The 60,948-nt window shown below is 33.4% G+C and overlaps 1 protein-coding gene and 1 pseudogene across 2 annotated transcripts; one reads left to right on the top strand and one right to left on the bottom strand.

Moving 5' to 3' along the window:
* The first annotated feature begins 38,760 nt into the window (after positions 1 to 38,760).
* LOC120195455 (probable trehalose-phosphate phosphatase J) lies at positions 38,761 to 41,141 on the top strand. Of its 2 annotated transcripts, none has more exons than XM_039197477.1 (9): positions 38,761 to 38,980; positions 39,107 to 39,351; positions 39,459 to 39,599; positions 39,677 to 39,748; positions 39,834 to 39,980; positions 40,056 to 40,157; positions 40,236 to 40,383; positions 40,589 to 40,659; positions 40,752 to 41,141. In XM_039197477.1, exons 1-9 carry the CDS (start codon positions 38,977 to 38,979, stop codon positions 40,911 to 40,913), a joined length of 1,092 nt encoding a protein of 363 aa, XP_039053408.1. In that variant the 5' UTR covers positions 38,761 to 38,976; the 3' UTR covers positions 40,914 to 41,141. The 2 variants fall into 2 exon arrangements, with proteins under 2 accessions (XP_039053408.1, XP_039053409.1); XM_039197478.1 differs by having other exon boundaries at positions 40,631 to 40,659.
* Positions 41,142 to 54,777: 13,636 nt separating this feature from the next.
* On the bottom strand, positions 54,778 to 57,967 carry LOC120195545 (annotated as a pseudogene).
* Between the last annotated feature and the right edge of the window lie 2,981 nt (positions 57,968 to 60,948).

A 60,948-nucleotide genomic window follows, 5' to 3' on the forward strand; every position in this document is an offset into this window, starting at 1 on the left:
TATATCAATTTTCACCTTGTCTACTACAATTCTTTTTGAAGAAACAATATAACCTAGAATTAAACCCTTATCGACCACAAAATAGCATTTTTCATAATTCAAAACAAGGTTAAATTCTAGGAAATGACACAACACATTTGTTAAGTTTAATAGACACTCATTAAATGAATTATCGTAAACAGTGAACTCATCCATGAAGACTTCAATACCTTTCACAATATAATCAGAAAAATACTAATCATACACCTTTGGAATGTGGCAGGTGCATTGCAAAGTCCGAAAGGTATACATTGGTAAGAAAATGTGCCGAAAGGACATGTGAATGTCGTCTTTTCTTGATCTGCAGGTGCTACTGTAATTTGGAAAAAACCTAAAAATCCATCTAAACTACAATAGTAAGTCTTACCATATAGTCTTTCTATCATTTGATCTATGAATGGAAGAGGAAAATGGTCTTTTTGGGTTAACGAATTCAACTTCCTGTAATCTATGCAGACGCTTCATCCATTTTAAACTCGTGTTGGTACGAATTCTCCTTCAGAATTTTCTATCACAGTAACCCTTTTTTCAGGAACTATATGTATCAGACTAACCCATTTACTATCCAAAATTGGATATATAATATATGCATCAAGGAGTTTTTGTATCTATTGTTTACCACTTCCATCATTGGTGGATTTAGCTAGCGTTGGCCTTCACGGGTCGGTTTTGTGCCTTCTTCGGTTTTAATTTTGTGCATACATGTGGATGGACTTAATCTTTTTATGTCGGTAATGGTCCATCATATAGTCTTATTGTGTGTGCGTAAAACCGTTATTAAATCTTTTTCTTTTTCTTTGAACAATCCTTTTGATATAATCACTGGCAAAGTGTTATTCGTCCCGATGAAAGCGTACTTCAAGTGATCCGACAACGGTTTCAATTCAACTTCAGGCGCCTGTAAAACAAAAGGTAGAACCTTAGGCTTAGAAGAAATTAATTTTGATTCGGCATAATCTGAATATATTTCCTCATCATGATCTTCTAACTCCCTGCATAGATCAAAGGAAAATTAGTCCTTAAAAATTCATCAGCCAAAGGATCAATTATATCAATAGAATTTATACTCTCTAGTTTGTCAGGATATCTTATTGCCTTATACACATCAAACTTAACATTCTCACCATTAAATTTCATGGTTAAAATCCCACTTCTTACGTCAATCTTTGTGTGTGCAGTACTTAGGAAAGGACACCCCAATACGATATCAGAAGATATGCTTGTGTGATAATTCTCCATGTCAATTATATAAAAGTCAACAGGAACTATTAAGTCGTTTACCTCCAGTTGTACATTCTATAAGATTCCTTCCAGATAGATCACATATCTGTCGGGAAGCTGAATTGATAATTTTATATCCTTCAAAGGCTCGTTAGTAATCATATTGTAAACAGAGAGAGGTATTACATTAATATAAGTGCCAAGGTCACACATGGCTCATTTTATCCCAACTTTACCAATTTTACAGGGTATTACGAATATACCTTGGGCTTTTAGTTTCGGTGGTAACTTTCATTCGAAGATAGCTGGGAAATGTTCTCCCAAATTCGCCTTCTTGACCCCATAAAGCTTCCTATTTGTTGCGCAATGGTCCTTAAAAAATCGGGCATATCTTGAAACCTTTCGGATAACCTCAAGGAGAGGTATATTGATTTCCACCTTCCGAAATACGTCTAGTATTTCTTTTTCCTCAATTTGTTTATCACTTCTTACTAACCTCGATGGAAAAGGTGGTGGCACATCATAGGGAGATAACGTTGGATTCATTTGTACTTCAGCACTCTTCTTCTGGGATCCTAAATCAACATTATTCTTCCCTTTTTGGATCGCTTCATCTTTTGGAACAGGTGGCGCGACTACTATACCACTCCAAAGAGTGATGGCGCTGACATTCTCCTTTGGATTTAACTCGGTTTGAGAAGGTAGTTTACCTTGTGATTCCAAGCGTCCTATCATTTGAGCCAATTGTCTCATCTACTTGTCCATCTTTTGTAAGTGGGCTTCAATATGAATCTGGAACTTTTCTTGGGAAAGATCTAATCTTACAATAACTGACTCTAACGATGACTTATGTGGTTGTTGAGGTGGTGGAGGTGGCCTTGGTTGATAAGCTTGCTTTGGCCTTAAGTTTTGGGCATAACTAAAATTTGGATGATCCATCCATCCTAGTTTTTAAGTATTCCCATAGGGATTATAAGCCCTTTGGGGAGGTCCTTTAAAGTTCCCCAGGGCATTAATTTTAATTATTGTGTCATCTTGAATCAGTGGACATCCGTTTATTGGATAATCAGGTAATGCACATATTCCACATAATATGTTGGGTCATATCTTTCCTGCAACAAAAGAGTTGACTGTTTCAGTTAATTTATCTATCTTATTTTCTAAAAAAGATGAATTTATCTCATGAACGCTTCGAAGAGGTTCATTAGTTGGGCAGAACTGTTGGGAATTTGCAGCCATTGTGGAAATTAAATCCCTAGCCACAGTAGGAGTCATGTTCACCAAAGCTCCCCCGCTGGCAGCGTCGATCATCTTCATTTCCAGGGGAGTTAATCATTCATAAAAATATTGAAGGAGTGTTTGTTCGGTTAGCCCATGTTGTGGGCAACTAGCACATAATTTTTTAAACCTTTCCCAGTAGTCATAGAGTAACTCTCCATCAAGTTACTTGATTCCAAGTATTCTTCTTCGTAACTCACTTGATTTCACCGCAGGGAAAAACCTGTCAAGAAAAAGGCGAGTCATTTAAGCCCATGTAGTAATAAAATTATGGGTAAATAAAATAACCAATCCTTTGCCAAATCAGCTAAGGAAAAAGGAAAATTTCTAAGTTTGATTTGGTCCTCAGTTACTCCCTGTGGTCTCATGCTGGAGCTGACCATGTGAAATTTCGTGAGATGTTTATGTGGATTCTCGTTGGGTAATCCGCGGAAGGTAGGGAGGAGATGAATAAGACCAGTTTTTAACTGGTATGGAGTTTCACCTTGGGAAAAATTAATGCACAAAGGCTCTTGTTCAGTAACTTTCACGACTAACTCTCTGATAGTGGGATTGGTCATCAGATCTGGTTCTGTATTAACTAATTCACCTGAATTTAATTCTAAATTCGATTCTAGATTTGATTGTTGTCTCCTTCTTTCTTGAAGTGTCTGTGCGTGAAGTCTCCGAGCTTTGGCTTCGATTTCCATGTCGTACTCCACTAATTCGCCCAGGTTTTTCCTGGTCATAAATCAAAAGCAAACAAAATTTAGTAATTTTGTCGAAGTTCCCCGGCAACGGCTCTAATTTGACAACTATCATTTTGATGTCAAAATAAATTCCTTATTCTCAATTAATAAATAAAGGAAATACGTAGTAAAGAGAAGTAAGGGTCGATCCACAGGGACATAGGAAATAACAAACTTCTTTTTGAATTGCTTATACCAGGTGTTATGCAGTAGATAAAAATAGGGGTTTTGGTAAAAACGATTAAATAATAAAGAGCAATTTAAAGTAAAATAAATAAAATAAAGAATGTAACGTTGAAAATGAATATGGTAAAAAAACAACCTCAAGCCTCATTTTGACTCAATTTCCTTCGGATCATCAAATTAGATTTTCCCTTCGGGATTCATGTCGGTTACTTTGTCTATAAGGGCAATCCTCGTGACTCTATTTTTTATACCGAATACCCAAGGCAATCTTTGATTTGGGCTTCGAAAATTGATCTGATCAATATCAATTATCATAAATCAATAACCGTTTAAGTTCGTGAAGACCGACTCGGATTGTTGTTTCAATAACTACTAATTTCGATCTTAATTCCCTCTTGGCAAGGCTATCTCGGCAAGTGTGTTCACATGAAGTCGAATGTGCTTTCAATAAGCTGATCATTCATCTCATACATTTAATCGCAACAACATCTTGACCAAAGTCAATCTTTGATTTTGAAAAATAAGCGCAGAGATTGAGAGAGATATTCCGAAGTTATTCAAGTGGTTTTCAATTCTCACGTTGGAATTAAGTCATCGCTTCAGCTCTCGGCTTATGAGAAAATTAGCTAAGCATGTCAAAAGTCATACTTAACATGTTTAAAACTTAAAATAAAAGAAAAATGAAAACTTTGAAAAGAAAATAAAGGAGAAAACTTTATTAAAACTAGAAAGGAGAAGAAGAAGATTTTAATCTGAGTTGTGAATTTAGGCTTACCCCAAGAGGGTATTTATAGCATCTAAAAACCTAGTGATAAGCATAAAAATTAAAATAAAAATAATCTTAAAGATAATTTCAAATGTTTTCTAAATTCAAACTTTAAAATTTTAAAAATAAGTCTCTAAATATAACTCTACCTGTCCATCTTCCAGAAGGCGCTGACTAGATCTTCTAGAAAACTGTCGATGACTGGACCTTCTAGAAACTGCCACGTCAGATCGTGTCATGCCTAGAGTCGTACCCATGTCTCCAACCATGACCAAATAATAATAAAAATGTAGAATGCGCCCGTTTTACTACTAATTTTGGAAAGTAAAACCTGCACGAAAATAAGCATAACACAACCAAATTAGCGGCAATAAATTCATAAGATCGAAAAATTAACAAGAAAATACTATTGATTCAGAATACTCATCAACCGAGTTCCTCAATTGCTTCACAATTTCCTCTGTCGCCTCTTTTTCAGTCGACGGTCGAAGCTTCCTTCATCGTAAGTCTCACATGCACTACTGGTTACGCACTCTGGCCATTGACTGCTCTCCATTTCTTGTATTTTCTATATCCACATTTGCTGTTATTTTTCTTCACTCGCAAGCTTCATCCGCACTGTTGAGAGATTAGAGTCTCGCTCAATGTTATGGCTTCCACTATCTTTGTTCGCTTTCTTTTGTTACTGTGGTGAGATCTTTGTTCGTTTGTGAAATCATATTTGGTGAATCTGTGATTCATTGTTCGTTACAGATCTTGATCTTGATCTTTTTGAAGTTTTGTTGCGTGAAGGCTTGTTCCATTTTTCTACCATTCTCCTTCCAATCTAAATCTGAAACTTCATCGTTTTCTTTTCTTTTGCAGTCATCTGATTCTAGTCGATGCCGCCATTGCAGCTCTTGTAGTTGATGATACCTTTGCCGTCAAAGCTACAGATTGCTTGTTTATTCGGATTTATCATTCTCTTGTCTATTCATCGTGTCCATTGTATCTCTATTTGTTTGTTCTGATCGTTCATTCCTTGATGTGTCGATGTCTATTATTTTCGTTACTTCCCCATCAATCAATTGTTTATGGCTATCGTTGATTCATATCTGGGTTCATGCCTTTGTTTGTGCCTACCATCTGCTTGATTGTTTGCTTCAAAGAGATGCTTTGCTTCTCCCTCGGTTATATCCCATCTTGGTCCATTTTGGGACTCTTAGCTGCTTATAATGAAGCTTCCAATGGTTTAAGAGGCTCATCTATTTGTCTTGGTTGTTTGCACAATTTTTTCCCATTGAAGCAACAATTTCCGATTGTATAATATTCTTGTTGATTGGTGATAGTGTGCATGCTTGCTATTGGAATTCAATGTTGATCATGAGAGTAGAGAAGGTTTGACATCAATTGGTTGAGCGAGACTTGTGATTTTTTAATTATATGAGTGTTGGTTTCTTAAGATTTTGATGTTGATTTTGAGCTATAATCCTCCATTGGGGCATTTTGATGGTCCTGAGTTGTTGATCCAAGTTCTTTCACACTGATCACTGTTGAATCATTGGTTTCAGTGATTGATGTTGGTTGTTGATTTAGGTTTTTTTATTTCTTGGTTTGCATTACTAGTTTGTTTTCTCAAGTACTCTTTGTATTAGTTTCTTGATAGTCTGTTGTTTCTATTACAAGTTAACATGAGACTTAAAAGCTTCACAGCCAAATGCTCATGAAAGAAAATATATGGGGAGGGTTAAGAGTTTAACAGTATTACATTCCTTAACCAAACAAAATACGGTGTTTTCTTACCCCAAAAGAGGCTTCAGATTACACCCGGGAGCTTGTAGCTTAACCAACTTGCTTCCACCAAAAAAAAAAGTCCAAATAAGTGAGAAGAAGAACAGTTTAGATTCATGAATAAATTTCAAATGAAAGAATGAAAAAGAAAAGAAAGGTGAAAAAAGTAGAACGAAATGAGGCATCACACTTTCGATTCTCGTCTAAAGTAGAACGAAATGAAGCATAACACTTTTGATTCTCGATGAATTACCTAAGTAAAAGGAAGACATCTTTTAAGGAACTTTAGATGGAAGAGTGAAGAAAGAAAGACAGAGTGATGAATAAAGAGAAAGTTTATTTATTTATATATACAACAGCTCATTGCAACACTTCATTTGTATCTTTTTTTTCAAGAATCAACTACAAAAAAATATCAAGAACTTGAAAATGTAGGTTGAATGTTAGAGTATAAGATTGATTCAACTACAATTAGTTAATTAGTTAGATTTGTTAATAGTTGGTTATGGTTTGGGTTATATAAACCCAATAGTTGTGAGTGAGTTATCAGTTTTTATTGCAAATTCCTTCAATTCAAAATGCACTCTTTTGAATATTTTCAATACATTCTTTCTTTATTTTACTCTATTTGCCGTTCATCTTTTTGGTCGTCAATGGCATATTTCTCACATTCAAGGTATTAGGCGCTTCTAGCCTAACATTGTCACAACTAGACTTATATTGACCCAACCTCCTCATTGAAGCCTAGCTATCAAAACCAACTTGGTCTAGCTCATGGTTATTTATCTTTTTGTAATCTAATGTGGCTCTCCCCTTTCCCACTTCAAGTTCGTAGCTCTAATTAACAACCTCTTTAACCTCATCATTACTTTTGTACACGTATGCATCCTTCCCAACATAGCCTTCATTTAATTTATCTTGCTCCTCCACCGATATTCCTAGACAACCCTGATTTGCTGATGACAAAACCAGTGTCAACTCCTTCGAAGAGTTTTTAGAAGACTAATGATCAAACCCAATCCCATTTTCCCCACCCCTTGATCACTTTATTCTGATCTACCTATTTGTAAAAGAAACCTAGTTCCACAACCCCAACTTCAAACTTTATGTTCCCCCACCAACACTTCCACCACCTCATTAATCTTCTTTCTTTGGTTGATCGACACCAGCAAAGTAATCTTCTCATGATCTATTATATGGTTAACGGTCTCGCTATAAGCTTCAAACCTCCCCACAACTCTACAAGTCTCTTCAGAGTAACATCGTTCCATCATTGTAATAGAAGTCTTGATAATTCCAATCAAGTTGATCTTTCCACTTGATTCAAGGTTTCTAACTAGAGATTAACTTCCACAAAAATTTCTTTAAGGTAAGTCCACTGCAGATCTTCTAGCACCATGTACTATTCTTCATTTATAAAGGTGAATAAATACATTTTCCTCCCATTCTCTAAACTTTGATCCCCCAAGCTCAGAAGCTTGTAGTCTCCTTTCAATATTTCTCAAACTACAAACCTTAGCGAAAACACCAATCAAACACCTCCTTACTTCAAAACGTCTTCATTTTCAACATGACCTATAATAATCATTCTCACTATCTCCACATGAGTATATGGCTCCTCTATAATCACCTCAGTTGAAGAAGAACCTACATTCTTCATTCTTCACCTTACCTCAAAAATCTATCTTTATGCTATCATAGTTTTGTTGTATCTTTTGGAAAACATCACTGATATTCTATTTCTATAAACCTTTATTCCATGCAACATTTCTATCATTCTCAACGTCACATCCCTATTACTCGTTCGAACAATCGCAAATCTTGTATCCCCTTTACTCAAATTACTAGCGACATATACATTCAAGACTTCTCAATATCTTCCAAAAATCTGTCAAATCATCTTCCAGTGTATCGAAATGGTAAATTATCCACAAACAAAGAGACTAGTCCTTTTTTTTTTTTTTGCTTTGTCCTTTTTCCAAACATTTTTTCAGCTAAATTCTTTTTTTTAGCTTTTAAACCCTAACATTTTAATTTTTAGTCAAAATATCCTTTTTGGAAAGAAATAATTAGTTGATTAACTATCAACGCAATAAGTTGACATAGAAGAGCCATGCGGTATGGAATCTTGATGAGATACTATGCATTATGCAAATATTATACCTAAATAAACCAATCATGATGTCCAAAAAAATCTAAAAAAATACTATTCCCAAGTGATTAATTCTCACATTGTCGTAAGATACGCATATCACAAAAATTGACCAATTATTAAATTTGAATACCTCATTGGAAAGTCAATCACTTGTACTATCTCAATATTTGGCATTGAAAACTTTGATTAAAATGTGAATGAGTTTGAAAACTCAATGAATACTCTAACCTCTATAAAATAGTCACTATAATCACATTTTTATTCATCATGGATCAATATGAGTAATTCAACATACTTTGGAAGCATTCTATAATCATCATCAATCATACAAGTACTAATTTGAGTAATCTTAAAGTTTTCTCACTATTGGTATTAATATTGTTCATTTAGTATCAATATTATCTTACAATAGTGCTGATAACAAATGAAATTATTTTTCAAACTTTAAAGCTAAATATGGTACCCATACCAGGACTTGGTATTAATATGAATTCAAGGTTTAGGATTTGAATTCATCTAATGAGTATTGATACTTAAAGTTTTGGTATTAATACAACTAGTACAATATCAATACCTTATGCTAGTACTGATACTAAAAATAACTCCAATCTAGATATTGGTGGCTCTAACGACCAACACATACAACAAAGACAAATTTAAAACTATGGAAGGTCATAGCCAAGCTTTGAATGCTTCCTAAGGTCAAGTTATTTGCTTGGAGGATGGCACATGGAGGGCTTCCGGTTGGTTCTCTCCTTCTGACTACAGGTATGGGGATGGGTTTATACCCTATATGTAATAGGGATATAGAAATAATGGTGCACATTCTCCGTGATTGCTCATACGCCCAGTAAGCCTTCACAACAAATGGGTTGACAGGTTCCTTTTATCTAGTCAATTAATATCTCCCTTAAACTGGCTTGACACTATCTTTGATTTGCTTGACCTTGAAAGTTTCGTAGGGTTCATAATTCTTCTTTGGAACATTTGGAATTGACATAATGCAATGGTACATGATGGTTGACTCCAACCTACTTGGGTTATTATGGCAAATGTAAAGACACTTCAGGCATAATTTGTCCAGGCTCCAAGTTTTCCGATGGATGCTCAATTTATTTAATTTGAAAATCATTATGAATGCAAAGTTGAAAAGGGTATTCGTTTATTAAGGCTGATAGCATTCGCCCCTAGCATAAATGCGGGAGATCAACTATTGTGCCTAATAACCAGACATTGCCTTAATTTTAGAAATCATGATACGGTCTTGAAAAGGATGTCGACCTATTTTGGGAATCACCAGTAGTCACCCCATGAGCATACTTGCGGGATATATATACTATTAATTCCCTAATAAATGATCATAGAATTATATTTAGAAATCAAATTCAATCAGACAAAATTTTTATTCATCCTAATTAAGTTATGAGTAAATTAAGGTCTTTTCTAACTTAAAGTGTCGAATTATGAAAGTTAAAGAACCTAAAGGCACAAACCTAGAAGTGTAGGTTCTGATATTAACCATATTTGATTTTTAAACCAATTATTGAATCAAATAACGGAGATGGTCCCTCAAGCATTTAAGCGAGGGTCAACTTTAATTATTCCCTAAATTAAAATGGAGGCTCTATTTAACTTATTTAATTATGTCAATATTAAAGCTCTAATCAAAGTTCAGGGACTAAAAAGGTCAAGATCTAAAAATATCGATTTCTAAAAGCCTAAAAGAATAAGGACCTAAATCAATAATTTCTAATGTTGAGGGCTAATTTATAAACCCAAAAACCTAATTATTATCTAAATTAGCCTATTAACAGGGCATTTAACCGAATTGTTTTTAGGAAATATTAATTATTAATAAAATTTAAAAGTCGAGCAATATGCCATCTTATGCGAAAACTCGACTCGAATTGCTCCCTAATTAAACTAGAGTGTAATCCTAATTTCTAAGTTCGATTTCGAAAGTTAACCTAATCTAAAAACTAAATCTAAGGATTTAAACTATGAGATAATGAATCATTTAATAAACCTAATAAAAAATTAACATAATAAATAAAAAATTAAAAATAAACAACATAAAATAAAAAAATAAACATAAATACGAGGACCTAATTGCATAAATATCAAATTACCCAGTTTAAAACAAATAAATTAGGCAAGCAACATGGCTAAATTAAAACAAATTAAAATGTAAGGGCTAAATATAAACAAAATAAAAAAAATAGATTAGGGACCAAAATACAAAAACACGCAGAAATTAAAGGAACCTAAAGGTAATTATCTAGTTTATTTAAGCCTAAAATAGCATGTTTAACTAAAAAGGAAAAATTACATAATCATTCCACACAAATTACATGACTAAAATATAAAAACACGGTTAACTTACAAGGATCACAAAGCAATTTTACCAAAAATATAAAAATACAAGAAAAAGGTAATTTACAGTTTCAAACCATGGAGGACAATAATGTAAAAACGTGCTAAAATATTAGGGACCAAAGCATGAATATCCCAAAAAAATACAGGACACGAATGTAAATGGGGAAATTATAGAAATGGTCCCCCAAGTGACTGTTTTGTAAAAATACTCTAAAAGTGGGGGACTAAAACATGATTTCCCCCAAGTTAGCTCTATAAATATAACTTCTTTTTTTATATCATTTCAGCTGAAGGAATGCCAATTCACCTCTTTCTATGATGGAATTGAGGAGAGTGATAATACTGATCTGACCTCATATGTGGTGGTTGACCCAAGGTGATGTTGATCTAACTCTTTATGCGGAATCATCGAGTTCCTACTGTAAATGATGTCGTCTTTACTTCGTTCTCTTGGTTGAGTCTCCATCTCTAGCTCTTCAAGCTACATGATCTTCTCATCATGATATTTCGATTGAAAATGTTGATCCCTCGAGTGATAAGTTATTGATTCGAAATATTGTGAATCAAACAAAGAAAATGTGAAAACATCCTACCCGAAGGTCTTATGGATGTCCCGAAGGACTTATCATCTTGCTCGAAAGACTTATAAATGACCCGAAGGATTTAAAAATCATGCTTGAAAGACTTATTGATGTCTCAAAAGATTTTTGCTGATTCAAAATGTCGTGAATCGAGCAATATGAAATGTTAATCCCTCAAGTGGGGATTTACTGATTTGAAGTATTGTGAATCAAGCAAATGAAATGTTGATCCCTCAAATTAGGCGTTGCTTATTCGAAGTTTTGTGAATCGAGCAAAGGAAATGTGAAAACATCCTGCCCAAAGGTCTTATGGACGGCCTGAAGGACTTATTATCTTGCTCGAAAGACTTATAGATGACCCGAAGGATTTAAGCATCATACTCGAAAGACTTACTGAAGGCCCGAAAGACTTTTACTGATTCAAAATGTCGTGAATCAAACAATAGGAAATGTTAATCCCTCAAGTGGGGATTTACTGATTCGAAGTGTTGTGAATCAAGCAAAGGAAATATTGATCCCACAAATGAGGCATTGTTGATTTGAAGTGTTTTCAATCGAGCAAAGGAAATGTTGAAAACATCCTGCTTGAAGGTCTTATGGATGGCCGAAGAACTTATCATCTTTCTCGAAAGACTTATAAATGACCCGAATGATTTAAACATCATTCTCGAAAGACTTACTGATGGCCCGAAGGACTTACTCATCAAGAAACCCTTGAAAATCAAGATCAGTTTCTTAAAAAACTTTCGTTTACAGTTATCATTAATAAACCCCTAATAATTAGGCTTAGTTTATTAAAAATTCATTGGAAAAATTCATCAAGAAATCCCTAAAAATTAGGCTTAGCTTTATTTTTCTAAAAAATCATTGGAAATCATCATCAAGAAACCTTGAAAATTAGTATTAGCTTCTTTTAAAAGTTCATTGAAAATCAAGCTTAGCTTTTTTTCAGAAATTCATTGGAAATCATCATCAAGAAACCCCCTGAAAATCGGGCTTAGCTTCTTTTTAAAAATTCATTGGAAATCATCATCAAGAAACCCTGAGAATCAGGCTTAGCTTATTTTAAAAATTCATTGGAAATCTCATTAAGAAACCCCTAAAAATTAGGCTTAGTTTTAAAAAAAACTCATTTGAAAACATCAAGAAACCCCTAAAATTAGGCTTAGCTTCTTTTAAAAATTCATTTGAAAATTCCTATAAAGGAGCCTCTGAAAATCAGACTTGGTTTCTTTAAGAATTCTTTTGAAAACATCATGTTGTTTGGGTAACGTGCCCCCACATCAAAGTAATGATTCTTCTTTATTGGACTCCTCAATCCTTGAGGCTTAGCCACTTTGAAAGAATCCCTCCATTCGAGGCTTAAATTATGTTATTTCTTTCATTTTCTCTTTTCTTTGAACAATATGTAAAACTGCCTTAATGCATGAAATTTGAATGTAATATATATGTGTATCTAAATGTAATGCATGATTTTCTTATATGCATAAATGTTTATTTGTAATCCTCTTTCAAAATGGAGATCTCATTCCTCCTTCACTTGATCACTCTTGTATGGAGTTTGCCCCCAATATCAACATGGTCAAACTAATCATCTTGAACAATCATGTCCCTCCCGTCTTCTATCTTTTGTTTTTCTTCTTCAATATAATTCTGGAAGAAATGTTTCCTCTCTTGAATTCTTGTTGCAATCAGGTAGACGGCTGGGCACCTTACTTGTCTTAGACTCGACTTTTCAATCAGAATTGTTTCTTGAGAGTTCTTTTCTAACTGAAGCGTAAATGGTCTATTTCAATGTGAGCTCTTTTTGTGTTCATCTTTTAGCCCTGGTACTCCAAGTAGTGATACTCTCCTTCAGGGTCCTCCTGATTTCGATCTTGTTATCTCCATATGATTGAGATTTCCTGGGAATGCCCCTATGCGAAACCATCAAGAGTTGATATTTGATTTTGAAAGATTTGATCCTCATACCATTCGTTAACTACCACAAGTTGTCACCTTGGACAAACAGAGGAGATGCCACGTGTCTGCCTTGTTCTTGTCAAAGTTTAGAGGCGTTCCTGTTATATAAGGTCTTAAAACATAGGGACATTTAAAGTGACCAAATTTTTCCTCAACATGAATTGAGATACCAGAAAATCTTGAGGTAAGTTGTGCCCCTTCTTGTTCAGTCTGTTACCTCATTGCTTCCTTATCGTTCGTCTCTTCACTTTGGATTGAGCCTCGTTGAGTTCAAGGATCTCTTCCTCGAGGTATCGTCTTGTTTGAAAACATTTTTCTCCTTTCTCATATTTAAAAGATCAAAGAATGAAGGAATTTTATAAAGTATTACCCCTTAACTCAGGCTCATAATTTGAAGCAAATCATAAACATGAGTTCACAGAATATTAAAAGAAATCAACAGTCTTTTTAATATTTTCAAAGTTATAGCTTTTTTCATGTGTCAAAATTTATGGGTTGGCTTCCTATTTTCTAAGGTTTCGGTCATCAAATATGTCTTTATCCTTACCGATTCTTGTGAACATTACAACATGCCCCTCTTTCTTTGGCTTGGTACTTTAATCGGATGTGGACAAAATGACATAACTAGCATAATCAATTACTAGACTTTCTGAAAACCTTCTATTTCGGTTATCTGAAATATTCTATTTTTTCAAGCTCCATATACTTCCTTAGCAGAGGCAAAGAAGGGTCATCAGTTTACATATAAAATTCTTGCGTTATTGTGTGAGGTCAACTATAACAGGTGTTCCTCAACTTCCTTAGTCCATTTTACTGAAACTCGTTATTAGATAAATTTGATTTAATTTTCCATTTTTTTGCTAGCTGAATTCAGCTTTATTGTATATAATAGACTTTATTGGGCTAGCTGAAGGATTCGTCTCATCACAAAATCTTCGACTTGACAATTATAGTGGAGCAAACATCGAACTGTCGAGTATCTGAGAAATGTCTTGGTTTGAAAGCAATCTATTCATAAAGCCAGGGCTTTTGAGTTTCCTCTATAACCAATTGCTTTAGTGGAATAGCTCAGCTTTATTGTATAATCTATAGTAATAATTTATTAACCTTTGAGTATTAAGATTTAGAATTTCTTAAGCTCATCGATAAGAACCTATTATAGTCTAAGTGTTCTTGATGGTTAGAGAATCCCATATTTAGAGTTCAGTTCCCAAACAAACTGGCCTATACTAAATTCATCTACTCCACCATTCTATTTGTAAAGTTAGGATCATCACTGATCGTCCTCAATAGAAGTGTAGTGTAGTCAGTTTTTCAATATCATACATAATAGATGCCCCATGTTGTCCGCTCCTACACATACCTGAATACCAAGCCTCCTGATCATTTCCTCATGAGATGAGGAGGTTATATCGATCTCTACAAAAAAGAGGTATGTTATTTGAGTGTATCATTTGAGCTAAGGTCAAGGGTCCTTATTTTATCTGGGTTCAGACTTATCACTTTGTCAAAGATCCATAACTTTAATCATTTAAAGATTTTTTTAATTCAGTTGATATTCAGATAATTTCAAGATTGCAAATTTGATTCAATGATCACCATTTTTAAAACAACATAAGTTCATTTAAATATCCTTACAAAAAGATGAGAAATGATAAAAACAAGTTTAAACAAGGTATTGCAAATGTAATAAAGCTTCATGATGGATAAAACAATCTCTGCATAATTAGGATGCACCATTACTCATCTGATATAGTGGTATTTGACTCGATCGGATGCTACATATTGCGCTTTGATGCCCCATTCGAGTTCTTCATCCATTGTTCAACTAAATCTTTAGGTCTCGTTCCATTACTGATGAGCGTCTCTACTTCTTTCATCAATGGACTGCAAGTGCCCCCATGTGGAAATCACAAACATTTTCTTTGTCAAAACTATGACCATAAGGGTTTGGCATTACTTTCATTGGTCTCAGAGTGATATGTTGACCTTTAACAAGATGCAGGAATAATTCTGATATGGGTGTTTGGAATATCTCCAAAGCTTTTGTAACTCGAGGAATCTTCTTTGGTCGATCCGAGAGACTAGTTGGCATCCCTCATTTGTGACTGTAGGGGGCTCTGGATGTGACATTCATTCACCTTACTATCTTTTGATTTTTGAATGGTTGATCGTTCAGAGGTAGCCTTCAAATTCCCCTTGGTGATTACATATTCTACTTGCTCCCCACTTGACACAAGATCTTCAAAATCATTTGTTTAATCTGTAAGCAACAATTCGAAGAAAGAGCCTGTGGGTGCTATGAAACATACGTGACATTTCCTTCTTTAGCATCAGAGGTTGAACTTGAGTTGCCATGCTTCTCCATCTCAATGTATGTTTTCTAAATCTTTCAGTATCTCTCATCTTCAATTTCTGGAGATCTTGACGATTTAAAGACAAGTCTTTGACATATTTGCATTGCTCTAGGAAGGCATTGGCCAAATCGATCCATGACTTAATTTTCTCTTTGCCCAATTGGTTATACCACACCATAGCCGGTACAGTGAGACTATCGTAGAAGCAATGAATCAATAAATTATCATCATTGAAGTATCCTTCCATCTTTCTGTAGAACATCTTCAAATGGATTAAAGGGTAACTGATACCATCTTATTTTACAAACTCAGGTACTCTAAAGTTATGGGGAATGACCAAGGTGGGGACTAAGCTTAGTTCTCTCACATCTAAGTTTTCATGTTATATCTCACCAGCCTTTATTGCCTTAATCGACCCTTCTAACTGCTTAATATTTTCTTTGAAATGCCCGGTAACTACGAGATTTCTTCCCTTATCCAAATAGGGTACCCTAGGGTGGTCAACCAACCTTGATGAGTCAAATTATTGATAAAAACATCTTTTCAATAGATACTCTTTCTCAGTTGACAGCCAATGTGGCCAATATCCCAGTCATCTAACCTAACACTTCTTCTTGAGAAATTGATGCTTGACTTCTCATCTTCTATTGCATCGTGGACATCTGATCTAGTATTTGATCTCGTAAACCTCATTGGGACTTCTCTATTGCTTTTATCCTCTTATCCATCGAGAGTAGAGGAAAATGTGAATGGGTGATCTTGGTATCACTGTGATGTAACCTTCCAAAAATTAATCTGATATTTTTATTAGAAATGTATTAAAATAAATACAATGCATGCAAAAAAGGTTTTAATTTAGAGTAACCACCTTAAATGATTTTCATTGATCACAAAAGGTATTAGTACATTGAATAACCAAACTACAGATAATGAGTAGCTTTAGCTCCTAGCTTTTCTATCTCATTTAGGAGCCAGGTTATCTTCCAAGCATAGTCTGGTGTCAAGCCATCAATTTACTTCAAATCTCTTACAAAGGCAGATAGGTCGACCAACTTATGAGCCACGTCGCTTGCTTGAGTAACCGCCTCATTTATCGCAATGTCTATTTTCTCCATTTTACATTTCAACTTTTGAAGTTATAGGCGATATTGATCATTTTCTCTCGTAAAAAAACTCGACATGATCATAAAGTTCTCGTGCAAGATTCTTACACTCATACATTAGCTATGTCAATGTTTTATTGTCGGCTCTACTGGATTCTAGTTTTGCATTTTTCTCACGATCATGGTTTTGAAACGCGACTTCTACGTAGGTAAAAGATGTTCTCAACATTTCATGTTTACTTGCCAAAGCTCCAATTCTTGTAAGGATACTCTACGTTCATCTTCTGTAATCTGCAGATATCGAGAGCACCTCTTAGCTCATCTTTCGTGCATTTTGCAATTCTTTTTCCATCGTTCGATATCACTCTTCAATTTAGAGGCCTCTTTTGCCTACTCTTTGGGGTATTTCCTAAACCCACACTTTGGAAGGCTTGACTGATTCTTTGAAAACCATCTTCCATGGCTTCTAATTCTTTGTGCATAATGTCTTTTTCGTTCTATGCAGCTGACGTATTTGAGCGTTGTATTTCAGCAAAATTTCTTCGTTTTGGATATTCTCACTGATGTTTTTTGTCCTTGGACTCTCTTGGCTTCACCTTGACCAGATGTTCAACTATTGAACCAGGATTACCCTCATTCTCTAATTCCAGTATTACATGCTCAATCAGGCAATAAACTCAATGCTTGAAGGTAACGCAGATATTGATATAATGTCCTTGAGCTCCTGCGTGATATTTACAGTTGGAATTGGCATCGTACCACTCTAGATACAGAGGTTGCAAAAGCTTCACATACTGTGGGGTCATTTCTCGTACTTCTAACAACTTAGTGTATAAATCTCCATATGCGATAGGAGAAGGATCAAAGTCAGGTTTACTCTCTCCTAACTTTCAGTCATTCATGAGGCGCAAATCTGTTGAGCGAACAAAAGTTTTCGAAGCTGGCTTCAAAGGCTGAGCCGCTATAGTTGGATTCCTATTATCCCTTATCTTCAAATTCTTAGGTACCTTTGTGGCATCTGGACCTTCAGAGAATACGAATTTATCATGTTTGAAATGATCATATGGTTTCTCTTTGTCCATCTTTACTTGAAATTTTACCATTGTTAATGTTTCTTTTGTACTTCCTAACAACTTGTTGATGCGGGCAATGATTGCACGAGGCTCCTTAAGTTTGCTTGGGTCACCTTGTTCAAAAGTAGCCTCTTGTGTTACTGTTTTTTTTTTGTCGTGTGCTTTCTCCCTTTGTGCAGAAACCTCTTTTCCTTTTGCTAGCACAGTTATTCTATCCATCATCTGGGGCATTTGCTCCCTTATTTATTGTAGTTCACTTTTTTCTTCATCAGACATGCAATCTTCAGATGTATAACTCCCTGCTCTTCTCAGAACTTCTTTTAGAATGCCATTTCTTAGTCGTATCGTGGTCTACCTGATCATGAAACCCATTGTTCATTGTGACAACCTTTTAATTGATGACTACTCAGAATCGACATCCTTTTGTGTAAGTCATGACCATATGATGCAAGAAAAAGAAAGGCAAAAAGAAAACAAGTTAGGATAGATAACAATATGTAAGGCGTAAAGGTAAATGCAAACGCAAATGCAACGAAAGGATTGATCCCAAAATAGATATTCCTTGAACAATTCTTGAAAAACTGGCAATGTCTCGGTACAATGGGGAAGTACAAATATGGTCCATCTTCCAACTCCTGTGAGCGTCTAGATATCGCATCGTCCTTTATCAGATGTAAGCATATTGAAAATCTTCTACTTCGTCTTCTAATTTCATAAGTTTTTCGAGTTGGTTTGTGACATTCAATCGATGGTTTTGACGTCGTATCTTCTTGAGTTTGACTTGTCTCCTTAGTAGGTAGACTCTCTTTTGATGCTACTCGAAATACGTAGAGCATCTTCAAAATTCTACCTAACCCAACGAAAGAAATTATTGTGGCATTGTTTTCCAAGAACCTTCTAAAATGTCAGTTATTTAAGGGATCAATACCTCTGAATGATATGTCATGTCTATGCAAAAATGTAACAAAACACAAGACCAGACAAAAGGATATCAATGTTAGTATAAGCAAGACAAAAAGAGTCAAGTTAGTTGAAATGATTAGTCAAAAAATGTAATTTTAGCAAAAATAACTAAATATGACTCAAAGTTGAGACTGAAAAATAAGCATACAAAGGTAATTAAGAGTCCTAACCGCATGTGTTCTAATTCTCCTAGGCTATCCACATGGCTCTAGTGGGGTAGTTTTATTAAATTCTCTAGATGAGGTTGGGTTCTAGTAAAGGGTTCCCAAGCCATCATTACAACTTGCTCAAGTTGACTCCGATTCTGGCCCATTATAGACTTGCGAATCAGATTCGGCCTAGGGGATCATATCGCTAAAAGTGTATCTCCAATTGATATCCGAACAAGTAACCTAGGATGATATCCAAAGGTACTTTATCAGACCCACACAAGGAATATGAATGCTCCTCATGAGGTGTGACGTTTCTCCCTACTTAGGTAAATCGAGATTGAGTTCATGTTTAGAGCTATGATATGCAACCGTCCAAAATAATTTCACTGAAGTGTAAGCATTAACCAGAGAAAAAATCTCTTTTTCTTTTGAAATAACATAATGAACCAAAAAATAAAATAAGATCGAACTCATAATTTCCAAAATCCTAAATATAGGGTAACCAACTCGTGGCTCGACTCTCAAGTTTTTTTAAAAACAAAACGTCCCCAGTAGAGTCGCCAAGCTGCCGACGTCGTTTTTTGCTTGGGCGGAGAAACACCGATACCGACTCGGGGGTTTTCTCTTTGAAGAGGAATTTCGAAATATAAGGAGTCACCACCAATCATTTAAGGTGCGATTGGAACACCATAAAACCGGGTGATTTTTAATAAAACATTTTATTTTTATCAAAATACCATGTTTTAAGGTCTGCGAAAATCCATAAATCAGGTTCAAGAGTCAGTTACGCGTGATGAAGGATTAACACACCCACAAGCGCCCAAAAATTGCTACCTAGTTAATTAACCTATATTTAAAATAAAAAATTTTGAGTTCTATCTTTATTTAATTTGAAAATCATTACGAATGCAAAGTTGAAAAGGGTATTCGTTTATTAAGGCCGATAGCATTCGCCTCCTACATAAATGCGAGAAACCAGCTATTGTGCCTAATAACCAGACATTGTCTTAATTTTATAAATCATGATGCGGTCTTGAAAAAGTTGTCGACCTATTTCAGGAATCACCAGTAGTCTCTCCCTGAGCATACTTGCGAGAGATATACTATTAATTCCCTAATAAATGAACCTAGCCTTAGATTTAAAAATCAAACGCAATCAGACTAATTTTTATTCATCCTAATTAAGCTAAGGGTAAATTAAGGTTTTTTCTCACTTAAAGTGTCGAAATATGAAAGTTAAAGAACCTAAAGGCACAAACTAGAAGTGTAGGTTCTGATATTAACCTTATTTGATTTTTAAACAAATTATTGAATCGAATAACTGAGATGGTCCCTCCAGTATTTACGCGAGGGCCGACTCGAATTATTCCCTAAATTAAGAGGATTTTATTGAAATCTAGCTAAAAATGGATGCTCTATTTAACTTATTTAATTATGTCAATATTAAAGCTCTAATCAAAGTTCAGGGACTTAAAAGTCAATATCTAAAAATATCGATTTCTAAAAGCCTAAAAGAATAAGGACTTAAATCAATAATTTCTAAAGTTGAGAACTAATTAATAAACAAAAAAAACCTAATTATTATCTAAATTATCCTATTAAAAGGGCATTAAATCTAAAGTTTTTTTAGGAAATATTAATTATTTATAAATTTTAAAAGTCAAACAATCGCTTGAATTGCTCCCTAATTAAACTAAAGTGTCATCCTAATTTCCAAGTTCGATTTCGAAAGTTAACCTAATCTAAAAACTAAATCTAAGGATTTAAACTATCAGATAATGAATCATTTAATAAACCTAATAAAAAAATTAACATAATAAATAAAAAATAGAAAAAACAACATAAAATAAACAAATAAACATAAATACGATGACCTAATTGCATAAATATCAAATTACCAAGCTCAAACAAATAAATTAGGCATGCAACAGGGGCTAAATTAAAACAAATTAAAATGTAAGGGCTAAATCTAAATCTAAATCTAAATAAAATAAAATAATAGATTAGGGACTAAAATACAAAAACACATGGAAATTAAAGGGACCTAAAGGTAATTATCCAATTTATTTAAGCCTAAAATAACATGTTTAACTAAAAAGGAAAAATTATAGAATTAATCCACACAAATTTAAAAAAAAATTAAAAGGTCACTACACATAACTAAAATGCAAAAACATGGTTAACTTACAAGGACCACAAAGCAATTTTACCAAAAATATAAAAAGCATGCAAGAAAAGGGTAATTTACAGTTTCAAATCCTGTAAGAGCATAATGCAAAAATGCGCTAAAATATTAGGGACCAAAACATGAATATTCCAAAAAATATAAGGCACACATATAAATGGGGAAATTATAGAAATGGCCACTTCTTCTTTCCCTTTCCCTCGGCCGACCCATTATTGGCTACCCCGAACAAGCTTCGAACGCCGTCCGGCTGACGAAAAATCCAAAACAAACAAAAAATTACCCCGAACCTAGATCTACCCACCTAGGACCTAGTTTAGGGCTTAAAACCACCGAAAACCCCCCTTTAAACACTCAAAACTAGCCTAAGACTCCTCGGCTGCTCGGACTCCGGCGACGACCCTTTGACTCAGGTGACCCTTAGATCTCGTATTTGCTTTATTTTTCATATTTTTACTGCGTAAGATGGTCGATTATTACGGTTAAAAGCCTCGGTTTTTCTTATTATTATTCAATTAAAAACGCTATCTTTTGTTTGTTATTTGAATCTAGGGGGTTCCCTTTATTTTTGGTGTTGTCTGAAACTAAAAAAAAGCTTTATTTTTTTACTCGAATCTTAACTAAGAATAGGAAAAAACCAAAGAAAAGAGAAGAAGACAACCATTTGAAATCTGAAAAGAAACAAAAAAAGAAAATAACCTTTAAAGTTTCCTGCCATGGCTTCCCAAAAAAGTGTTACAATAATTTTCTTTTTTTTCCGAGAGCTTTTACAGTTTCATGCATGGGTTTATATCCCCTTTACACTATAAAAAATTATTAATATTTTTTTATCTTCTTTGCTTTCTGCAGGTGGTGGAGTGTTGGTGACGGTGGCGTGCTGGAGTGGCTCTTCGATCATTGGGGCAGAGAGGGGTGGTCTCTGGTTGGGGGAAGGAAGGTGGATTTCGATTGGGTGTTTGGGTGGCTACCCTATGGGTTAGGGTTAGACCCGGGTCGGGTCTAGTTTTGGGCCCTGGGTCAGGTATCAAATCTGGGTTTCGATTGGGTTTTGGGTCATGGTCGGGTTTTGGGCTTGAAGTTGGGTGTTTTGGTATTGGTTTGGGTTTTAGGTTTGGGCTTGGTTTTTTTAGGTTTAGGTTTGGTCGGATTAAAAATGGTGATTACAAGTCTTAAGTGGAATGGCCTCGATTTCCCCTGGTTGTGTGGAAGCAGGGTTAACTGAGACGCATGAAATTATCATATGTATTCATTTGGCCAAGGATTGCGGATGGCAGCGAGTAATGATTGAGTTTGATTCTCAGCTACTAGTCAATAAACTTCATTGTGAGACTAATGGCATTTCGGCGACCGGGATCCATTTACCTGAGGCGCGACAATTGTTGTCTAATTCTAATAGGTTTAGTATTTATTACATTGTAGATAATTGTAAAATGATTGCTCATAATCTTGCAACATGGGCTATTAGTACTAGTAATGCTATGTATTTTAACTCAGTTTATCCCAAGATTATTCGAAATGATGTATTGACTAAGTATTCTATTTAGTAATGAAGTTCTTGTGGGTACTCTTTTCCCTTATAGGATTAGAAGTGGATTTTAATGAGGCATTTAAAAAAAAATACCATGTGCACCAAATGATCGAAATGAAAATTTAAACATGCTACAACTTGCATCAAACTTGACAGATTATATGCAACATATATAACACGTAACGGCATACCAATAATACATCATAACATCAATTTCACTCATGTTTCATCAAATGCATACATGGTAGGCATACTTGTTAAAGAGCATAATTTACCATTTTGCATGCCATATAAACATACCACCAATATGATAGACATCAAGTAACGTATCAAGTTGTACTAAAATATCACAGACAATATCAAAATATTAATATGTTTATATAGTTACCATACTAGAAATTTTTTAGATAAAATCATTACACTGATAAAAGGTCATGACTTATTACCTCTAAATGTAATTTCGATCTATTAATAATTTTAAAAAAAAGAAAAGAAATTTGACCCAATAGGATGGGGTTGTGTCTATCCTTATCCAAGATTCTAAGGGTACTATTACTTTTGTCTTAAGTTTCCTTATAATATTAATGATTTTTTTTAAATATCTTAAAAGTTAGAATACTATAATAAAATTTGTCAATTATTTTTAATAAAATTATATAAAATATGTTTATAATTATTTCAATTATTTAAATTGCGATATTCTCATAATTCAATTGAAAGTAAACCACGACGAAGGCTCAAATAGTTTTCCTTTTATTATTTTAGTTAAAGAAAAACAAATTTTCATAGTTGTGGAGAGCATGTGGGAATGATGGAATGATTTTTGGATTTTAAGCTCAAGAATCCGTCGACCATTGCTCCCAATGTGAGGAGATTCCCATCTTGGCGGTGTCGGCCTACTGAAGCAAAAATGCCAAAATCCTACGGAGTCTACTAAGGAGGTCTGAGAAAGAAACACACACAGTGGGTTACACGAGATACGTTAGGGTTTCTGGGTTCTGTCGGGGGTGTTTCTTGTTGGGTAGACGGCTAGCAAATTTTACTTTTAATAATTTTGCATGTTTGGGAAAGTAATAATAAAATAAATAATGTTGATATCTACTATTAATTTTTACACGTTAATGTCATCAATAATATTTTATTTTTAGTAGTCTGAGTTGGTTATAAGATAATATATATTTATTAATATTTTTAATTATTCATAATGCACAAACATCATGTAGATGTAATTGCTCGAATCTAAGATCTCAAGAAAAAAATCACATTATTTGTAACCAGTAAAACCACTTAATATAACTATAGTATGCTAAGACGGATTTATAAAATTCTAGAAAAAATAAATTTATAAACTTTTAGTAAAAGAAATATATTACTATTAAAAATATATAATAATTTAATATTTTCAGGGATTATTGTTCTCACTCATCCATCCCGACTTTTATTTTTCTCAATAACTTAAAACAATATTTTTATGAGTTCTTTGTTTACGTCAATAATTTTTATTTTTCTCTAATATAAAAATAATTAATAAATAGCAGATTGAAATTAGAAAAAAAGAAAGTCGAAACATAATACATTAATTTCGTCGAACGAGTAATACGGGTCACTTTCATCCTAAGAATTAAAAATGAGGCGTACTAACATATTTCGTCGAACTATAGTTGTAGCATGAAAATTTATTAGATAGACTTACTCATCACATCATTCATAATTCTAATTAATAATATCGTTCATCTCATTTTTTAAGTTGAATCTTCATATCTTTCGTACATGTAAATAATAAGTGTGTAGTTATTTGGAAGTTATTTTAAAATTTGTAGATCTCATTCACGGGGCCCATAAATAACGTGGTGAACCGGGTGCGTCAAATAATTTCTTAAAAATTATTAGATGAACTCGGCTTACCACGCCATCCATGGTTTCAACCAATAATATTTGTCAATCTCATTTTTTTCAAGGTGAATATTCATATATTTCCTACATGTAAATAATAAGTGGATAGTTATTTAAAAGTTATTTTAAATTTTGTGGATCTCATTCACGAGAATCATAGATAACGTGGTGAGCCAAATCCATCAAATATTTTTTCTTGTAGCATGCATACTTATGTGCTAATCAAATAAATTAATGTGAATTATTATAACGTGTGAGGGAAAACTGTCTTGATTCATTGTTCCATTACAAAATATTCTTCTTTATATGAATTCTTATATATAATGCACGTTCAAATAATTACTATTAACATTAAATCGATACAGACAAAATTAAAGTATATATCCAAATAAAGTTCACATGATTTTTTATTTCTTCTATCAATCCTCAAATTCAATGAATTTGTTGATAGGTGGTATTAGGAATTCAGTTTGAGGAAACCAAACAACTAAAACGTGAAACATTACTCTAAAGACGAATGTAATATATGAAGGTATTTGAAGGATTTATAAGCATAGAGAGAGTTGAATTCGTTCGTATTGTGTAAAAAATTTAGATTTTATATTTTTTTAGGATAGTTGGATGAGAAAAAAAATTTGCTAAGATTAATGGTAGAAAATGAAAAGATATTCACAAATAAAATAATGAAACAATCTCAACAATATATTTCCACTCATCCAAAGATATATATATATATATATATATATATATATATATATAAATATATAAGTGTAAGTGGATTCCAATACTTTCGTAATTTTAAAGTGTTAATAATTTTAAGGATTCCAAAATATACATATATAAATATAAGTGGATTCCAATACTTTCGTAGTTTTAAAAGTGTTAATAATTTTAAAAATACATACCAATAATCTTTCGAAACTTTTAAAAATATCAATTAAAATTATATATATATATATCACCAATATATGCACTGCAAAGTAAATATCGTAGATTATCTTTTCAAAACTATAAACTATCACAGATATCAACATTGATAATTATCATGATTACACTGTAATAATCAACAATAATTTTAATTACTCAAATGATAACATTGAAATATTTTAAAATTTGAGAGTTCAAATGTTTAATGATATTAATTTTGTCATATGAGTATGGGAACTAAATTATTATTTTAATTAAATAATAATCTGAGTCTATGAAATGTTAAAATGTCTTGTTTTTGTATGAATAATTTGTAATAATCGGATAGAATACTTCGCATCACTTTCGTATTACCCAATTTCATTTAGCACATACTTGGAACAAGTACGTAGTCAAAGTAAAGCTAAATATTCTAGGACTAAAAAAATGGAATTTGATTCTTTTTCATTTATATTTGACATCTATTTGTCATATGAGCAATGCGAAATTACGAGGAAGATAAAATGAGTACTTAATTAAGAAATGATTTCTTTACAACTTTATTTCACTTTTTTTCTGTCTTTTCCTCTTTTTAAACTTAAGGAATTAAAAAATAATTTGATTTGATTGATATTTTATAAAATAAAAAATGTAAATATAATTATTTTTAATTTAAATATTGTATTGAAAATAAAAGATTTGAAAGAATTTTGCATCTCTAAAAGTAACTTGCTCATAGAATATCAATAACAGTAAAGTATACGTATATGACCGAAAGTTGTCTAAAAAGAAATCTAATAATTAATAAATATAAAATCAGTGTTTGCATGTGGAAATTTCTAAACCCGACGAATACGATGAGAATCTTTTATGTGAACACAATATATACGATAATAGATTCAAATCTTGAATACTTTTTCCACCTAAATTCGTCGTATTTTAACATCATTGATTCCTGGCTAAGAAATTATCTACATCTTTTAATGACTATAGAAACCCTAGTCCATATGTTTGGTAGTATTATATACGTAAACTTGGCATGCAATCAATCTTGGTTGACTGTGTTTTCTTCCACCAACCACACCAAACTGTCAGAAAAGGAAACCCGACATGGCCATCTACTGTTTTCTATAAACTGTGCATTGTTTCTCCTCACCTTTTTATTTTATTTTATTAAAGAAGTGGTGTAAAATGGAAGCAGTTTAAATCACATATACCAACTCTACATCGACAAAACTCCCATAAAAATCTCTCATCAGATACGTTTAAATCACTAAAAAAAACACTTGGTATAAATCAATACCGCTCACCCTGTAAACTATTTTATCTCAAAAAAAGAGCCTTATTTTTAACCAAAATAAAAAAAAAGATTTATCTAATATAACAAAGGGAAGAAAAGATGGCATCAAAATTTTTGAAAATGTTATAGCTTACCAATGGATAGAGCGGCAACAGTCCCTTCAAGGCCTATTACTGCAGATTATAGGATACCTTGTTTAAGTTTCTTATTTTAATTGCTTGCTTTTCCTTTTTGGTGGTCCTCTTGTACAGTTTACTTGATTATGATTAAAATAAAAAAATGATGATCGCGGTTGGTGGGTTTCCACCCTTAAAAAATCTTTTTTCCCTTTTCTCTTATCAGTTAAAAACTCAATTAGAAAACAATACAAATAACATGCTAATGAACTAATAAAAAGTAAAAACTATAAATTAATGAAATGATAAGACAGTTCTTAATCTCTATTGCGTTTACTTAAAAACGATCTATTATAAATTTCAAAAAGAAAATTACAAAAAAATAAAAAAAAGGGACTATTATTTGTACATCGGAAAGGGAGTTTTATGACATTAAGTATTCATATTATTTTCAGTTACCTGGGATCAGAAATTATTGGGTGCCCCAATACTTGAATATTAAAACAACATGTTGACCAAATTGTCGTTAATTAACTGTCATCAACCAGCCACTTTTCAATCAAAAGTTTAAGGTAACATAATGAAGTAATTGACATCGTAAACATAAATACTACATAATAATATCAAATAAAATTTAATTGCTGTCAAAGTGGTTCTTAAAATAGTGACAATGTCATATCATTATCATGGGTTTTTATAATGTTTATTTTAAAAATTTATATATAGTTCATTATCCATGGATTGGATAATGCTACTTGTTATTTGTTTTTAAAAAACTAAGATTATTATTGTGTAGTGGCATGAAAATGTAAGAAGAGATTAAATAATTTGATATTTGGACTGGAAATTTGTTGGTTCTACCATAAAAATGAGAAATGTTTTCTTTGCTAAAGGAGTGAGAATAGAAGAAAATGCAACAGCTGAAATCTGAATTTAAAACCTAATTATCGTGTTTCAGTGTTCGCTGCTGGTTTTGGTGAACAAGGTAGGTTCTGTAGTTAGTTTTGCAATTGCATGCAAGTGGCCTTTGAAGAGCCAACACCCCTTTGCCTATACATACTTGGGGCTTATATAGCCTTAAATACTATATAATTTATGTACTTGCCACTTTTCTTAATTGATATTTTTAATTTCTTTTTGAAATAAAATTAGATATTCATTAAACTAAAAGATGAGGTACACTAAATACAATATAATTCCAACATTAAAGCTCAAAGGGTGTGAAAAAGATAAAATCTCTCCTTGAATACACATATCATCTTCTGCAAAAACCTAACAACTATTAATAGTCTTTTTTGTCTTTAGTCGAATCTAGATGCAAAATCGATATAGACATGAAGAATGAGAGAACCTTGCTCCGAGAACATTTCTGAATGCATCGAAAATTTGCCACAAAAGAGATCTAACTATGAAAGACCGTCAATCTTTCTTGATCAAAAGATGTGTTGTGGTAAATATAACACACAAAAATGGCAAACTATCATAACGATAAAAAATTGAACTATAAAATAAAGGAACAAACGTGTAATAAAAGCATACAAAAATTAAATTTTTTAATTGAATATGATTTCATTGGACATCAAATTATTTTTATAAAATTATAATATTAATTATTATATTAAATTTTAAAACCCTACCATCTATTTACCTTAAACTTTTATCCACCAACCCACCCTTAACATTTTTCTGTTTGTTGTTAACCACTCAAAAGTATTCACCAACTATAATATACCTTCATGACAACTAGTTTTAATTACTAAAATAAGCTCTCATGCTTAATATTTTAAAATATATTTTTTTTAAATTTTGATAGATGGTGTCATAATTTCTTATTAATAATATACAGAGACGGAGCTATACAGGAGTGGGAGGGGCTCTTACCCTTCAATTTTTTTTGTTTTAATAGCATTTTAAGTCCTTATCAGTTTGAATTTAAGTAAAATAGGATTTTACTCCTAAATTTTTAGATTAAATACATAATAAGTCATTATTATTTTGAACTTAAGTACTTTGTCCCTCTCAATATTTAATTTTGGCTCTATCCCTAATAATATATACTAAAATTATATCACATCGGGACAAAATATTTTATGTAAAATAATATATTTTAAAATTTATTCAATAATGTACATAGGTGAGGTGTCAAAAAACTTACATATAAATTTTACAAAACACATTGATTTTTAATTATTTTATTTTTAAAATTATATAAACAAATAGAAAAAAAATATTATCATACTAATATTAGTTATTATTTCTTGACCAAATCTATGATGTAATGGCAAAAATTAAATAATAATTTTAAATATGTTTATACATATTATATCGACATGTCTGATCTAACTTTTTAAACTAAACAATATCATTGAAATTAAAAAGGATTAGTAATTTTTCTATATATCATATCCAATTTATCCATATAAGTTGAATATACTTTATGTAAGATTCAAATAATATTTAGAGTAAACTACGTGTTTAGTACCTAAACTATAAGTTTTGGCCCGTGTTAATACCTAAACTTTTAATTTCTTCAAAATCATACCTAACATTTAACTTTTGTTTCATTTTAGTATCTCATCGTTAAAAACTTAACGTGTTTAGTACCTAAAGTATCAGTTTTGGTCCGTTTTAGTACTTAAAATTTTAACTTATTTTTAAAACTTAACATTAAATCTTGAACGGATGTACTAAAATGAAACAAAAACTAAACTTTATGTATGAATTTGAAAAAATTGAAAGTTTAGGTACAAAACGAACCAAAACTAATAGTTTAGATACTAATGTGTAATTTACCCTAATATTGAACATTCAACACACAATTTTTTTGAATTAATCATTGGTATTTGCACTACAGCAGAAACTGGTCTATCGCGGCATTTTTTTGTCCTATAGCGGCGTTTAAAAGCAGTGCTAAAAATGTTGCCGGAAAAAAAAAACGCCGCAAAAAATGCCGCAACTGTTAGTGGTGTTTTCTACTAATAAATGTCGGTAAAGGTCAGGTTATGTAGCGACGTTTGTATACTAAAACGTCGCAAAAGGTCAGGTTATTTAGTGGCATTTTAGTATACAAACGCCGCAACAGGTTCGCCATATAGCGGTGTTTTTGGGTACAAACGCTACAATAGGTTTGATATCAATATGCGTTTTCCCGCAACATATTTGCTATTTAGCGGTGTTTCGAGCACAAACGCTGCAATAGGTTTGTCATTTAGCGTCGTTTTTCCCTAAAAATGCCGCCAAATATGCACTCTGTTAGTGGTGTTTTTCCCCTAAAATGCTGCTAATCGAAACTGATTTTCAACATATCTTCTTCCTATTTTGTATTACCCAAATTTAACCTGTAACAATGTCCAATAACCATCTTAAATTTAATTATGATTCGAATTAAGTAATAATACATAAAAACATAAATAAATCAAAGTTTACAAACATTCAAGTTATATATAATGTAGTTCAACAATTTTCAATAGCATAAACAAAGCATTAACCTAATAAAACACCTAGGAAGATGAATTCTTCGTTTGATTCTGCTGCATCATCTTCTTCATAGCTTTAATTTGATTTTGAAGTTCTTCATATTTTTTTCTGAAATGTTTTTTATATCTCTGCTTCTCTCGTTGCTCTCTCTGCTTCTCTCGTAGCTCCCTCTTCTTTTCTCGCTTCAGCTTCGACTTTCATTTGAGCAATTTTTCATCAATTTGACTCAACTGTTGTTTTAATCGATTAACTTCTTGTTTAGAAGACTGGTTGTTTGATGACATGAACTGATATGAGCTGGATCCAAAATATTTGGTTTGAGTAACGAATGATCCCTGACAGTGAACTCGACCATATCTTTCAAGAATGGAAAATTCAATAATAACTTGATTTTCAATCTCACCCGCATTAATATAAGCATGGGATGAAGTCGTAGCTTCATACTCTACCATTTTATCGCTCAATTTTTCCTGATAATCAGTTAAGAATTTAGAACAAATTCAAACATTATTTAAAATAAAAATGTTATACTATAAATATACCATAATGCAAATTTTATGTCCAGTAAATATACCATAATTTATGCAGCTTCAGGAGCCATGGGAGAGCCATCTTTTTTTGTATGTGTCATTTCTAAGAGCTTTATTCGTCCAACTCTATTGCCGGACGTGATTTCCTACAATGTAGAATATAAATTAATACTTACAAAAAAGTAATAAATAATAGAAAAAATTAATTACTATATGATACCAACTTAAAATGACTATCTGAATAATCATAATTAAAAAAATAATACATGTTCATGAACTACACTAGCAAAGCTCTTCGATCCAGCAATGTGAGTAAACTTTTGTTGTTGTCTGCTAGCAATACGAACGTGCTCTCGGTCCTATAATTTGAACTCCACATGACTTATAAAGTTAATAATATAGTGACATAATATTTTTTTAAAGTGCGTTATACCTCTCCTTTCTTTGAACTCCAAAACCTTATTGTATCTTCCCATTAATATCTGAGCATTCCAGGTGGGACATTTTCCAGCTTTCCTTCAAGGCTGAGATTGTTCTTAAAATAGTTCTTTTTTAAGAAACTCTTGTGGTCTCTCCATTTCTTTCTCAACGCTTGCTTCAAATAATCATCAGATACCCCTAAAGAAAATTTCTCCTATAAATTACACAAGTGTTGAAAGTAAATATATATATTACTATTGAACTACAATGAATTATTTATTACAATGAAATTATTATCTTAATGCAATCTACAGCCTGGTTTTTGCTACTATTCGGCATCTCACTCCATGACTCATAATTGATTGGTGGAAGACTTGCATTGCGTGCAATAATGCCTAGGTAATCTGATAGAACACGTGTTTCTATCCTAATAGGTTGACCGGCATCGTTACTTAAAACTCACACGGTCCCCAAGAGAAAGTTGGTACAATTCCTTCATTATCATACGACCTCTACTCTTGCGCCTCTGACCATTTTTCAGCTACATAAGAAATAATTTAGTGTAGATTTTCGAAATCAAGTCAATAAGAAATCAATTACCATTTAAATAAAGAGTCGAACATTACCTTCAATTTCTACAGTTTCTTCAACTGTATTCGGAACTTCTGTAAATCCAATACCAATTGATTCTTCATTATTTGTTTCCTTCTCCTCTTGAGGAGCTCGAACAATCCACATATCACTTAATTTTATCCTAGGCATAACATATGCAATAAACAAACAACAATATTAGTAACTACCGATGTTACGAAGTACATCATACCATGCAAATAAAGTGTACTTTTTTCTCTTAATTAAAGTTTTAATTAGATTTTCTTGATAAAACTTTTAATGAGACAATTTGTTTTGTGTATTAAAGATGTGTGCTCTATTTACTTCACTAAGACGTTTAATAAGGCAAAAAGGAAAACAAACATAACATGCAATTAAAGTTCTCCTTCATGATTACGTAAGTTATACGACACTTACAAATAAAACTGGCAACAAAAAAGCGCGAACTGCCAGGATAATGAGTTCGCAAACCCCTGATGTGAAGATGCCCACCTGCAAAATGAAAGAACACTTTATAGACAAAAGATATAAGTTACGATAACACTGAATACAATCAATCGACATCGATATTGTATGGTCAAACTATGCTGCATTTTTATTACTTGAACTAAGTTCAAGATGACAAGATTCAGTACAAGCAAATCATGATTAAAGATGAGTAACTGAACATCCAAACTACCAGAACCAAGGCAACTATACAAGTCATTTTGCTACCATACACAATGTCATGTTTCTATATTGAATTTGAATCTGAAATTCTTATCAAGACCAAAATCCATTTTCCAAGTTAAAGTGTTTTACAATTAACTCAAACTACAGAAAAAGCTTCCACCTTTCCTATGTGGTACTAATCGATTTATCGAACCAACTGAAACCATTCACAAGATCTGTTCTGTTTAATAATCATGATAACCTTAACCAATCACAATACATTTAATCATTCCACATTCATCTCGTTACTCCGTTGTTCTAACGATCACACTCCAAAAGTTAATCATATCATATTGAACATACAAGACATCGTAAAAGCTTCCTTCGAAAAGCACCATAGTCTTATTAGATAAAAACATTATTCCACATGGTAAAAAAAAAAAACTAATGCGACTCCTTCAAAACTTATTATTCACTAATAATTGAAAGCTAACAAAGAAACATATGTTTTACCTAAGCTACATAAAAAATCGACCTACATAACAATAATCTGAAATAGCATCGAAACTAATAAGATGTGCAGTCATTGAGATTGAAAACACTATACTGCTAGAAAAAGAGATTTTCTAAGGTAAAGCATGTAACACCCCAACCCGTATCCGACCGGATACGAATCTGAGGTGTCACATTGACTAGTCAAAACATGTACTTTATAAAAGACCATAGAAAATTTAAAACTTCCCTTCTATAAATTTATTCTTTTACATAATTTTTTTCAAAACATTATCAACTTAATTAGAGCTTACTTATTTAATACTTTGTTACATGCCAACATACTAATTTACAGAACAACACATACTCTACAAAATATTTCTGATCTGAACTTTGATTGGAGATATGCTGCTCTGCTGATCCGAAGCTTGATCTTCTGACTTATCCACACCTACGTGTAAGACACTTACACGCTAAGTCATAGACTTAGTGAGACATGTAAATACATAAAGTAAACTAACAAATGCATGAACATCTTATGTAATACACATCATACTTACATACCTATTGAACCAATCATTAACATGTTTATCATTACTTATTTCCTTGTCATTAATTCAATTCTACCATATGAACATATATTTCTTATAAACATATAATATAACTCCAACACACAACAATACATGAATAAATACTAATGTCATATCATACATTATCACATATCATCTCCTATCACAAATACACATATGCACTTATTATCATTATCCTCATTCCTATTATCATATGATTATGAGCTTATCATTTATACATGTCATATAGTACAAATACCATTTCACAAAGAACACATATTAATTATCTTTAAAGCTCATGTATACTATCGAGAACTGAAGGTATGTGAGTACATAGAGGTTATGCACAATGCTGTCACCACAGCTCGTATAAATCCCACTAGGGGCGCGTATAATTTGTCTCGTAGAACCACTATGTCCCGAAGGACCACATAAAACACATATGTGCCATAGGACCACATAGAACACTCAACTCTTGGCATGCCAACTATACCTATAGCTCTCATAACACATGACATTGGCATTATCTTTTATATCATTTCACATCTTCACATAGGCACATTGTTTACTTTCACGTAGCATATTTCCATGTAATTCACATTCACATATCACATAACTTTTCACCTTTACTTGCATTCTTTTACACATAGCTCATGGTCGTAGGCTTATCCTATAACATATACATGTTCTCATATATAATTCATATCATTTTATATACCATCACATAATTCAATTTTAACCTTTAACATAGTTGATTGCACTGACATATATTCACATAATTCATTTTAACCTACATAACATATCATTTAACATTTTAATAAAAACACATATAAGTCATATCACTTTCACATATCTTTTATCATTTATTTTTATCTCTTATGATCACCTAACATATTATCACACATACATGTATTTACATGGTTCACATATAAAGATGCATTCAATAATTAGACATATGTATTATTCATATACATCTAGCACCATATCACTACATGATCATGCTCCGGTCCTAATAAACATAATATCACACCATGCTTGTTTCTTATACTCATGTCATCTCTTATTGGAATTAGACTTATCGCAAGTCTTAATTCCCTAACATCACGTACACGTAATATCATGTACTCACCTGGGTCTCAATGAATACTACCAAGCTCTTGTTCTCTCTTGCCAATCTTTCTCTGACGACTTATCAGAACTTTGCTTCCGATCGATATCTCCACGAATATGAAATTTAATGAATGTTGATATTCGAATTACAAAGCTAACTGGAAATTCACATGCGTTTAGTCATTACAAAAACAATCTAGAATTAATATCAATCTCATCTCAATTATATTGAATCATAATATCTTGATATACAAGAACCTTATAATTCAATTCATACTTGGGGGTATCGATACACTCCCCAGTGTATCGATACATAAATAGCACTCGATGTTTTGAGGGTATCGATACACTCATCAGTGTACCGATACACAAATGACACTCGATATTTTGAGGGTATCAATACACTCCTCAGTGTACCGATACACACTCATATAAATACGCATGTTCAACTCATGAGGTATTGATACCTCTCCTAAGGGTACCGATACACTAGGCCTAGAATGGCCATTTTCAACCCGAAAATCACTTCATTTCCACTCAAATACTTTATATTTCATCTTCTTTCATATTCCTAATTCACATACACATACCTAAACTCGTTAATACTATTTATCACATCTTAAACCTCAAAATCCTATCCACCCCATGTAATTCAATAATTAAACTCAAATTTCCACATGTTCTAAATCCAATTTTAATGCTTTAGACTTCTTAATCCTTCTTATGACAAGTCAAAAATCTCATCAAAACTCTAAAAACCAAACCATATCAAAAATTCATCTTAAAACTCATTTTACAAATCCCATCCTAATTCACTCATCTTATTGTTTGTATTCTATATAAGCTTTCCTTAAGCTTATTTAACACCCAACGAATCAAACCCCACATGGAAATTCAAGAGATCAACAATAAAAATCCAACTTACCTTATAGCTAAAGCCCATGTGAAGAAAAGGAAAGCTAGAAGAACAAGAAGAAGAGTTTCCAGATAACTCTCCTCCCCTCCACGTGTTTCTCTCATATATAAGGGGAAAATAACTTTTAAACTAAAATTACCATAATGCCCTTCTCTCTTTCCATAATTCTAATTTAATCTAATATTGAAATATTTCTATTTAAATCCTTGAACTTTTAAATTTTCCTAAATTTATCCCCAAACATGACCGTTGGAAACTGAATTTAAGAGCTGATAACTGCAAGCATCGCCTACGAGCAGAAAAATGACAAAGATGCCAAAATCCAAGAAAGAAAACCAACTCCCACCCTAAGTTAATCGACAATAACTCAATCTATCCTTATGTATAGAAACATCATCTTTCTCTAGCTTGTTTGTCTCAATATTACAACTTCTAGAGGAGGAAACCAATAAACCAACAATTCATTTTAAATTTTTGATAAATTCTAAGAATTTTTCAACATAAATTATCGGGGCTTTAGAAGTGTCGGCTATCAAACTAATTACAACTTCACTATCGCTCTCAACAATAAGTCTAAGACTCGCATTCCATTGAGACGCTAGGGATAAAGAAACGACATACTCAATAGCCTATATTTCGGCTTGAATATGCAAACCATGACCAAATGACAAGGAGAAAACAAAGAAAGTTGAACCATTTTCATTTTTTAATACACCAGCAATTCCACCTGCACTTCCATTGTTTCTCATAGCCTAATCAACATTAAATTTCAGAAAACCAGCTGAGGAAGTCATCAATTCGAAATAATCAGCCTCTTTACCTTAGGGTTAGATATCCTTCGAGCTTACAAGGGGTACCGAACCAAATCCTCAAATGATGGAGGGATCAGAGGAAACTTTTCCTTTGTACCACTAGGCTAACCTAGTCTACCCATTAAAAGTTAAAATTCATTAATGGAGACAATCAATTGATGTTTTAACTAACGAAAGGGCTCAAATGTGTGTAAAATTATATAAACATATATCACTACACGACTTTGAATACACTACTCATTTCCCTAAAAATTGCCTTCATTGTACATGTATTTTTTTTTTTAATTTCCCCCCATTACCCAACAAACCATAGAAGGAATCCTAAATGCCATCTAATCTCATTAACTCTTCAATAACTTCACGTTCATCCCTAACACGCAAATCACCATCTAATCCCATGTTTTAAGCAAGTTCCCTGCACGCTAATCTCATGAACTCTTGTTGCTACAGGATCCCATAAAGATCATCATATGGAATTTCAACAGGATCCTAGAAAGAATAAGAAAACCCCACAAACAACAGGCGACGATGACGGAGAAGAGAGGCATACCTGTTGCTGACCGGAAATAGACGGCAGTGACGTGATGTTGCGCTTGTGATGATGGTTGTCTGGGGGTGACTTCGTTTGGATGGATGCCGTTGGTTAGGAAATTTAAGAATTTTTGAAAGAAACAATTAGGGATTTGGAACCCGATGGTTTAATGGATTGCACAATCGTGGCATTTATAATAAAAACGCCACTAAAGTACATCACTATTGTGGCATTTATTATGAAAAAATGCCACTAAAGTATATCACTATTGCGGTGTTTATTACGAAAAAAGTGCCACTAAAGTACATGACTGTTGCGGTGTTTGAACAAAAAATGCCACTAAAGTACAAGTCTATAACGACGTTTGATCAAAAAACGCCACTAAAAATGACGCTATACAACTCTATTACGGCGTTTTGTTGAAAAAACGCCTCTAAAATACTTCTCTGTTGTAAAAACGCCACTATATATGAACCCTATTATAGCATTTCTATACAAACACCACTAAAGTACTCTCTGCTGCGGCGTTTGTTGAAAAAGTCTCACTATATAAGAACCCTATTATGACGTTTGTATAAAAATACCGTTAAATTTACCATTTTGTGAAGTTTTGAATGGAAACGCCGCTATATGTTTAAAGTTAGTGGCGTTTACTCTCAAAACACTGCTAAAAACGCCGCTGTAGAATAGTTTTATTGTAGTGTTGATCTATTGACTAACTAATCCAGATCGGATACTGCAGAGGCGATGATGACCCCGCCAACCCAATTTTCTCCATTTATAAACGCTAGCATTCAAACTCCCGATCTTACTTATGGAATCTAGTGCATCATCCCACTAGATCAGTTGATATTGGTTCAAACAAACAATTTGATTATAAAATAACTGATATGATACTAAAAATTTTAAGAATGTAACTAAAATATTTTAAAATTTAAGTATCATATGTAAAATATGAGTCATAATTTGAGTACAAATGTGCATTTAACCCTAGTTTCATTTTAGCTTTGGAGGACAAGTTGGTGGAGGGTAAAGGGAATACAACTCCCGTAATCTCGTGCAGGAATGGGTATGGGTCCATTGGGTGGGGTTTTTCGTTAACTTGATTCGATTTGAAAAGTATAGACTTTTCATTCAACTTAAATATGATTCAAAAGTTATACACCTTTTACCTAATTTAAATTTGACCAGAATTTTTAAGATAAAACTTAAACCTAATTCGATCTGACCCAATTTGAAATAAAAAATTATAAAAATATTGCTTTTGTTTAATAAAAATTAGATATTAAATTAAAAAATATATATAGAGATAAGTCTTATTGTAATTATATTTAAATATATAAAGTAAAATTATATTTTTTTCGGTTTGGGCCAAACAAGCGCAGATGCACTAAGTCCCATAAAGGCCAAGTGCATCTCATTATTTAAAAAAAAATTATTAAATTTAATTTAGCGTGTTAAGAGAAAATAAAAATAATTTTTTTTGCATATCCATTATTTAAAAAAAATTAAAATAAAATTTTAGACTCACACTTTTAAATTTTTAGATATGGAGTCGTAAGTAAAATATTTTTATCCTAAACACAAATTTAATCCAACCTAAACATAATCTATATAAAATCTGGTTACACCCAACTTAGATTTTTTTAAAAAAAAAAAAAATTGACACGATAGAATCCGGAATGGCCAAAATCCTTCGGATCAGTGTCCCGGACTATCTTAATCCCGTGGGTATAACATGTGAGTTGATGCTACACGTGCAGAAACCACATGACATGAGTGATCCTGAGGAATGTCGTCCACGTGGCATAACCGCTAGCAGCCTAGCAAAACAACCCAGTTCCCTCTCAGGATTTTGGCTGGGGACCCTGGGACCACCAAACATTTAATTTATTTATTTAGTTTGTGTGAAGAGTTTGATTTCGTCCTTTAGTAGTCTGGTTTCTGCTATAAAATCAGCTTCGACTCCTTCCTTCTCTCTCACATACATTCTCTGTTAACTCCTCTCTCCATTTCTTCCTTGGGATTTTCTTTTTCAAGTCTTTCGTTTTGATTTCACTTCCTTAATCTTTGGGTTTCAACTTCCTACAAGACAGAGAAAATAAGAAACAGACTACTCTGTAAAATCCCCTGTTCACAACTTTCAGCCCTGTTTTTATTCATTAACTCCCAAAAACTTTTTGATTTTTAGGTGTTCTAACTACCTTAATTTCTAAAATGGGTAAGTTTTGGTTTTTCTTTTCTTTATTTAACGACAGAAAAAATACTTTGGGCTTTGGATACTGAGATATCTCAGGCTCAGCTTTACTAAACATTTCTGAATTCGGGCTGTTGTTGTTCCTTGTAGTGAGTTTCATTGAAGAACGACCAAAGAACATCACTGCCTGTCAAAATGTCGCATCTGATGCGAAATCAGCACAAAAACCGCCTGCACCGCCTGGTTTCCTCTCCATTTCACGAAACAAATTGCTTCAAAACCTCGAAATCAATGCGGGAGTAAGGGCTAATGCATGGGTTGATGCTATGAGAGCTTCTTCCCCAACCCACATCAAATCCAGACCTTCCATTGCTGACCATCAAGGTTCCTGGAATGTAAGTCCTAAGCTCTTTCAAGCCTCCAACAAAAATGAGTAATCATTTTTTTTTGAAAAAAAAGGCAATAGAGATTCTGACTTTTTATGGTTTATGAAATTGTTTAGCTGCACCATCCATCGGCACTGGAGATGTTCGAGCAGATAATTGATGCCTCGAAAGGGAAACAGATAGTAATGTTCTTAGACTACGATGGCACTCTTTCACCAATTGTAGCTGATCCAGATCGAGCTTTCATGTCCAAGAAGGTTAGCTACTTGCTCATATCAATGGCATAAAATTCCTGGGTATTTTTAATCTAATCACAGTGTCTTGTGTACAACAGATGAGAAAGACTGTGAGAAAGCTAGCCAAATGTTTTCCTACGGCTATAGTGAGTGGTAGATGCAGGGATAAGGTACATTTTCAGGCCTTAAACTTGATCCTCTCACTCCATTTACTGTTTATTTATTTTTTCTCTTTCTTGTTTTTGAAAAGTGTAGGTCTATAACTTCGTCAAATTAGCTGAGCTATACTACGCTGGAAGCCATGGAATGGACATTAAGGGTCCTGAAAATCATTCTAAATCTAACAATGAAACTGAACTACTTTTCCAACCAGCAAGTGAATTCCTTCCAATGATTGATGAGGTAATTTGCAAACACTCAGTGGAAACCAAAAGCAAATACCTTGAAATGATCGACATTTTTTTTTTCCATTTGCAGGTTCACAAGCAACTGGTTGAGACTACAAAATCAACCCCAGGTGCTAAAGTGGAGAACAACAAATTTTGCCTCTCAGTACACTTCCGTTGTGTAGAAGAAAAGGTAAAGACTGAATAGCAAAGTGAAAATCATCAAAACTTAATACTTTCAACCACCTAATTTGTTGGGATTGAAACACAGAAATGGAGTGAACTGGCACAAAAGGTTAAGTCTGTGTTAAAAGACTACCCCAAGCTTCGGCTAACACAAGGCAGAAAGGTTCTGGAAATCCGTCCCACAATCAAATGGGACAAAGGGAAAGCCCTTGTGTTTTTGTTAGAATCTCTTGGTAAGTTCCATTACTTAAAAGTAGTCAAACTATTCTTTATTACATGTGATTTGATCCTTAAACGTGTGCACTTCGTGTCTGCGCTTCCAATATTATATAATTGGAGTGTCCAAGTAGCAGCAGCCACACCAAAACATGATGTCATATTCTTTGATCATATCACCAAGTGCTAATACTAATATTGTTATGGATGTATTTGCTATAGGTTTCGCTAACTCTGTTGATGTTTTCCCGGTTTACATCGGAGATGACAGGACCGATGAAGATGCATTCAAGGTAGAAATCAAACCTGAAACTCGGTTCTTTTGCCATTATCAAACCAGTGGATCTTTGAGGCTAATAATACTTTTGGTTTCGTTGTTATTTAGATACTGGGAGATAGAGGACAAGGTTTTGGTATTCTTGTCTCTAAGTTTCCCAAAGACACTAATGCATCATATTCTTTACAAGAACCAGATGAGGTCATGAATTTTTTGCAACGTTTGGTTGATTGGAAAGAATTATCCGTGAGAGCTCAATCGAAGATGTAAAAGAAGAAAATTATTTGGAAAAATATGTATTGTGCACTCTAACCAGAGTTGTAAAAGGGATGGGATTAAAGAAGTAATTTGTTGTTTAAGATAATGATTATAAAATAATTTTATCTTCTGAGGTTGAAAGCTTTGTACATCTTTGTAACTAGTTGGGTACAAAGGGTAACAGCTTGTAGCATCACAACTTGTCTATTAATGCATAGAAAGCAGTGATTCGGATGAGTGTCGTTTATGTGTATTTCTCTATATATTAATATATTTATTTTCAATTTTAATGATCATGCTTATAAATATTTATATCGAATAATTTAAAGAAAATAAATGTAGACCAACAGTTTATCCTCCTAAAGAATTTTACCATGCGCAATTTTGTTTGATGACATTATTGTACAAGTAACAGTTCCACAAATTCGTCTGTCTTTCCAAAATTATAAATTTGCACTAGGTTTGGATGATTAAATGATTATTGATGAGTGGAAGGAAAATTTTTATATGAATTCGTTGATTGTGTTTCCTTTGCAAATGGTTTTTTTTTAATTATTTTATTTAAATATTATATTACTATAAAAAATATTTTTATAGTAATATTAATTACCCTTTGAAATAAGGATATTAAAATGATTTTCTAACTATGTATCTAATTTATTTGTGATACCATCTATTTACAATTTTAAGGGTTGTTTTCATAAATTTTTCTATGTTAGTTTTTTCAAAATGTAATAATGAAAGTACAATAATAATAAATTTAAAATGATCGTAAAATATAAAACACAAAAATTTTATGGGAAAAATAAAATAATCACGAATAAGAAAAAAAAAAATTACTATGTCAAAAAAAGCATAAGAATATGAGCGTCTAAACACAATTTGTGATTTACATAATTTGCATATAAACCCTAATATGCAATATCTATTTATAAGGATAAGTTTTATTTATTTATAAAAAGAATTTATAAAGGAAACTTGCATAGGAAAGAAATATATTCAAATTGAGTGTCATACTTTTTTTCAAGTTTGCAAAGGAAGAAAGTAAAGTTCTAACCATCTAAGGAGTGCTCTTTAACAAATTCACATCGAGTTAGTTCTCAACCTATTTCATGAAACCTCTTCAAAGGAAGGACCAATTTCAAGCAATATCAAACTTGATTGTAGCTTGTAGGAAGTGACTTAGTATATCTATAAGCTTATAATGGATGTAAATTTTGCTCACAATAATGTTATCTCAAGTAATATCGTATATCGATGTGTTTTGTCCTCTTATAAAATATTTGATCTTTTGTAAGAAATATTTTATTCGATTATCACAAAACGTTATATTGATTTGAAGGTTTTCACTAAGTTCACTTGTAACACCCTTAATCTCGATCTAGTAAAATCGAAAGATCCTAATACTAGATTAGATCATCGAAGTGATACAATAATTTTTTTAATTTTCATATCCAAATATTTATAGCTATTGAGAAACCAAGAAATAATTGAAACGGTTGGTACAAAATATGGAGCTTCAATATAATAACTAGTATAATACAAAACAATTATATCAAAATAATGTTGTATGTATAAAGGGTTATAGACCACATAAAATGTAAAGGCCTTATGAATACATAGTCAAAATAGAACTAAAGTATTGTACTATGACAAGTATAGAGTGTTGGAATCCTTCAACGATGAAGCTCATTGAACACAATCTATATCCACTAATTAACTAGAAATAAAAATATTCAAGGGTTGAGTTTTGTAAATTCACTAACACACACATATATATATATACACTCTGTTATGCTATATGCTCATCATAAACATAAGCATAAAATGAGAGTAAATAAATAGGTATGAGTACAACACATGCATGTTATACTTACAAACCTCACAACATAGTGCAAATCAGTCGTACAAATCAACATCGTTCCCTTCGGTGTTAGAGGTATCCTTGAGCTTATAGCATTAGAATATACTTGTTAGACAATATACATGATTTGAAAATTATGGAAGCACATTATATCAAATTTAAAGCTTATAAAATAAATTCTAAATTTTATAAATAATTTGGGATGATTATAAGGTAGTAGTTGTTCAGAATTTTTTTTAACCATCGACAATGCACATATATTGTGCAGACCTAACAGCTCGAACCTAATACCAATAGAGAGAACAATAATCCCTTTAATTACTGATGTCACTTGATGAGTTATCTCAAATTTAAATCTAAATAGAACTTCATTTATTATATTGCGATTTAAGGGTTAGATATAGTTAATATTATCTCTCGAAAACAAATAAATCAACTGAATTAACATACAATTTAAAATGTTGTTTATATATAATAAAAATTTAATACACTTTTAGATGTTTGAACTATACATCGAATTGATTTTTAGTGCTTAAAGAATTTTTTATTAAAAATAGGTGCCTAATATTTTTTTCCGTTACATTTTTAAGCGCATACCATTAAAAAAATATTAAGTGACACATGTCACGTTCATATTTAAAAAATATTTTTAAATAACATTTTATTTTAAAAAAAATTAAAAATTGAAAACATGATGCATGTCACTCAATGGTTTTTTTAATGATAGATACATAAAAGTGTAACGAATAAAACATCATACACCTATTTTTAATAAAAAAAAAATACAGACTAAAAATCAATTTGAAATATAATTTAGATACCTAAAATGTATTAAGCCTATATTAAATGATGGTAGAGATAAAAATTGAAGACGAACACTAATTAAAGTAGTCATTGAGTGGGTAGAAAAAACTAGGCCTTCAATAGAAAATTTTTATCTTGCCTTGTTCAATTCATAGGGAATCGAGAAAAAAGCTTATTATCTTTTGACAGAAAGGAACATATAATCTATACATAGTTTAGCTAGCTTTTATAATCCTCCATTATTGATCTCTGTAACACCCCAATTTAGGGGCTAAATTTTAAAAAATTATAATGTGGTAAATTTAATTGGTATTTTGGAAGAAAATGAGGATTAAATTGCAAAATTTCAAAGTTGAAAGACCGTGTCATAAAGTGCAGAAAATTCAGTGGCTAAACTCATGGTTTACCCATTTTTCTTTTTGAGATATTATAAACCCTCATCAGACGCATATTTTTCTGGAAAATTCCAGTTTTCCTCTTCCCCTCAACCCCTTTTTCAACTCCGATCTACTCGCCGTCCGACCTCCAAATGACGAGCCGAAACAACCATCGTGTTCGTTGTCAACCGAGGAACAAAACCCCTCAAACCTTTCGTCGTGAATCATCGCCGTTCGTCGTGAATTTCAGTCGGAAGTATCATCGGTAATAACTCGGTTTTAGTTGGTTTTTCATCGATTCACAAGGATCGGGTCATCCGTTTACGACACCTCCCGCACCATCGTGTTCCTTGTGCCGTTCCGAGTCCACCGGTGTTCTCCTTTTTCTCCGACGGCGGCGGAGCGTTGGGAGGTGAACCGGTCAAACTTCCCGATTTGTTGAAATCGAGCTCTCCGCCGTTCAAAATTGTGAACCGAGCTTTGTAAGTATCTCGAAATCGCTCAAAATAATTTTAGAAATTTTTCCGGGATTTTATCACTGTTCACGCGCCCCCACGCGCCGCCACTGCGCGTGGGGAAGGGAAAAGTGACCGGTTTGACCGGTTTTGGAACTGTTTTGACCGGTTTGACCAGTCACAACCCGACCCGACCCGTTGACCCGACCCGACCCGTTGACCCGACCCGTTGACCGTTGACCCGTTGACCGTTGACCGGAGTTGACCACTGTTGACCAAAACTTTGACTGGCTTTGATCGGGCATTAAACGACCTTTGACTTCAACCGAGTATACCTATCCTGACATTTTTCGACGTTCCAAATCCGATTCCGCTGTCCGTTTTTCGAAATTCGAACCCGAAGGCCTCGAAATTGTCAGTCAAACCCGTTGACTTTGATTTTGACCAAAAATTCCAAATTTCCGAAAAGTCATATTTTATGCTTTCGACGTCCTGAATCCGAATCCGAAGTCCGTTTCGCCAAATTCGAACTCGGTAAGCTGTCTTTCACTGATTTATCACCCGATTCGATCCGTTTATCGTAATTAAGCTCCGTTTCTGATATAATTTATGTTGATATGTATCTGAGGAATTATTGGAAGTTGAATTGAAGATCAAAGGCGTTCGAATGGAATTTTTATGGTCGATCAGTATTGCACAGAAATCGAGGTAATACTTTACTACCTCTTTATGCTTTATAGAACATGTTGGTATTGGTAAATGCATGAATGGAAATGTTTGGTCTCATATGTGTAATTAATGAAGTTCTACACTCGATCTGAATACGGTAAAAAGGTTCAGTAATTGATTATGGTTCAGATGACTTTTATAAGAAATTAAGGGATTGCTAGAATTAAATTACAAGTTATGTGCTTAGTGGTAAAGAAATCAACCTGGATCTGTAACTTATAATTTATTTTATAAAAGGTTAAATGTTAAAGGCATTTGGATGTGAATTTATGAAAATACTCCGGTAGGGTAAAATTACGAAAATACCCTTGTGTTATAAAAAGACAAGATTGGAATATGGAAGTTAGATAAGAGGATTTTACAGACATATTGATCTGATAAAATATTGATGTGCATAAGAAATGATAGTTATACGTAGACATTATGGATAACCGGTTTTAACCCCAAGAGGGTTTATGCAAGATACTAGAAGTGTGTTAAGGGAATTATTTCAAGATCAGAGATTATTCAAGAAAGCAATTAATCATAGGATCTCTAAATTATATTATTTTCGTTAAGAGCTAATATCGAACTTATCTGGTTAAGAAATTACGGAAATGCCCTTAAGAGGTAGAATAGTCTGAGATGACTCTGAATGAGAAAATACTTAGAGGATTCGTACTTAACTCGATTAAGTACGGATTTAATTGTTAAGATCCCGACTTAGTGCAGGAAAATTTATGATATTCCGTTTGTAAAGTCTGAGAAGACACTTGACCTGAAAATATTCGAATAATGAGTAAATACTGGAAGAGTAATTTATCGGGGTATTCTGCTGTCAGAATTGTTCGAAAGGACTGAAGTAAATGATAAGATTGAATTAAATAATAAGATCGGATGAAAGGAAAAGATTGAAATACCGTGAATCTGTAAAATGACCAAAATACCCCTGTAATAGAAATGACCCAAGAATATCACCAAGCTCAGGAATGATTGAATATCCTCGAGCTCTTAAATGAATGGAATAAAACTGAACATCAAAATTACCAAAATACCCTTATGGCCTAAATTAAGTAAATGTCTTGGATTAATTAAGGAATCCAAGTAAGATAAGTATTGGACTACCTTTAAAGGTAATGGAAAACAATTTAAGTGAGTAGATCAACCCTAAATCTATGTCAATACCTGAATGATATAGATATTACTGGAATGCGTGTTCGTCTTCTTAAGTTTGGCTCGATGATAATTTTGGAAGTATTCAACTCAACTCAACTCTAGATCGCATTCAGTACTATGAATTGGACGTTTGTTAGTCAAATCAACCATGAAGACCAAATCGAATGGAATGGAAGTACAACATGTATCTAAAATTCAGTAACGTCTAAATTACTCTGAAAAACCCCGAAGTAACTGGAATGGATTTGACTGCTAAATAAGCTAAGTGACCTCAATGATCGAGGATTAAGTAAGTGAATTGGATAAGTCTGGAAATTCTGATGAGTTTATAAGATGTACTGTCCTTATGGAACATGAACTACAAATCAAGCACGTCAGTATTTCATGATATCGTGGAAGCTTGGAAATGAAATAAAGATCATTGGAAGATCTATTCAGCGATGATTCTGAAGGTGATCTATGAACAAGAATTTGGTATAAAAAATAACTACCCTGGAAGGGAAATGAATTGACCAGTGGATATAAATTGTTAAGGTTCTGAATCTTCGTTATCAAGTTGTTCGATTATCCGATCAATTGACATGGATACAAAGGATTCTGAATACCCTTCTGATTACGTACAACTTCTGAAAACTGTCCGAATAAGATATGATCCTGATAATTCACATTCTGAATAACTGATGATTCTGTCAGTTAATGAACTCTTCCAATAGTGATTCTAAATTTCAACATTCTATCGGTAAACTAAAGATTTGTGTTTCTATGCCCGATAAGATTATCCTGTATCTCTAAATAATATTTGGAAACTCTAGTGTGTCCCTTACTTATATGAATATTTTATCTGATTTCTGATTTGAATTATGTTTTGACATCTGATCTGAAATCTGTTCTGATTCCTAACCTGGATTCTGTTATGATATCTGATCTGAATTATATTTTGATTTCTGATATCTCCGTTTACTGACGGAGAAATGTTTTATCTGGGGGTTTATTGTTGGAGGAAGATTATCTGCAGACTCCTCGGCTTTGTGCTCAGGGTCTAAATGGCATGTGCGGTTGGGTGTATAGTTCTGGGGAACCTACACATTTATGATGTGAACGGATGGGGGTATATATATATATATATATGTTTTAAAAGATCTGTATCTTTTTACTGAATTTTTCGGGAACACACTAGAAAACCTATTCTGAACTCCTGAACTCAATCATCCGAATTATTTATCTGAACTGAAAGCTCATTGTCCGTTAGCACCTGAAATATCAGTAGGATTCCTGCTCAGTAAAAAATCTGTAAATATCTGAATCAATAAGGAAAATATGTTTATCTGTATCTGCACGTTTTCCAGCATCATATGGTAGTTCTGTATTACTGAGCTTTTCGAAGCTCATTCTATTACTCACCTTTTCAGGTTAAAAGAATTGTACCAGTGCATCTATCGACTTCAGTAAGGGAGTTTTTCCGGCGTTGTAGCAGAGTATGGTACATGTGATTAGGGGGCATGTAATTGTATTTTGATTTATATTAGTGACAAATGATTTTATAAGTTTACATGTTCGGATTAAAAAATTTAAATTTTCCGCTATTTTTACAGTGGGTCGCTCCGGTGGCCCTAATGTGACTTCCTGGATCAGATCGGGCTACCTGCATCGGTCTGGGGGGTTACATTTAGTGGTATCAGAGCTATGGTTTTAGTCAAAAAAATTTCAAGTTAGACCGGCCGGTCGAATGCCAAAATATGTCTGATCAGTACATGCCCCTAGACTGCAATCGTACCTCTCTGAGCCGGAACTCCAGGGCTGAGTCCCTATCTGTATTGAGTAAACCAAAGTTTCTATCTGCTAAGGCTATACTTGTACAAAAAGGAATACCAGTAACATCTGTCTAAACGTTGTAAAGTATCTCATGAGTCGTGTGTGAGTTATTCATCTGAGAAATTCTGACTCGACTCCAGAAATAAAATTGAGATATGTTGCTGCTCTACGAGCCTATTCACGTAACCAAGGCTGAATTGATTTCACAAGGATAAAGTTGTTTTGATTATTTACTTGGACTGAGGGAGAATTCTGAAGAGATTGATTACTCGAGAAAATTTTAGTTCAGATTCTTTTATTGAAATGAGGAAAAGTTCTGATAAGAATGTATACTCAACTGGTTTAGGATTAGTGAAGGATTTGTGTTTCTATAAAATCTATATGAAAGAACTGATGGAAGTTTCATTTCTGCAATTATGTGACATTAATGAATTTCGAGGACGAAATTCTTTTAAGGAGGGGATAATTGTAACACCCCAATTTAGGGGCTAAATTTTAAAAATTATAATGTGGTAAATTTAATTGGTATTTTGGAAGAAAATGAGGATTAAATTGCAAAATTTCAAAGTTGAAAGACCGTGTCATAAAGTGCAGAAAATTCAGTGGCTAAACTCATGGTTTACCCATTTTTCTTTTTGAGATATTATAAACCCTCATCAGACGCATATTTTTCTGGAAAATTCCAGTTTTCCTCTTCCCCTCAACCCCTTTTTCAACTCCGATCTACTCGCCGTCCGACCTCCAAATGACGAGCCGAAACAACCATCGTGTTCGTTGTCAACCGAGGAACAAACCCCTCAAACCTTTCGTCGTGAATCATCGCCGTTCGTCGTGAATTTCAGTCGGAAGTATCATCGGTAATAACTCGGTTTTAGTTGGTTTTTCATCGATTCACAAGGATCGGGTCATCCGTTTACGACACCTCCCGCACCATCGTGTTCCTTGTGCCGTTCCGAGTCCACCGGTGTTCTCCTTTTTCTCCGACGGCGGCGGCGCGTTGGGAGGTGAACCGGTCAAACTTCCCGATTTGTTGAAATCGAGCTCTCCGCCGTTCAAAATTGTGAACCGAGCTTTGTAAGTATCTCGAAATCGCTCAAAATAATTTTTAGAAATTTTTCCGGGATTTTATCACTGTTCACCGGTTGGAAATGTTTTGACCGGTTTGACCAGTCACAACCGACCGACCCGTTGACCCGACCCGACCGTTTACCGACCCGTTGACCCGACCCGACCGTTGACCCGACCCGTTGACCGTTGACCGTTGACCGTTGACCGGAGTTGACCACTGTTGACCAAAACTTTGACTGGCTTTGATCGGGCATTAAACGACCTTTGACTTCAACCGAGTATACCTATCCTGACATTTTTCGACGTTCCAAATCCGATTCCGCTGTCCGTTTTTCGAAATTCGAACCCGAAGGCCTCGAAATTGTCAGTCAAACCCGTTGACTTTGATTTTGACCAAAAATTCCAAATTTCCGAAAAGTCATATTTTATGCTTTCGACGTCCTGAATCCGAATCCGAAGTCCGTTTCGCCAAATTCGAACTCGGTAAGCCGTCTTTCACTGATTTATCACCCGATTCGATCCGTTTATCGTAATTAAGCTCCGTTTCTGATATAATTTATGTTGATATGTATCTGAGGAATTATTGGAAGTTGAATTGAAGATCAAAGGCGTTCGAATGGAATTTTTATGGTCGATCAGTATTGCACGGAAATCGAGGTAATACTTTACTACCTCTTTATGCTTTATAGAACATGTTGGTATTGGTAAATGCATGAATGGAAATGTTTGGTCTCATATGTGTAATTAATGAAGTTCTACACTCGATCTGAATACGGTAAAAAGGTTCAGTAATTGATTATGGTTCAGATGACTTTTATAAGAAATTAAGGGATTGCTAGAATTAAATTACAAGTTATGTGCTTAGTGGTAAAGAAATCAACCTGGATCTGTAACTTATAATTTATTTTATAAAGGTTAAATGTTAAAGGCATTTGGATGTGAATTTATGAAAATACTCCGGTAGGGTAAAATTACGAAAATACCCTTGTGTTATAAAAAGACAAGATTGGAATATGGAAGTTAGATAAGAGGATTTTACGACATATTGATCTGATAAAAATATTGATGTGCATAAGAAATGATAGTTATACGTAGACATTATGGATAACCGGTTTTTAACCCCAAGGGTTTATGCAAGATACTAGAAGTGTGTTAAGGGAATTATTTCAAGATCAGAGATTATTCAAGAAAGCAATTAATCATAGGATCTCTAAATTATATTATTTTCGTTAAGAGCTAATATCGAACTTATCTGGTTAAGAATTACGGAAATGCCCTTAAGAGGTAGAATAGTCTGAGATGACTCTGAATGAGAAAATACTTAGAGGATTCGTACTTAACTCGATTAAGTACGGATTTAATTGTTAAGATCCCGACTTAGTGCAGGAAAATTTGATATTCCGTTTGTAAAGTCTGAGAAGACACTTGACCTGAAAATATTCGAATAATGAGTAAATACTGGAAGAGTAATTTATCGGGGTATTCTGCTGTCAGAATTGTTCGAAAGGACTGAAGTAAATGATAAGATTGAATTAAATAATAAGATCGGATGAAAGGAAAAGATTGAAATACCGTGAATCTGTAAAATGACCAAAATACCCCTGTAATAGAAATGACCCAAGAATATCACCAAGCTCAGGAATGATTGAATATCCTCGAGCTCTTAAATGAATGGAATAAAACTGAACATCAAAATTACCAAAATACCCTTATGGCCTAAATTAAGTAAATGTCTTGGATTAATTAAGGAATCCAAGTAAGATAAGTATTGGACTACCTTTAAAGGTAATGGAAAACAATTTAAGTGAGTAGATCAACCCTAAATCTATGTCAATACCTGAATGATATAGATATTACTGGAATGCGTGTTCGTCTTCTTAAGTTTGGCTCGATGATAATTTTGGAAGTATTCAACTCAACTCAACTCTAGATCGCATTCAGTACTATGAATTGGACGTTTGTTAGTCAAATCAACCATGAAGACCAAATCGAATGGAATGGAAGTACAACATGTATCTAAAATTCAGTAACGTCTAAATTACTCTGAAAAACCCCGAAGTAACTGGAATGGATTGACTGCTAAATAAGCTAAGTGACCTCAATGATCGAGGATTAAGTAAGTGAATTGGATAAGTCTGGAAATTCTGATGAGTTTATAAGATGTACTGTCCTTATGGAACATGAACTACAAATCAAGCACGTCAGTATTTCATGATATCGTGGAAGCTTGGAAATGAAATAAAGATCATTGGAAGATCTATTCAGCGATGATTCTGAAGGTGATCTATGAACAAGAATTTGTGGTATAAAAAAATAACTACCCTGGAAGGGAAATGAATTGACCAGTGGATATAAATTGTTAAGGTTCTGAATCTTCGTTATCAAGTTGTTCGATTATCCGATCAATTGACATGGATACAAAGGATTCTGAATACCCTTCTGATTACGTACAACTTCTGAAAACTGTCCGAATAAGATATGATCCTGATAATTCACATTCTGAATAACTGATGATTCTGTCAGTTAATGAACTCTTCCAATAGTGATTCTAAATTTCAACATTCTATCGGTAAACTAAGATTTGTGTTTCTATGCCCGATAAGATTATCCTGTATCTCTAAATAATATTTGGAAACTCTAGTGTGTCCCTTACTTATATGAATATTTTATCTGATTTCTGATTTGAATTATGTTTTGACATCTGATCTGAAATCTGTTCTGATTCCTAACCTGGATTCTGTTATGATATCTGATCTGAATTATATTTTGATTTCTGATATCTCCGTTTACCGACGGAGAAATGTTTTATCTGGGGGTTTATTGTTGGAGGAAGATTATCTGCAGACTCCTCGGCTTTGTGCTCAGGGTCTAAATGGCATGTGCGGTTGGGTGTATAGTTCTGGGGAACCTACACATTTATGATGTGAACGGATGGGGGTATATATATATATGTTTTAAAAGATCTGTATCTTTTTACTGAATTTTTCGGGAACACACTAGAAAACCTATTCTGAACTCCTGAACTCAATCATCCGAATTATTTATCTGAACTGAAAGCTCATTGTCCGTTAGCACCTGAAATATCAGTAGGATTCCTGCTCAGTATAAAAATCTGTAAATATCTGAATCAATAAGGAAAATATGTTTATCTGTATCTGCACGTTTTCCAGCATCATATGGTAGTTCTGTATTACTGAGCTTTTCGAAGCTCATTCTATTACTCACCTTTTCAGGTTAAAAGAATTGTACCAGTGCATCTATCGACTTCAGTAAGGGAGTTTTTCCGGCGTTGTAGCAGAGTATGGTACATGTGATTAGGGGGCATGTAATTGTATTTTGATTTATATTAGTGACAAATGATTTTATAAGTTTACATGTTCGGATTAAAAAATTTAAATTTTCCGCTATTTTTACAGTGGGTCGCTCCGGTGGCCCTAATGTGACTTCCTGGATCAGATCGGGCTACCTGCATCGGTCTGGGGGTTACAATCTCATTACATTTGACTTTACATTGTTTTGCAATTAACAACAGTTTGGGAAAGTGAAAACCCTCGTTTCTGTTTCTGGTATTATTTTATCCATCAAATAGAAATCTTATCTGCATGCAATCTACTATGATACAATTGCATGCCACCTACCGAATCCACTTTATACAAAAATGTAAACATGTCTCAATGGCATCCCACTATGCGATGCTAGCAAAGAAGGTTTTTTTTTTTATTGCTTTGTAGCTTTGGAATGGAGCATTAATGCTTGGGATAAGATGATCAGATGAAGGGATTTTTTTATTGGATGTGGAAAGATTTGGCCCCCATTTTTATGATCAAATGACTGTTTTTTCACTTAAGACTGCATCCCTTCTGAGTCAAAAGGACAAGTTTATGGGATATCTCTTGGAAAAAAGAGTTTCCCTACTTTTACTGCAATCGCATGCTTCACACACCTAAAACTCAGGTGATATTCTTAAAGATTTTGGATTTGGGACAATATTTATAAATGTATTTAAACGTTTATTATCATATGACCGAGTCTTTAAAACAGAAATATTTTATAATCATCTTAAATTAATAAAAAAATATAGATCAAGCATAGGGAAAATTAACCATGTTGGAATTCTTAAGGTATAGATGGGGCAATTAACCATGCTTGCGACTTGATACACAGTAAAGGTGAGGCAAATTTTTCCTGTTCCCATTGCTTTACTACTAGATCAATTATTGTTGCAAACATAGGGAATATACTATTAAGATGGAATATACAGTGGGAATGGATGCGGAAAATATTCACCAATGTGGTGTGATGTTAGTTAAGATGATATTTATAAGAAAGAAAATTGTTATGGATGTTTTACCTTCTCTCGGGTTTAATGTAGAGGTTTGTTTATTTGCTTATGAGTTAATTGTATCACATGTTCTTAAATTATATTTTTTTATTTTAATAATATAAGGTCAAAAATGTCCTTAACATTTTCTACAAAAATATTTTGTCTCATATATATATTTAGTATTTTGGCCCTAATATTTAATTTTAGGACAAAATGATCCTAACATTTGACTGAATAGTCACTTCAACCCATATTTTTTTGGGGGGAGCATTTTGCCCATAAAGTTTCATTTTAGCGCAAAAAGGCTCCTATTATGGAGCGTTGATCATTTGTTGATTAACGATTTCCATCCACTGAGGGGCCCTTTTATCCAAAATAAAACATTTGGGCCATAATGCTAAAAAAAAGGTCAACGTATCTATTAACCCAAATATTATGAGATTTTTTGGGTCATTATACATATTCTAAATTGATCCCAACTTTTAAACATTCTAAGTTCATTCACAAACTATAATTATTCCACAAATTTTTTAATATTTCAATTTCATACAAAAAATATGCCCTTATTCTAAATTGATCCCAAACTTTTGAACATTTCAATTTCATCCCAAACTATAGGCATATACCAATCATATATCATGTTAATAAAATCGTTAGGCCAAGCTATACTATTATACGCTTGAAAAAATAAAACAAAATTTTGGTTAAACTATTGTCGAACCTAATTACATATTTAGATGAATTTGGGGATAAAATTGGAAGATTCAAAAGTTTGGGGAACAATTTAAAATTGGGTTCATGGTTTGAGGATGAAATTGGAATGCTAAAAATTTTAAGAATTAAATTTAGGGATGAAAATAGAAAAATCAAAAGTTTAAGGACCAATTTAAAATGGAAGTCAAAATTTGAGAGCATGTGATTATTTATTTTTCCTTTTACTTCTAAAGAGTCGGTTACAAGAAAGATTTGTAAACATTTAAATTTGAACTACAAATGTTCTCTCTAATAGACAGAATCATATGAAATGTTTATAAAAAAGAATTAAAACGAGTGATGGTTTTGCCTTACGGGAGTCGGCTTTTAAAAGTTGTCGTACGCCACTTTTATAGCCCTTCCATATCCTCATTTGCACGGTTTAGGCCGCTTCTTTTTTGCTCACTGCTATTATGAAAATCGCTTTTGTTTTATTTTCCCCTAAGACGAGAGATTTTCACAGAAATTGCCTTACCCATCTATTGTTTATTGTCCATTGCAATAGATTTTGGGTACATTCATTGGTTATTGTAAAATGGCATTGGTAAATCTGAAAAAAAGTCCCACGGACAAAAAAAAAAAAAAAAAAAGTGGGATATAAAAAATCTATGCTGGCTCCACCTTGAGAACAATCTTCATGAACTTGTAATCCAAGTAACTTATGGCAGCCGATGGTAAGACCTGAAAAGAATTTGTGCAATCAAGAGTGATTTAATACACACAAATGTACTTGAACAAATATATTCATTGAATGTATGTATGCATATTCCACATGCGTCTCAACAACTGATAGTAAACAATCTGTTAATATACTTCAAAATGCAAGTTTTATATAGTTTGCCGATTCCCTATATACCATTTTTATCTCCAGCAAGAAATTCAAATCAATCAGATCCCATGCAGTTGATGCTTGCTTTGAAAATTCAAAAGAAGTTAAAATTTGGTGATGGTAAATATTCCAAGATAACTAAGGAAACAAATTAGTCGAAACGATATAAAGATAAATTCAAGAAGTCGAGCAATAGTCCTTTTTCTGGACAGGTTATTTTAGTACCTGCAGTATGCTGGGGATTAATCCTGCGTATAGAGCAGAAATTCCACCTTCCTGAACTATCTTGACACAAGTTGCCAATGCACTTAACTTATTTGCACGGACTTGCATTTGGAGGTGCCACCTCACAACTTCAAATGGATATGTAGCAGCTTCGGAATATGCACCAGCAATTTCCCCGTATAGTAGTGTTCTAACGGGACCCAATTCTAATTGTTCAAATGCATTCAGTTCTTGACCACCTTGTTTCGTGTCTTGAATTCTTTTCCTCCCTTCAGGTGAGCGAAGATAGGCTGACTTCAATATATCGTAGACACCATAGAAGACTGCACCTGAAGGTGCCATGCTTATAATCGAGGGGACTAGTCCCTTGTAAAGAGAAAAGAACCCTTCGGTCTGAATCATATGCCGAAAAGCACCAATCAAACCACCCAAACCTTCCCCCCCCCCCCCCCCCAGGAGCAATAATTACTGTCCTTATCTGTAATTAGCATATACAGAGCCACTTACCAACATTTTTAACAGGAAAGCAAGTCTACATACCATAATCAAGAAAAAAAAATAATTTTAACAGCACAACCTAGATTGACAAATGAAAATTACTCCATCTGAGTTGCTAACTGAAAAGCATCTGAATCATAACCAAGTGTATCGGACAGGGGGTATATGAAGGTACACAGAACATCTACTTCTCTAAAACATGTTCGATGGTAAAAGAAAGAAAATCTCAAGAAGGCATATAATGTCGAAGTGGAAAGAATCTAATACAACAACTGAAATAGGTCGAAGAAATGGGACAGGATGCAAATAGTTTCATCTTATGTGTTATGCGCAGACAGTATTCACAAAACCAAACCTGCCAAGTCAAGAGAATGATCACCCCCTGTGCAAACACTACATATAAGGGCAAGTAGACTAAACTCACTGAAGAGTACTACTTTCAGTCACATCACATCATTGCTTCCCATCAGATCATGGAGCCAAATCTAAAACTTACACTAGGAATTCTTAAAAACAAGAACTCAAATTCCACAAAATCCTCCAAACCCAAACTAAACCACAAACGATGCAAAAAATGGGAAGCTAACATGTATGCAAATAATGAAGTTTAAAATTGTCACTTACAGTATCCATTGGTAAGCAGAGCAAAGTTGCAGTAATTCCAGCGGCAGCACCGGCAAGAAACCTCTCGGAATTTGTGGCTTCCTCCTTTCCAGACAATTTCAATAGTTGACTTCTGTAAATATCATAAGCATAGAAATTGATAGCCTTAAAAGGAGCGGTGCGAAGAATATTGAGGAAATTCTCCTTCCAAAAGCCTTTCAACCCTTCTGTGGCTGCAATCCATTTAATTAGTTCGAAAAGATTTTTCTTTTCACCACGAACCATGTATTCCAACTTCAATCTCTCCATAGGAACAATGAAAGTCCTGTTACAAACGCAAACAACTTTTTGAGCTACAAACTGTGATTCAATAGATAATAATTTAACGATCGGAACCAAATAGCAAGGGTTAAAGTACGATATTTGAAACATAGGATATGCAAAAGTACAACCATCAATCCATTTCTGAACCATCATGTAAGAGGTGTGCTCAGTAATGCTTCCGATCCAACATTAAAATTGAAACTATCAGGTAATATATAATGTAAAATAAACATAATAGTCAAAACAATATCAGATTATCAACTCATTTTCTTCCAAATATTTGGAAACACAAATAAGAACTTGTATTGCTTTCCAGTTCCAGCTCTCATACATATCCATCTGTTGTAGGATTCAAGCACTTATAATTCAGGGTTCTGATTTCAGACTAATCATGTCATACAGTTTGATACTTTACCAAATAACAATCAAAACACAAAAGTAATGGACAGTGAAGATTTGCCATAAAAAAATTGTCATTTAGCGTTCCATCTGAAACAAAAAGTTAAAACCAAGACACAAACAAATCGTCCGTCGTTTTCTTCATACCCACACTTAGCCAACAATATCTCCTTTTTTTTCCAGTTAAAAATAAGACTCAAATATAAATAGGAAAAAGAGAGGGGAAAGCCAAAACCTTGAAACCATAGCAGCAACAGCACCAGCCCAGAGATGTTTGGTGGTATTCAAAGCACCTGATCCCTTCTTCTCTTCAATTATTTCCAGTGCTTCCAGATTCTTATCATCATTTTGCCCCCAATCGTCTCCTGATTCCCCAACATGCCCTTCCTCCGCCGACAAACTCACCGATAAGAACCAGCCCCCTTTGCCGCTACTACCTATCCTCGACTTCACAGGACCCAGAGTTTGACCAGTCTTCCGACCACCCAAAACACACGAAACCAAGAAGACATTGCCATTTTTTTTTTCAACGAAACGTTTTTGGATCTTCAGTGAAACAGACGAGGAAGGACCTGTTTTGTCGTTGAGAAACAAACCACCCTGCAGAAACGGACGATCAAGATTCAACTGTTTTGAAGCCCTGATCGATTCAATGAACAAACAGCGATCTGCAGTGTACATTGCAGACCAAAAAGAGAGAAAACTCAAAGTAAATTTAGCGAGGATCAAACCAAGGAGATGGGTTTTAAAATGAATGGGAGCGAGGCGTGAAGAAGAAGAGGTTGAAGGGGGATTGATGATAATAAGGAGAAAGATTGTGGCGGGGATTCTTCTCCGACTGGGCGTTCCATAACCGAGATTGGCAATTACTTTGCTTTCATCGAGCTTTTTGACTTGTTTTCTTTCTTTGGGTTTAGGACAACCCAAGAGGTCAAATGATTTTTCAGTTTGGTGAAATGCTACATTAGCATTTGCATGATGCTAAACGTGTTTTTGTTTTATTTCCTACATTTTTTTTATAAACTAAAATGTGTCCAAAACTGAAAATCAAAAAGAGTATTTGAAAAATTACTTCATAATTAAAATAGTTGCAACTCTTTCCAATCATCTCCACAGTATTTCTACAGTATTTCTTTGTAGTAGAAGTTTTGAAAGAATAAACAATTAAAATTAGGGTAAACTACTTCAAATACCATCAACCTTTAAGTATTTATACCACCAATATTTTAATTTTGTCAATTTTAGTATTAACATTACTTTTAAGTGCAATTATATCACTTCGTCATTAATGATTTCACGACACGATGGCATGATAGCTCTGCGTTGTGACGATGTCTAAAAAGCCTAAAATGACGTCATTTTGTTGAAAAAATAATATTAATTTTCTAAAAAATCCTTAAAAAATCCTAAAATTCCAAAAAAAACCTAAATTCCCAAAAGTCCCCCAAGAAACAAAAAATCTAAATCATTATCCCTAAATTCACCAACCAACACCGTCGATAGCACGCCGTTGTCGCCGCACTGAAGTCTCCATATCTCGTTGTGCACGTTATTCACCATCTACCCATCGATTTGTCGTCATTCATGGTTCGATTAGAATATTTTATATTCGTGTTTTGACGATCGATTAGTACATTATTCTTCGATTTTCGACGATAGGAGAGTGGGGTAATTGGTGGTAAAGGTTTACCAATGAAAGTGGTAGGTGATTGCTGTTAATTCGGCGTCTACAATGGGTGAAATTAAGGATTAGTATTTAGGGTTTTGGGTTTTAGGGGAATTTGAGAAATTTGAAAATTTTAGGTGTTTTTTTTTGAATTCTTATTATTGTTAAGAATATATTTTATATTATATTTGTTAGAATGTAACCAAAATCTTGAGTTAGTCGAGTTCAAATCCCACTAAATAACTAAATCACTTCAAGCAAAACTATGTCGTTTTGGTCTTTTTAGGCACCAAAACAGTCACATCAAAATGATGTCATTTTGGCGAGGCATCCACGTCAACAACATCACGGCGCGGAGTTGCCATGTCATCATGTCATTAAATCATTAACAACAGAGTAGTATAATTGCACTTAAAAGTAAAAGTAAACGCTTAAAGGTTGGTGATATTTGAAGAAGTTTGCCCTTAAAATTAATTGGTAATTGATTATATTAATCAAGTATATTTATCATGTCAACATATGAGTAGCTATTATGATCTTACTTATAATAATAACACTAAGGATTCGTTTGTTTGAAGTATTTCATTTTTGGGAAAACATTTTTCCCTTCTCAAGTGTTTGAGGGAAAATCAATATGGTCAAAGTTTTAACAGCCCTAAAATTGGGACTAAATTGCAAGTCTCTTAAAGTTTTTGTGCATTGGCATGAGTTCTCAAGTGTATGGGGGCTTGAAGCATTATTTACCCATTAGTTTAGGGTATTTTAGAACCATATCTCGTTTCTTTTTCCTTTTTATTCTTGTTTTCACCCTCCATTTGTTTTATTATTCTTAGTCTTCAATTGGTTTTTGCTTGCATCGTCAGCACCTTATTATTCATCGTGTCATTTATGTTCGTTTGGTGGTCTCAATTTTTCCATCGTTGTCGGTGTTAACATTTTTGGAGGGAAAGTTTTGGGTTTCGTTAAAAACCTGATATCCGCCAATCTTTTATGGAAAATAATGCTTGTAAGTAACTCTCCATAAGTTAATATAATATTCTCGAAATATTCGTGCAAATCTGGCCATCATAGGTTACCTCACGTACCCCCATTCACCATTGTGTGCATGTGGGATTATTTTAGGTAGTGAGCCGATTTGACCCTTAGACTAGTCTAACTGAACCGACTTTGACCCGAACAGAACCCCTGATCTGAATCAAACCGTTGATTTTTGACTAGATTGTTGACCATTGACTTTGATCGTTGATCATTGACCACTGACCCATATATTTATGTTTTCGACATCTTGAATCTATTTTCATAGCTTCTTTTGCCAAATTCTGACTCAAAAGCCTTATTTTATGTCAATAATCACTTAAATTCATAATTATATTAAGTAAATCATGAGACTTTGGATTCACTTTTTGGTATTATATTTTGAATGTAATCACGAGTCTCCACATTAGTCTCCGGTAGATCACACCACTCCAGTTCAGTTCAATTTGATTTTGCACATTCATCTTGAGATATGTGTAAGTGTTGTTTAGGGATGTAATAGTTTATTTATGTTTAGATATATGGTTTTCGTGCTCATAGGTGGTGTATTATTTTTAGGCTATCATTTCACATGACCTAGTACTACTGAACATGGGAAGCATAAGACTTAGATGGTGTTGATTAACTGTTTTAGGTATGTCCCTTGGCCTATTTGTTTGATACATTTAATATTTTATGTTATTATATTGTATGATTTTATATGTACGCATGTTCGTAATTTGATTATGTTTATACATGATATGTCTGATTTCTAATTAATGATGCATCACTTTTAATTTGTATATTGATACAATTCTGTCATCTACATAGGAACCTCTATGGAGGGTAATATCCTCGTCCTATTTCTACATGGGATCCTCTACGGAGGGTAACATCCCCGTCTTATTTTTGTTTGGGATCCTCTTCGGAGGGTTATATCTATATCCTGATTTCTGTTTCTGAATGGGATCCTCTTTGAAGAACAGAATTCCCATCCTAATTTTTATATTTTGATTTAGGTACCTCTTTAAAAGGTAACATCCTCATCCTGTTATCCATAACGAAACATAAGGTTTTATGGAATTTTCTATTATAATACTTCAATAATGGTTAATTGATTTACTGCTATATGAATTTAAATTTGTATC

The sequence above is a fragment of the Hibiscus syriacus genome, unplaced genomic scaffold (assembly GCF_006381635.1).
Source record: "Hibiscus syriacus cultivar Baekdansim isolate YM2019G1 unplaced genomic scaffold, ASM638163v2 tig00117016_pilon, whole genome shotgun sequence".
NCBI classification, from domain to species: domain Eukaryota; kingdom Viridiplantae; phylum Streptophyta; class Magnoliopsida; order Malvales; family Malvaceae; genus Hibiscus; species Hibiscus syriacus.

Bases quoted from the DNA above. Each gene is read 5' to 3' on its own strand.
- LOC120195455 (XM_039197477.1), top strand. The intron at 39,981-40,055 runs GTAATTTGCAAA...TTCCATTTGCAG, and splicing joins TCCTTCCAATGATTGATGAG to GTTCACAAGCAACTGGTTGA. The intron at 40,158-40,235 runs GTAAAGACTGAA...ATTGAAACACAG, and splicing joins TCCGTTGTGTAGAAGAAAAG to AAATGGAGTGAACTGGCACA.